The sequence below is a fragment of the Scyliorhinus torazame genome, chromosome 24 (assembly GCF_047496885.1).
Source record: "Scyliorhinus torazame isolate Kashiwa2021f chromosome 24, sScyTor2.1, whole genome shotgun sequence".
NCBI classification, from domain to species: Eukaryota; Metazoa; Chordata; class Chondrichthyes; order Carcharhiniformes; family Scyliorhinidae; genus Scyliorhinus; species Scyliorhinus torazame.
The window spans coordinates 32,546,654-32,618,742 of NC_092730.1; the positions used below are offsets into that span (position 1 = coordinate 32,546,654).

The window sequence follows — 72,089 nt, forward strand, 5'->3', positions numbered from 1 at the left end:
ATTCAATATTCTGACCAATAAAACCTAGCATGCTGAATGCCTTCTTCACCATTTTGTCCGACTACGACTCTATCTTCAAGGAGCTATGGACCTGTACTCCTTGATCTTTTTGTTCTATCACTGTACCCAACTCCTTACCATTAATTGAGCGAGTCCAGCTCTGATTGGATCAACCAAAATGCATCTCCCCACATTTATCCAAATTAAACACCATTTGCCATTCATATGCCCACTGGCCCAAGATGTTAACAATGAGCTGAATCAACTGTTTTATGTCCAGAGGGATGAAAGATTGTGTCACTGGATTGGGAATCCAGAGGCCTGAACTAAACTTTGGGACACGTAAGGATTCCCACCATTCAAATTCACCGATTTAATAGATTTACAGGGGGATTAACAGGGTGGATGCTGAGAGGTTGTTTCTTCATGTGGGAGAGTCTCGGACCAAAGGGAATGATCTCAGAGTAAAGGGCCGCCCATTCAAACCAGGGATGATGAGTAATTTCTTCTCTCAGACTATAGTGTATCTGTGGAACCATTTTTGTAACCGAATAGGGCTGTCAGGCTGGGTCAGTTAATATGTTCAAGGCTGATACAGACAGATTTTTAATCAGTAAGGAAATCAAGGATTATGGGGATGATGTGGGAAAGTGGGTTTGAGGATTATATCAGATCAGTCAAAACCTATCTGAATGGTGGAGCAGACACGATTGGCCGAATGACCTACTTCTGCTCCCACGTCTCACAGTGTAATGAGATCATCTGATTAACTTGTTTTCACGGCTGGGCGGCCGGTTCTGGAAAGGCAAAATCTGCTAGCAGTGCCCCAGATGAAGCTGGCGTCTGTTTTGGAGCTTCTGAAGCCGCAAGTTTTCATGGTGTCAAACTCCTGCCCAAAACTGGTGTCGTAATTTAAATCGATTATCAGACAGAGGATTAGGAATATCGATATAGAGATTGGTGCAAGAAGATTCATTCCTCAGGCCTGTTGAACTCCGAATCTAACCTTCATCCTAGTTCCGTGTCGACGAGAATGGATTCAGACCCGCAGATGCAAAGCACAATGGATTAGCAGCGCATCTCCTTCACCTCTCGGCCAACTCGCCATGTAACCTGACTTCACCAAACCACCTCATGGACTTTTAACATCCCCAATAACTAACGGAAGAAGGTTGTCTTTGTGCATTGGTCCAGATGTGCAGCCAGATGTGAAGAGTTGGAAATGTTGTTCCTGTCAGCAAATTACATTTCCATCATGTCAGCTCAGGGATTGTTCTGATTGGACTGATGGGAAACACTTCAACACCATGTCCAACATGTTTCTACATATTGTAAATAAAACACCGCGGAAAGACTGAAAGATATAAACAATTGATCGCATCATGATGGACATCACTCGGACGCCTCAAAACATCCCGTCAAAGTCGGAGTTCTGACGATTCTAATTTGTTATCCAGAGAAACCCTGCAGGACATTCGGCCTCTTGAGTCTGCACCGAACTTCGGAAAGCGCACTCGACCTGGACCCTCTCTTCCGCTTCTCCTCATAACCCCGCACTTGCTCATGATGAATCCACCCAACCAACACTGTGGGACGAAACAGGAACACACTGAAAAAACCCATGCAGACACGGGGATAAAGTGTAAACTCCACACAGATAGTCACGCAAGCTGGAATCCAACTATTATGAAATGCGAACTGACAGGATGAATTGCTCTAACTCCACATGTGTTGAGTGAGTGGGAAAATGAATGGCAGATGAATGTATAATATGTATAAATGTGAGGTTATACACTTTGGGAGCAAAACCAGGACGGCAGATTGTCATCTGAATGTCCATTAATAGGAGAGGGGAATGTGGAACGAGACCTGGCGGTCCTCGTACACCTGTTGCTGAGGGTGAGCTTGCAGCTGCAGCAGGCGGGAAAGGAGGTCAATAGTATGTTGGCCTTCATCGCGAGAGGATTTCAGTGCAGGAGCAGGAATATCCTTGGTGCAATTATCCAGGGCCCTGGTGAGGCCACGTCTGGAATATCGTGTGCACATTTGGTCTCCTTTTCTGAGAAAGGGTGTTCTTGCTGTAGAGGGAGCGCAGAGGAGGTACAGCAGACTGATTCCTGGGATTAAAGGTCTGACGTATGAGGAGAGACTGGGCGGTTGCGATTGTATTCGCTGGCGTTCAGAAGAATGAGGGGATTTCATAGAAACCTATCGAATTCCAAAAGGACTGGACAGAGTTGATGCCGGAAGAATGCTCCAGATGGTGTGATGTTCAGAACCAAGGGTCACAGTCTGAGGATATGGGGTAGACCGTGTTGGATTGAGAAGAGTATAAATGCCTTTACGCAGAGTTTGGTCAGATTGGAATTTGCTCCCACAGCAATTTGCTGAGGCAAAACCACTATATTTTCAAGAAACAGTTTGATGAAGCACATGGGGAGAAGGCAATCAACAATACGGGAGGGGAGGCGGGGGAAGGAGGGATCAGCCAATTGGGTTGGATGATCAGCCATGATCACAATGAATGGCAGAGAAGGCACGAAGGGCCGAAGGGCCTCCTTCTGCTCCAATTGTCTATGTTTCTATGATTGGCGCAGAGCAACTTAAAGGCTGCTAGGCGGGAGGTGCCGCTGATCTTCACAGGAACAGACAGTGAGACGGAACATTGATCATAAACAGACAGTGAGAGAATACAACACAATAAACACAGGAAGCAACAATGGGAAATAACAAATGCATTCGATTGGAATGTTCAATATCGTTTGGAATTGACAAAACACCGCCTGAAAAGGAAATTAAATTGGAATTCCCAACATTTTAACACCTCGGAGAGAAAGGAGAAACGGAGAGAACAATGTAGGAAGGAAGAAAAGAAAGGATGGAACTGCTCCCTTGTACTTGGGGAACTGCTGGCCCACAATTTGCAGCATCTCACCGATTAGAAACAAAAGGAAATAAAACTCTATCATTCGTGGATTCAATCAGATTCAGATTCATTTTGAACTCTGAAGGCGAAAGTGTTTCCCACTCACTCAATGTATTGACACATTTCAGAATAAATTGACCCCACAGAATAATGTTGTGTTTCTGCTCTCTGGTCATTTGTTTTTCCTGTTACTCTTCCATTCGATGTAAATCAACAGGAAGAGGGAAAGGAGCGAGGGAGCGAATATTCTGTTTCCTTACATGATTCTCTTCTGATCTTCACTTTACAGGATATAATCAAGGTGTAAATGAGGAAATCTGTCAGCATTGAAATTTAATCTTCGACAGGAGGTCTTGTGCCGCCCGATAGCGCTTCTGAATGCTGATCCGAAGGCTGCGTGTTAAATCACGTCAGGATTCACGTCTGCTTGTTCCAGGATTTTATATCTGGACAAAGCCCATTGTGTGGGGAAGTTTTGAAAATCACACAAAGATAGGGAGTGAAGTATGTTGTGAAGAGGACAGAAGCAGGTTACAGACGGATACAGAGAGGTTGAGTGAGTGACAGAAACCTGGCAGCTCCAAAACAATGTTTAAAAAGCGCAGGGTTTCGCTTTGGCAGGTAGAGTAAAAATGAACAGAGCTTTACTTCGATGTCCAACGGCTGCAGAATTACGAGGGATCTCGGTTTGCTGATGCATGAATCACGAAAACTGAGTGAGTCAGTGCAACAATTAATTAAGAAGGTGAGTAGAATTCTATCCTTATTACGAGAGGAGTTGAACATTGTAAGGGAGTTATTCTTGAGTGACACCGTGAATTGGTGCAACCACATCACAGAATCAGAGAATGGTTACAGCGCAGAAAGAGGTCATTTGGATAATCGTGTTTGCACCGTCTCTCCAAACAAGCATTACGACTCCGTGCCATTCCCCGGCCCTGTCCCCGAACTTCTACAATTGTTTTCTATTCAAGGAATCACCTGATGCCCTCTTGAACGCTTCAGTTGAACCTGCCTGCACCACACTTCCAGTCAGTGCATTCCAGACCCGAAGCACGCGTTGTGCAAAAGTGCTTCTTTTTCAAACATCTGCTTCCTTTGCAAATCAACGGAAATCTGTGCCCTCTCGTTCTTGCTCTTTGAACTCGGGGGAACTGTTTCTCTCTATTTACTCCGCCTAGCCCCCTCATGATTTTGAACCTCTTCATCATATCTCCTCTCTGCCTTATCATCTCCAAGGAGAACGTTCCCAATATCTCCAATCTAGCCTCATAAATGGAATCAATCCTGTAAACCTCTTCTGCACGCTGCCCAATACGTCCACAGCCTTCCAATATTGTGGCTCCCAGAGCTGTGCAAAATATTCCATATGGTGTCTAACTGGCGCCTTGTACAGATTCAGCATAACCTCCTTGCTCTTGTTCTCTTTTCCATTCGGAATAAACCCAGAATAAGATCTGCTTTATTGTCTGTTCTCTCCACCTCTCCTGGTACCTTCAATGACCTATCCACACATACACCCACTTCTCTCTGCTCCTTCATCCCATAAATATTTGAATGGCAGCACCGTAGCATAGTGGTTAGCACTATGGCTTCAGAGCGCTGTGTCTCAGGTTCGGATCGCGCTTGGATCAGTGTCTGTGTTCTCCCTGTGTCTGCGTGGGTTTCCTCCGGGTCCTCCGGTTTCCTCCCACCCTCCAAAGATGTGCAGTTTAGCTGGATTGGCCATGCTAAATTGCCCTTAGGTTAGATGGGGTTGCTGGGATGCGGGGATAGGGTGGAGGTGTGGTTTTCAGTGGGGTGCTCTTTGAAGAGCCGGTGCAGATTCCATCGTCCGAATGGCCACCTTCTGCACTGTAAATTCTATGATTCTATATTCCCGACCAAAATGCATCATCTCACACGTCTCCAGATTGAAAATCTTCTTTTGTTTTTTCAAGTTCTATCTAGATTGTCCACGTCTCAGTTTACAAAATTTCCAAGTTTGTACCATCATCAAACTTTGAAACTGTTCCCTGTGCACCATGATCTAGCACATTGTTATATATCAGGGAAAGCAAATATTCCAGCAGGAACCCAGATGGAACACTACAAACCTTCTTCCAGTCCGAAAAGTTTCGATTGACCATTGTATTCTGTTTCTGATTATTCAACCACATTTATATCCATATTGCTACTGTCCCTTTTATTCCAGGAGCTGTAACATTTCGCTAATTCTGTGCAGTTTGGGTTTCCTTATTTGGGGAAAGATGTAAATACGTTGGAGACGGTTCAGAGGAGGTTTCCTCGATTGGTGCCAGGAATGAGCGGGGTTTCTATTGCGGGAAGGTTAGACAGACTGTACTTGTTTCCAGTGGAGATGTGAAGACTGACAGTTAATTTGATTGAAGTACATCAGATTTTGAATGGTCTTGACAAGGTGGACGTGGAAAGGATGTCACTGCTTGTGGGTGAGAGCAGAACTACTGGGCAGTTAAAAACAAGGATTTCGCCCTTTTCGGACGGAGATGAGGAAATTTCTCACTCCCAGAGAGTTGTGGGACTTTGGAACTCTGCCTCAGAAGGCGCGGAAGCGGGACATTGATTATTTCTAAGGCGGAGATTGAAAGATTCTTGTTCAGCATATAAACCAATGGTTTATCGGGGTTACATACAAACATTGCATTCAGCCAACTACCTGGATGCACAAGCGTTCGTTTGTTTTACTTGATATTTGAGGATAAATTCAGAGTCCGACACCATGGTGAAACGGTCTTTAAATGTCGTGTTCGTGTCTTCACATGTTCAGCACTGATATATTCTCTGGAGCTCAAACCTGCTCCCGATTTCAGTCAATGACACCATATCGATTGTCCTTATTAAAATAATACAAGACTAGTCCGGGATTTGAACACGTGACCTCTCGCATTTTATCGCAAATGGAAGCTTTCTCAGAGATAATCATACCCCTAGACCAACGAGCTAACCGATGATCAAGATTCACTCAAACCAGCTTCTCATTGCCTCCCGAAGCTTATTGTATCAGCTCAAAGCGCTTCTTTATTCCTGTTCAATTTGGTTTCGTTGTTAAAATAAAATAAAAAGAAACAATTTTTGTCTCTTGCTTTTTGTACTGGGATCATTCGGTAAATTGGGGTATTTTGGGTTTGTTGGCCTCCACTGCAAACAGAACAAACCAGGACCTGAGGAAGGAGCAGTGCTCCGAAAGCTAGTGTTTGAAACAAACCTGTTGGACTTTAACCTGGTGTTGTCAGACTTCATACTGAACAGAATAAAACACATACGGGCCCAGTCATTGCTCTTGCTGAGTATTTCGCAAGCCCAGGCCAGATGGTGGGGGGTGAATGTCATGCGACATGAATCCAAGGTCCCAGTTGAGGCCGTACTCATGTGTGCGGAACTTGGCTACATGTTTCTGTTCGGCAGCTCTGCGATGTCGCGCGGCCTGAAGGCCGCCTTGGAGAACGCTTACCCGGAGATCAGAGGCTGAATGTCCTTGGCTGCTGAAGTGTTCTCCGATGTGTTCTCCGGTGTGACATGTGAATATTCGATTCATTCTCTATCTGCAGTCTCTGTTCCTGTGTGTGGCAGAGGTCTCCCCAGGCCAACGAGCCAGCCGCTGATTTGATCTCAGTTAAAATAACTTTTAATTGCGTCCCAAAGCCCATCAGTTTCCCCACAATTATAAATCAGAAATGTGAATGAACAATGTGAAATTTATCTCTCTGTTATGGTGATGATCAGAAGCAGTGATGTCAGTTTTCACCACTCGCCAAGTCAGCCTGTGGATGCGTCTCGCCAATCACCTGGGTAATGTAATTCTGCCAGTCAGTGTGTTCAGTTGGCATTTTAGGAGAAATTCGAAGTCATCATGACTTCATCAGTGGCCCCATGGTTAAGGTGTGAGTGATAGAACATTACAGCACAGAACAGGCCCTTTGGCCCACGATGATGTGCCGACCCATTGTCCTAGATTAATCATAGAATTTACAGTGCAGAAGGAGGCCATTCGGCCAATCGATCTGCACCAGCCCCCGGAAAGAGCACCCCACCCTTGGACTGTGGGAGGAAAACGGAGCACCCGGAGGAAACCCATGCACACACGGGGACGATGTGCAGACTCCGCACAGACAGTGATCCAAGCCGGAATCGAACCTGGGACCTTGGAGCTGTGAAGCAATTGTGCTATCCACAATGCTACCATGCTGCCCTTAAGAAGAAATTAATCTACACTATATCATTCTACCGTAATACATGTACCGATCCAATAGCTGCTTGAAAGGCCCTAATGTTTCCGACTCAACTACTTCCACAGGCAGTGCATTCCATGACCCCACTACACTCTGGGTAAAGAACCTACCTCTGACATCCCCCCTATATCTTCCACCATTCACCTTAAATTTATGTCCCCTTGTAATGGTTTGGTCCACCCAGGGGAAACGTCTCTGACTGTCTACTCTATCTATTCCCCTGATCATCTATCAAGTCGCCCCTCACCCTTCTCTGTGCTAATGAGAAAAGGCCGAGCATCCTCAATCTTTCCGCGTAAGACCTACTCTCCATTCCATGCAACATCCTGGCAAATCTCCTTTGCACCTTTCCAAAGCTTCCACATCCTTCCTAAAATGAGGCAACCAGAACTGTACACAGTACTCCAAATGTGGCCTTACCAGGGTTTTGTACAGTTGCATCATCACCTCACGGCTCTTAAATTCAATCCCTCTGCTAATGAATGCTAGCACACCATAGGCCTTCTTCACAGCTCTAACCACTTGAGTGGTAACTTTCAAAGATGTATGAACATAGACCCCAAGATCTCTCTGCTCCTCCACATTGCCAAGAACCCTACCGTTAACTCTGTATTCCGCATTCATATTTCTCGTTCCAAAATGGACAAACTCACACTTTTCAGGTTTAAACTCCATCTGCTACTTCTCAGCCCAGCTCTGCATCCTATCTATGTCTCTTTGCAGCCGACAACAGCCCTCCTCACTATCCACAACTCCACCAATATTCGTATCGTCTGCAAATTTACTGACGCACCCTTCAACTCCCTCATCCAAGTCATTCATGAAAATCACAAACAGCAGAGGACCCAGAACTGATCCCTGCGGTACGCCACTGATAACTGGGATCCAGGCGAAATATTTGCCATCCACCACCACTCTCTGACTTCTATCAGTTAGCCAGTTCGTTATCCAACTGGCCAAATTTCCCACTATCCCATGCCTCCTTACTTTCTGCATAAGCCTACAATGAGGAACCTTATCAAATGCCTGACTAAAATCCATGTACAGTACATCCACTGCTTTACCTTCATCCACATGCTTGGTCACCTCCTCAAAGAATTCAATAAGACTTGTAAGGCAACACCTACCCCTCACAAATCCGTGCTGACTATCCCTAATCAAGCAGTGTCTTTCCAGATGTTCAGAAATCCTATCCCTCAGTACCCTTTCCATTACTTTGCCTACCACCGAAGTAAGACTAACTTGCCTGTAATTCCCATGGTTATCCCTATTCCCTTTGAACACGGGTACGACATTCGCCACTCTCCAATCCCCTGGTACCACCCCTGTTGACAGTAAGGATGAAAAGATGATTGCCAACGGCTCTGCAATTTCATCCCATGCTTCGCATAGAATCCTTGGATATATCCCGTCAGGCCCGAGGGACTTGTCTATCCTAAAGTTTTTCAAAATGACCAACACATCTTCCTTCCTAACAAGTATTTCCTCGAGCTTACCAGTCTGTTTCACACTGTCCTCACCAACAATATGGCCCCTCTCATTTGTAAATACTGAAGAAAAGTACTCGTTCAAGACCTCTCATGTCTCTTTAGACTCAATACACAATCTCCCGCTACTGTCCTTGATCGGTCCTTCCCTCACTCTAGTCTTTCACATCTGTCTCACAAGTTTTCCTTGATCCTACCCGCCAAAGATTTTTCATGCCCTCTGTTAGCTCTCCTAATCCCTTTCTTCAGTTCCCTCCTGGCTATCTTGTATCCCTCCAGCGCCCTGTCTGAACCTTGTTTCCTCAGCCTTACATAAGTCTCCTTCTTTCTCTTAACAAGACATTCAACCTCTCTTGTCAACCATAGTTCCCTCACTCGACCATCTCTTCCCTGCCTGACAGGGACATACATATCAAGGACACGTAGTACCTGTTCCTTGAACAAGTTCCACATTTCAGTTGTGTCCTTCCCTGACAGCCAATGTTCCCAACTTATGCACTTGAATTCTTGTCTGACAACATCGTATTTACCCTTCCCCCAATTGTAAACCTTGCCCTATTGCACGCACCTATCCCTCTCCTTTACTAAAGTGAAAGTCACAGAATTGTGGTCACTATCTCCAAAATGCTCCCCCACTAACAAATCTATCACTTGCCCTGGTTCATTGCCAAGTCCCAAATCCAATATGGCCTCCCCTCTGGTCGGACAATCTGCATACTGTGTTAGAAAATCTTCCTGGACACACTGCACAAACACCACCCCATCCAAACTATTTGATCGAAAGAGTTTCCACTCAATGTTTGGGAAGTTGATGTCACCCATGTCTACTATCCTGTGACTTCTGCACCTTTCCAAAATCTGTTCCCTAATCTGTTCCTACACATCTCTGCTACCATTGGGTGGCCTATAGAAAACTCCCAACAAGAAGACAGCTCCTTTCCTACTTCTGACTTCAACCCATACTACCTCAGTAAGCAGATACTCCTCAAACTTCCTTTCTGCATCTGTTATACTATCTCTAATTAAAAACGCCCCCCCCCACCTCTTTTACCACCCTCCCTCATCTTATTGAAAAATCTACAACCAGGGACCTCCAACAACCATTTCTGCCCCTCTTCTATCCAAGTTTCCGTGATGGCCACCACATCGTAGTCCCAAGTACCGATCCATGCATTCACCCACCTTATTCCTGATGCTTCTTGCGTTGAAGTATATACACTTCAACCCATCTCCGTGTCTGCAAGTACTCTCCTTTGTCAGTGTTCCCTTCCCCACTGCCTCACTGCACGCTTTGGAGTCCTGAATATCGGCTACCTTAGTTGCTGGACTACCAATCCGGTTCCCATTCCCCTGCCAAATTAGTTTAAACCCTCCCGAAGAGTACTTGAAAATCTCCCTCACAGGATATGGGTGCCCCTCTGGTTCAAATGCAACCCATCCTGCTTGTACAGGTCCCACCTTCCCCAAAATGCACTTCAATTATCCAAATACCTGAAGCCCACCCTCCTGCGCCATTCCTGCAGCCACGTGTTCAACTGCACTCTTTCCCTATTCCTAGCCTCGCTATCATGTGGCACCGGCAACAAACCAGAGATGACAACTCTGTCTGTCCTGGCTCTTAACTTCCAGCCTAACTCCCTAAACTCGTTTATTACCTCCACACCCCTTTTACGACCAATGTCGTTGGTACCAATGTGCGCCACTACTTCTGGCTGCTCACTCTCCCCCTTAAGGCTCCTGAAGACAAAATCTGAGACATCCCTGTCCCTGGCACCCGGGAGGCAACATACCTTCCGGGAGTCTCGCTCGCGACCACAGAATCTCCTATCTATTCCCCTAACCATTGAATCTCCTATTACTATTGCTTTTCTATTCTCCCCCTTCCCTTCTGAGCCCCAGAGCCAGACTCAGTGCCAGAGACCTGGCCGCTAGGACCTTCCCCCGGTAGTTCATCCCCCCCAACAGCATCCAAAATTGTATACTTGTTTTGAAGGGGAACGGCCACGAGGGATCCCTGCACTGTCTGCCTGTTTGTTTTCTTTCCCCTGACTGTAACCCAGCTACTCTTGTCCTGTACCTTGGGTGAGGTTACCTCCCGTTAACTCGTCTCTATAACCCCTTCTGCCTCCCAGATGATCTGAAGTTCATCCAGCTCCAGCTCCAGTTCCCTAACACGGTCTCCGAGGAGCTGGAGTTGGGTGCACTTCCCGCAGGTATAGTCTTTGGGGACACCTGTGGTATCCCTCACCACCCACATCCTACAGGAGGAGCATGCAACTGGCCTAGCCTCCAGCCCCTCTTACCTTACAGAATATAGCTGCCCTGTGGACCAACTGGACCTCGCCCTCCGACTCTGCTCCCAGTCAGCTGCACTCTCTGTAAACTCCTGGATCCTTTCTCGCTCTTCGAAGACTGGTTCGAAGTTTGCTTCACTTTTCAAGGTCCGGCTCAATAAAATCAGTCACAGGCCCATGATCTGCTTTCCTCCTGTTGTCAGACACATCTACTTTCTACAAGGGCGCACTAACTGGTTTTCAGAGTAAGAGTCAGACTGCAGTCACCTCGTTCTCTCTCGATCCCTTTATCCCAGAGACACCTCACAACCAGGAATGGAACTTCTCACAGAGCCAAGAATGGAATAGTTTGTCGATTCTTCCATTGATTCAGGCCCGTCCATCGCCAGGACGTATTCGTCCAAAAGAGTTGGGATGAGATGGGGCTGAGTTTCACTGTGTATCCAATCAGCCCCCGGAGAAGCACAAAAACAAGGAGTGAGGAGAGAAAAGAAAACAAAGAAATAGATAGAGAGACAAAGGAAAGAAAACAAGAAAAAAAATTTCAAGTATGTTCCATTTCTGCCTCGATCATGTTCCCCTGAAATACATTCAGTTGAATGAAATCAAACCACGTTTCCATTCGCTGCCATTCCTGCTTCTCCTTCCAAACGCTGCAGGAAACGTTATTATTTATTTATTGTTGCTTTGAGAGTGAGTTCCTTATTTATCTTTATATTGAAGAATGAAATGAAAATCGCTTATTGTCACAAGTAGGCTTCAAATGAAGTTACTGTGAAAAGACCCTAGTCGCCACATTCCGGCGCCTGTTCGGGGAGGCTGGTACGGGAATTGAACCGTGCTGCTGGCCTGCCTTGGTCTGCTTTCAATGCCAGCGATTTAGCCCTGTGCTAAACCAGCCCCGTTTAGTTTTTAAAAAGAACGTATTTCGAAAAAACTGTATTCGATAAATGTTCACACCGTTAACAGACAACCAACCGAAATTCCGATTAATTGTCGAGCCGGCAGCTTCCCGGGGGAGTTAAACAAACATTTCGAATCACAGTCGCTGCGAGCAGGATTCGAATCTGCGCGGGAAAACCCTATTTCATTTGAAGTCCAACCACTCGCCCATCACAGCTGCGTCATTCAACATCAATTTGGTCGATAGAAAAATTCTCAAACCAGCCTGGAATCACTCCAGGAAGTTGTTGCATTCAAACGATCAACGGGGCCCCGGGGTTTATGTGTGGAGGGATTGAATTTTCGTTGAAAATGACCATTCGATTTGGAGAGACTCGGAAATCTCAGCTCCCTAAACGCACAATTCCACTGAATAAATATTTTGTGTAACAACATCAGTTAAATTGGAAATATATTAGAAATTCATGTTTCTTTTCAAATGCAGCAGCACTACACTTCCCAGTCTAGAAGAAAATTATAATGATGAAATCTAGAAATTACAGAGGGAGACCTGTGCAGACCGAATGGTCACATGATGACCTGATGACGCAATTAAAATGATCACGTGTCTGGATTCCGGCAGTTCTCCCCGGATCGCGGTCAGAGCACAAGCCAGGAGCAGCTGCTCAATTATTAAATCAGTTATTTTTTATTACAGCTCCTTGGTCGCCAGTCATTGAGAGACCAGCATTTCTACATGGTGTCAGGAGTGGGCAGTATGGCAGAAGGACTCCACCGCATCAACCTCCTTGGATCATAGAATCGTAGAATCTCCAGCGCAGAAGGAGGCCATTCGGCCCAACGAGTCAGCACTGACCCTCCGAATGAGCACCGCAGCAACTCTCTTCAAGAAGAGGTTTAATAGATACTGCACCAGCAGCCCGGCTCGCTCAGTCGGTAGAGCATGGGACTCTTAATCGAGCCCCACGTTGGGCGCGTATATATTATTATCGGGAAATATTGATGCCGAATGAACTGTCTTCATAACAGGAACACAAGGTTATGTCGCTGGACTGGGAATCCAGGGGTCTGAACTAACTCTTGGTGACAAGATTTAATAAATCTGGAATTGAAACTTCGTCTCATGTTCTGCTTCAGACGGATCATATTTCCACAACAGGGATTGATTTGACTGAACCACAGTGAAGATCTGTCACCGGCAGACTCACGGTTCCACGATGGAGAGAGAACAGTTGCATTTCAGAGAGCTCAGTTACACAGCAGGATATACATTTACAAACAGGGCCTTCTCCACCTCAGCACCTTTTCTGTGTCATTGTGTGTGTCCTGATAGTCTCTTCCTGCTTTTCTGTGTGTCTTTCTCTGTCTGTTACAGCCGTGCTGATGTTACGTATTAATCTCACTTTTCCCAAACAATAATTATGATTGATAGATACAGACAGATTTCCACACTGACATTCAGTACCAATGTCTAATAGAGACTGAAACCCACCCTCACATACAGTCCCAGACATTGACTCATAATGAAGGAATTCTGCTCTCACAACCTGTTCCAGAGACTGAGGTGCAGAGTGTTCCCTCCACTCGCGAACACTACCTGTGATTTACAGATACAGAACAAATCTCAGTCAGGTGAGTAGCAGAGTTTGATGGGTACCACATGGATTCCACAATCACCTTCTCTGCGCCAGATAATCAGATGCAGTGACACGCGGTGCCTGTGTTGTTTTAACAAGAGTTTTACAGAAGAACCAGAACACATTTACACAATACCAGGGTATAAGACGTAGGAGCAGAAGTAAGCCATTCAGCCCATCGAATATGCTCCGTATTTTAATGAGATTATGATTGATCTGATATATGGCGTGTTATGACCTCATACGGTGGCACGTTGTCACAGTGGTTACCTCACAGCGCCTGCGATCCGGGTTCAATTCCAGCCTTTGGTCACTGACTGTGTGGAGTTTGCACTTTCTCTCCGTGTCTGTGTGGGTTTCCTCCGGGTGCTGCGATTTCCTCGCACAGTCCAAATGTGTGCGGGCTAGGTGGACTGTCCATGCTAAATTGCCCCTTAGTGTTCAGAAAGGTGGGTGGTGTTACAGGGATGTGGTGCAGAGATAGGGACGCTGCCACAGGGTCGGTGCAGAGTCGATGGGCAGAATGGCCTCCTTTTACATTTTAATGATTTCATGATAATCCTCATGTCCACTTTCCCGGGTTTTTATATCTAGATTTCATGATGAACCTTTAAAACCAACATTCCAACCAAGCCTCAGGTACCAATAACTCCTCAACGGTCGTTAATTTCCCGACTGTCTATCATTTGGTCAGTCTGAGGAAGTCACGTCCTGGAAATGTCATACATTGATCCAGTTCTAAAGTAAATTAAGTCGCTCTAGTCCCTGATGACCATAGGCTGCTTTCCCCGTTGACGGTGAGATCTGACTGGTGGTGATTTAACCTGAGGATCATAAGACCATAAGACATAGGAGCGGAAGTAAGGCCATTCGGCCCATCGAGTCCACTCCACCAATCAATCATGGCTGATTGCAACTCCATTTACCCGCTCTCTCTCCATAGCCCTTAATTCCTCGAGAAATCAAGAATTTATCAACTTCTGTCTTAAAGACATTCAACGTCCCGGCCTCCACCGCCCTCTGTGGCAATGAATTCCACAGACCCACCACTCTCTGGCTGAAGAAATTTCTCCTCATCTCTGTTCTAAAGTGACTCCCTTTTATTCTAAGGCTGTGCCCCCGGGTCCTAGTCTCCCCTGCTAATGGAAACAACTCCCCTACGTCCACCCTATCTAAGCCATTCATTATCACCATACCCCAGGCGAGGGGCAAGTTTGTGAAGGCTGGGTTTTCGTGATTCCGTTCTATATTTACCGTGTGATCAGAATCTAATTAACCTGGTGTTGTCTCTGTTAATATTGTCTCATGGTAAGGCAAACCTCACCGATTGGATAGACGAGTGATCGTTCTTCAGTTTTGTCATGGACGGACCCGCTGAATATTGAGGCACTTTCTGAAAAATTTACCTTTCTACCAGGAATAGTCTCATCCCAACACAATAATTTATCATTAATCTGCTCCAAGTATACTTTCATGACTCGCTGAAAGAATATACTCTATTTCCTGGAGATACCGGTAACTCAATGATCAGACTATGTCCATCGTGAAGTGTGTGTTCCGATGATCGACGGATTCCTCTGTGAAGCCGGGAGCGTTTGTTTTTGCTGTCAAATGCTGGTTGATTCCAGTCTTTCAGCGGGGGCCTTTCACACGATGTGGAAACATCTTGGACATGATATTGAAGTGTTTCCCATCAGTCCATTCTCAAAAGTCCCTGAATATGCTGGGAATTCGTTTTACTGACAAAATCTGCATTTCTATCATTGACCACCGGGCTGAAATGAAATGAAATGAGATGAAAATCGCTTATTGTCACAAGGAGGCTTCAAATGAAGTTACTGTGGAAAGCCCCTAGTCGCCACAGTCCGGCGCCTGTTCGGGGAGGCTGGTATGGGAATTGAACCATGCTGCTGGCCTGCCTTGGTCTGCTTTCCAAGCCAGTGATTTAGCCCTGTGCTAAACCAACCCGTGAAGACAAAGTGGCGCATATTTTCCATCAATTCATGGATGCAACACGAATTAAGACTTTTTGGCGCATGCATTTGTGGGTTGAGGTGGCCGAGTGGTTAAGGCGTTGGACTGCTAATTCTCTGTGCGTTCGAATCCCATCCTCGTCGATTTTTCATCCGCTAGTTGCTCGGAAGTGGGACTCATTTTTCCAAGATGGGTCTGCAGTAACTGATGTGACAATCCAGTCCAAGTTGTCAGGCCAGATTGCAGCGAGTTGTGTTGGAAAAGCGAGAATTCAAAATTCAGTCTTGTTCTGATTGAGATGAATTGATCGGGTAGTGAGAGAGGAACCACTTTGATTTGATTTATTGTCCCATGAAAATTATTTTTCTGCTACCAAGGGAACATACACATTACATAGATAGTAGACAGAAAAAGTATAATCGACAGAGTACATTGCCAAATGGTACATGGACAAACAGTGATTGGTTACAGTGCGGAACAAGGGGCCATACAAAGCAAACCCATGAGCAAGAGCAGCATAGGGCGTCGTGAATAGTGTTCTTACAGGGAACAGATCAGTATGAGGGAGAGTTGTTGAGGAGTCTAGTAGCTGTGGGAAAGAAGCTGTTCCTATGTCTGGATGTGCGGGTCTTCAGACTTCTGTACCTTCTGCCTGATGGAATAATCAGTAAAAAGGTAAAACCTGGGTGGGAGGGTCTCTGATAATGTTGTCTGCTGTCCTGCGGCAGCGGGAGTTGTAGACAGAATCACTGTGCGGGTGGCAAGCTTGTGTGATACGTTGGGCTGATGTCACCACACTGCAGTTTCTTGCGACCTTGGGCCGAGCAGTTGCGATCCCAAGCTGTGATGCAGCCCGATAGGATGCTCTCTGTGGTACATCTGTTGACGTTTGTGAGAGTCGATGCAGACATGACGAATTTCCTCTCCTTCCATAGGAGGTAGAGACGATGCTGGGCTTTCTAGACTGTTGCATCAACATGAGTGGACCAGGACAGACTGTTGGTGATGGTGACCCCCAGAAATGTAAAGCTATCCACCATCTCCACTTCGCAGCCATTGATGCAGACGGGTGTGTGTGTAGTGCAACGCTTCCTGGCGTCGATGATCAGTTCCTTGATCTTTCCGACATTTAGAGACAGGCTGTTTTAGGTACACTATGCAACCAAGTGATTTATCTACCTCCTGTATCTGATTCGTCATTGTTTGCGATACGACCTACCACAGTGGTATCATCCACAAACTTATAGATTGAGTTGGAGCTAAATCCTGCCACACAGGATGTGCCTCCATATTCAGCGGGTCCGGCCATGACAAGACTGAAGAATGATCACTTGTCTATCCAATCAGTGAGGTTTGCCTCACTGTGAGACAAGATTGTCTAAGAGAACACCAGATAAATTAGATTCAGATCACAGGGTTATACTAGAACTGAATCATGAAAATCCCGCTTTCTCACAATTCCCGTTCCAGCCTCCCCGAACAGACGCCGGAATGTGGTGACTCGGGCTTTTCACAGTAACTTCATTGAAGCCAACTTGTGACAATAAGCGATTATTATTATTATTATTGCTCGTCGCCTGAGGTATGGTGATCCTCAGGTTAAATCACCACCAGTCAGATCTCACCCTCAAAGGGGAAAGCAGCCTATGGTCATCAGTGACTAGAGCGACTTAATTTACTTTAGAACTGGATCAATGTGTGACATTTCCAGGATGTAACTTCCTCAGACTGACCAAATGTTTGACAGCCGGGAAATTAACGACCATTCAGAAGTTACTGGTACCTGGGGCTTGGTTGGAATGTTGGTTTTAAAGTTTCATCATGAAATGTAGAGATGAAAACCCGGGAAAGTGGACATGAGGGTTATCATGAAATCATTCAAATGTAAAAGGAGGCCATTCTGCCCATCGACTCGGCACCGATTCTCTGAAAGAGCCTCTGTGTCCCCACCACATCCCTGTAACACCACCCAACTTTCTGAACACCAAGGAGCAACTTAGCATGGACACTCCACCTAACCCGCACACATTTGGACTGTGCGAGGAAATCGCAGCACCCGGAGGAAACCCACACAGACACGGAGAGAAAGTGCAAACTCCACACAGTCAGTGACCAAAGGCTGGAATTAAACCCGGATCGCTGGCGCTGTGAGGTAACCACTGTGACAACGTGCCACCGTATGAGGTCATAACACGCCATATATCAGATCAAGCATGATCTCATTGCAATACGGAGCATATTCGATGGGCTGAATGGTTTACTTATGCTTCTATATCTTATACCCTGACATTGTGCAATATTCTGCTATTTGTCTCTAAAACCTTGTTAAAACAATGTTTAGCGAGTTGGTCACATCGCAGGTGAAAGGTACTGAAGGAGATAGAAAATGGGTGACCAAAAAACAGAGCAAGAGTCGGAAAGCAGTGCAGGTGTCCCCTGCGGTCATCTCCCTGCAAAACAGATACACCGCTTTGGATACCGTTGAGGGAGATGGCTCACCAGGGGAAGGCAACAGCAGCAAGGTTCATGGCACCGTGGCTGACTCAGCTGCGCAGCCGGGCAGGAAGAAGATTGGCAGGGCTATAGTGATAGGTGACTCAATCGTAAGGGGAATAGACAGGCGGTTCTGCGGACACAATCGAGACTCCAGGATGGTATGTTGCCTCCCTGGTGCAAGGGCAAAGGATGTCTCGGAGTGCCTGCAGGACATTCTGGGGGGGGGGTGGTGAACAGCCAGCTGTCGTGGTGCACATAAGCACTGATGATATAGGTTAAAAAAACGGGGTGAGGTCCTACAAGCACGGTAGCACAAGTGGATAGCACTGTGGCTTCACAGCGCCAGGGTCCCAGGTTCGATTCCCCGCTGGGTCACTGTCTGTGCGGAGTCTGCACGTTCTCCCCGTGTCTGCGTGGGTTTCCTCCGGGTGCTCCGGTTTCCTCCCACAGTCCAAAGACGTGCAGGTTAGGTGGATTGGCCATGCTAAAAATTGCCCGTAGTGTCCATAAGGGTTGGGAGGGGTTATTGGGTTGCGGGGATAGGGTGGAAGTGAGGGATTAATGTGGGTCGGTGCAGACTCGATGGGCCGAATGGCCTCCTTCTGCACTGTATGTTCTATGTAAATCTATGTAAGCTGAATTCAGGGAGTTAGGAGTTAAACTTAAAAGTAGGGCCTCAAAGGTAGTAATCTCAGGATTGCTACCAGTGCCACGAGCTAGTCAGAGTAGGAATGTGAGGATAGATAGGATGAATGCGTGGCTCGAGAGATGGTGCAAGAGGGAGGGATTCAAATTCCTGGGGCATTGGAACCGGTTCTGGGGGTGGTAGGACCAGTACAAACCGGACGGTCTGCACCTGGGCAGGGCTGGAATTGATGTCCTAGGGAGAGTGTTCGCTAGAGCTGTTGGGGAGAGTTTAAACTAATGTGGCAGGGGGATGGGAACCGACGCAGGAATTTGGAAGGTAGTAAAACAGGGACAGAAACAAAAGGCAGTAAGGGGGAAAGTGTAAGGCAGAGAAGCCATAGTCAATAATCAAAAAGGGCGACAGTACAAGGTACAGTGACTGAGGGGAGCTCCGTGAATAGGACCAGGAATACTAAAAGGAATAAAACGGGAAGTAAAAACATGAATGGTAAGCGACGCGGCAGGTTGTTACATGACTTTATGGGTTCAACCACAAGGAAAATCAGGAGAAAGGTTAAGAGGAAATATAACTTAGGAGAGGTTACTGATCGACGTGTTAAGATTCAGAACAGAGGTAAAAAAGCCAACATAAGTGTACTTTACCTGAATGCTCGTAATAATCAGAATAAGGTAAATGAGATGGTGGTGCAAATCATCGTGAATGACTATGATTTAGTGGCCATTACTGAAACATGGTTAAAGGATGGTGTCGGCTGGGAGTTAAATATCCGAGTAAATCAAACTATACGGAAGGGCAGAGTGGTTGGTAAGTGAGGTGGTGTAGCTCTGTTATTTAAGGATGACATCTGGGCAATAGTAAAGGATGACATCGGTGCTATGGAGGATAAGGTTGAATCCATTTGGGTGGAAATCAGGAATAGTAAGGCAAAAAAGTAACTGATAGGAGTCATCTATAGGCCAACAAATAGTAACATTCTGGTGGGGCAGGCAATAAACAAAGAAATAACTGATGCATGTAGAAATTGTACAGCAGTTAACATGGGGGATTTTAATCTACATGTCGATTGGTTTAACCAGGTCGGTCAAGGCAGCCTTGACGAGGAGTTCATAGAATGTATCCACGACAGTTTCGTAGAACAGTATGTAATGGAACCTACGAGTGAACAAGCGGTCGTAGATCTGGTCCAGTGTAATGAGACAGGATTGATTCAGGATCTCATAGTTAGGGATCCTCTCGGAAGGAGCGATCACAATACGGTGGAATTTAAAATACAGATGGAGACTGAGAAAGTAAAATCAAACACGAGTGTTTTGTGCTGATAGAAAGGAGTTTACAGTGGGATGAGAGAAGAACTAGCTAAGGTAGACTGGGAGCAAAGACTTTATGGTGAAACAGTTGAGGAACAGTGGACAACCCTACAAGCGATTTTTCACAGTGCTCAGCAAAGGTATATACCAACAAAAAGGAAGGACGGTAGAAAGAGGGAAAATCGACCGTGGATATCTAAGGAAATAAGGGAGAGTATCAAATTGAAGGAAAAAGCATACAAAGTAGCAAAGATTAGTGGGAGACTAGAGGACTGGGAAATCTTTAGCGGGCAACAGAAAGCTACTAAAAAAGCTATAAAGAATAGTAAAATAGATTATGAGAGTAAACTTGCTCAGAATATAAAAACAGAGAGTAAAATTTTCTACAAATATATTTTAAAATAAATAGTGACTAAGGTAAACATTGGTCCTTTAGAGGATGAGAAGGGAGATTTAATAATGTGAGATGAGGAAATGGCTGAGTAACTGAACAGGTTTTTTGGGTCGGTCTTCACAGTGGAAGACACAAATAACATGCCAGTGACTGATGTAAATGAGGCTATGACAGGTGAGGACCTTGAGAGGATTGTTATCAATAAGGTAGTAGTGATGGGCAAGCTAATGGGGCTAAAGGTAGACAAGTCTCCTGGACCTGATGGAATGCATCCCAGAGTGCTAAAAGAGATGGCTAGGGAAATTGCAAATGCACTTGTGATAATTTACCAAAATTCACTAGACTCTGGGGTGGTCCCGGCGGATTGGAAATTAGCAAACGTGACACCACTGTTTAAAAAAGGAGGGAGGCAGAAAGCGGGTAATTATAGGCCAGTGAGCTTAACTTCGGTAGTAGGGAAGATGCTGGAATCTATCGTCAAGGAAGAAATAGCGAGGCATCTGGATGAAAATTGTCCCATTGGGCAGACGCAGCATGGGTTCATAAAGGGCAGGTCGTGTCTAACTAATTTAGTGGAATTTTTTGAGGACATTACCAGTGCGGTAGATAACGGGGAGCCAATGGATGTGGTATATCTGGGTTTCCAGAAAGCCTTTGACAAGGTGCCACACAAATGGTTGCTGCATAAGATAAACATGCATGGCATTAAGGGGAAAGTATTAGCATGGATAGAGGATTGGTTAGTTAATAGAAAGCAAAGAGTGGGGATTAATGGATGTTTCTCTGGTTGGCAATCAGTAGCTAGTGGTGTCCCTCAGGGATAAGTGTTGGGCCCACAATTGTTCACAATTTACAGAGGTGATTTGGAGTTGGGGACCAAGGGCGATGTGTCCAAGTGTACAGACGACACTAAGATGAGTGGAAAAGCAAAAAGTGCAGAGGATACTGTAAGTCTGCAGAGCGATTTGGATAGGCTAAGTGAATGGGCTAGGGTCTGGCAGATGGAATACAATATTGACAAATGTGAGGATATCCATTTTGGTAGGAATAACAGCAAAAGGCATTATTATTTAAATGATAAAATATTAAAACATGCTGCTGTGCAGAGAGAACTGGGTGTGCTAGTGCATGAGTCACAAAAAGTTGGTTTACAGGTGCAACAGGTGATTAAGAAGGCAAATGGAATTTTGTCCTTCATTGCTAGAGGGATGGAGTTTAAGACTAGGGAGGTTATGCTGCAATTGTATAAGGTGTTAGTGAGGCCACACATGGAGTAGTGTGTTCAGTTTTGGTCTCCTTACTTGAGAAAGGACATACTGGCACTGGAGGGTGTGCAGAGGAGATTCACTAGGTTAATCCCAGAGCTGAAGGGGTTGGATTACGAGGAGAGGTTGAGTAGACTGGGGCTGTACTCGTTGGAATTTAGAAGGATGAGGGAGGATCTTATTGAAACATATAAAGATTATGAAGGGAATAGATAGGATAGATGCGGGCAGGTTGTTTCCACTGGCAGGCGAAAGCAGAACTAGGGGGCATAGCCTCAAAATAAGGGGAAGTAGATTTAGGACTGAGTTTAGGAGGAACTTCTTCACCCAAAGGGTTGTGTATCTATGGAATTCCTTGCCCAGTGAAGCAGTAGAGGCCCCTTCATTAAATGTTTTTAAGATAAAGATAGATAGTTTTTTGAAGAATAAAGGGATTAAGGGTTATGGTGTTAGGGCCGGAAAGTGGAGCTGAGTCCACAAAAGATCAGCCATGATCTCATTGAATGGTGGAGCAGGCTCGAGGGGCCAGATGGCCTACTCCTGCTCCTAGTTCTTATGTTCTTATCTGGACTACAGACTCCGAGTGCCGACTGCGTCTGGTTATGTGGCGGAGAGAAGGTGATTGTGGAATCCATGTCGTACCCATCAAACTCTGCTACTCACCTGACTGAGATTTGTTCTGGATCTGGAAATCACAGGTAGTGTTCGCGAGTGGAGGGAACACTCTGCAACTCAGTCTGTGGAACAGTTTGTGAGAGCAGGGTTCCTTCAATATGAGTCAATATCTAGTACTGTATGTGAGGGTGGGATTCAGTTTCTATCAAACATTGGTACTGAATGTCAGTGTGGAAATCTTTCTGTATCTATCAATCACAATGTCTGTTTGGGAAAAGTGAGATTAATACGTAACATCAGCACGGCTGTGACAGGCAGAGAAAGACACACAGTAAAGCAGGAAGAGACTATCAGGACACACACACAATGACACACAGAAAAGGTGCCGAGCAAACCAGCAAGATACTGAGATGGAAAAACTGGTTATTTACGAAAATGTGTTTCCTGCTGCACACATATAGGCCCTGTTTGTAAATGTATATCCTGCTGTGTAACCGTGCTCTCTGCTGTGTAAATGAGCTCTCTGCTGTGTACCCGTGCTCTCTGCTGTGTAACTGAGCTCTCTGCTGTGTAACCGTGCTCGCTGCTGTGTAACTGAGCTCTCTGCTGTGTAACTGTTCTCTCTGTCGTGGAACCGTGACTCTGCCTGTGACAGATCTTCACTGTGGTTGTGCCAAATCATTCCCTGTTGTGGAAATATGTCCTCTCTGAAGCAGAACCTTTCTGCGCCATTACTGAGACGAAATTTTAATTCCAGATTTATTAAGTCTTGCCACCAAGGGTTAGTTCAGACCTCTGGATTCCCAGTCCAGCGACATAACCTTGAGTTCCTGTTGTCAAAACAGTTCGTTCAGCATCAATATTTTCAGATAATAATGTAGACCGCCCAACGTGGGGCTCGAACCCACGACCCTGGGATTAAGAGTCCCATGCTCTACCGACTGAGCTAGCCGGGCTGATGCTGTACTAACTATTAAACTTCTTCCTGTCGAGAGTCGCTGCGGTGCTCATTCGTAGGGTTAGTCTTGACTCGTTTACATAGATTACATAGATTACATAGAACATACAGTGCAGAAGGAGGCCATTCGGCCCATCGAGTCTGCACCGACCCACATTAATCCCTCACTTCCACCCAATAACCCCTCCCAACCCTTATGGACACTACGGGTAATTTAGCATGGCCAATCCACCTAACCTGCACGTCTTTGGACTGTGGGAGGAAACCGGAGCACCCGGAGGAAACCCACGCCGAATGGCCTCCTTCTGAGCTGGATATTCTACGAATTTATGATCCAAGGATGTTGATGCGGTGGAGTCCTTCTGCCACACTCCTGACACCATGTAGAAATCTTGGTCTCTCCATGACTGGCGACCAAGGATTTGGAATAAAAATAACTGACTTAATAGTTGTGCAGCTGCTCCTGGCTTGTGCTCTGACCGCGATCCGGGGAACTGCCGGAATCCCGACACGTGATCATGTTAGTTGCGTCATCAGATCATCATGTATTCTATCGACCAAATTACTAGTGAATGACACATTGGACGCACCTGCGATGGCCGAGTGGTTGGGCTTAAACTCCAGTGTGGTTTTCCCGCGCAGGTTCGAGCCCTGCTCGCAGCGACTTTGATACCGGAATGTTTGTTCAACTCCTCCCACAAGCCGCTGACTCCGGACTGAATCGGAATTCCGATTGGCTGTAAATAAACGGTTGGAACGTTCTTCGAGTTCAGTCCGATATGTAACATTTTTTTGGGAAACTGAACAAAATATAAAGATGGAAACGTGATTTGCTTTCATTCAGCTGAATGTATTTCTGGGTAAAAAGATCGTGGTAGAAATGGAACATATTTTATCTCTCTATCTGTTTCTTTGTTTCTTTCTCTCTCCCTCACTCACTGTTTTTGTGCTTCTCCGGGGACTGATTGGATACACAGTGAAACTCAGCCCCATCTCACCCCAACTCTTTTGGACGAATACGTCCTGGTGATGGACGGTCCTGAATCAGTGGAAGAATCGACAAACTATTCCATTCTTGGCTCTGTGAGAAGTTCCATTCCTGGTTGTGAGGTGGTTCTGGGATAAAGGGATCGAGAGAGAACGAGGTGACTGCAGTCTGACTCTTACTCTGAAAACCAGTTAGTGCGCCCTTGTAGAAAGTGGATGTGTCTGAGAACAGGAGGAAAGCAGATCATGGGCCTGTGATTGATTTTATTGAGCCGGACATTGAAAAGTGAAGCAAACTTTTAACCAGTCAGCGCCTGTCTGAGAGCTCGGAAGGAATTACGGCTGACATTGAGACAGTTCAGAGTGAATTTTTACAGCAAATCGAATCTTCAAGAGGTGTTGGTATATTGATTTCAGAGAGAATGTCATAATACCTTAGAAGATCAGTTGCGCTTGTTTTTGTTTTGTTCGGTAATTTGGGGAATCTATTTGGAGCGGGTGCAGTTGGTCAATATCTGTGCCTCTTGCTTGTCCAGCTGCCCGTGCAACAGCAGCTCCATTCCTATCCAGATGTGTGGACACAAACGGCAAACCCACATTATTGTATCCCGGCGGAGGTTCTAAACCCGCTCGCAGCGGCTCTGCTCCGGAATATTTACTCAGCTCCATAAACAAACCACTGACCACACAAAAGACCGGGGCTCCCTTTGCCTCTCATTGATGGTTTTCACCCAATTTGGCTGTTTAAGGAATGAAAGCAAAAATTTATCGCGTCTGGTAATCAGCATTTTTAAATAAACTACACTAAACGTATAAAACAATACTTTATAAATGATAATTAACCAATATTAATCAATATTAATAATGTTTCCTGCAACGATTGGAAGGAAAAGCCCATCCCATCAGATCAGGATATGTTGGGAATGGACCGGAGTGAAACATTCCCAGACCATGTCCAACATGTTTCTCCTCAGCATGAAAACTCCCCGCGGAAAGACTGAAACAGACACTCATTTGATCACATCATGATTAACATCACTCACACCTTAACCATGAGACCCCTGGGGAAGTCATGATGGCTTCGAATTTCTCCTAAAATGCCAACTGAACCCACTGACTGGCAGAATTACATAAGCACGATATTGCCGACGCGCAACCACAGGCCGACTTGTCGAGTGGTGAAATCTGACATCACTGCTTCTGATCATCACCAGAACAGAGAGATAAATGTCACATTGTTCATTCACATTTCTGATTTATGATTGTGGGGAAACTGATGGGCTTTGGGACGCAATTAAAAGTTATTTTAACTGAGATGAAATCAGCGGCTGGCTCGTTGGTCTGGGGAGACCTGAGCCACACACAGCAGCAGAGACTGCAGATAGAGAATGACTCGAATATTCACATGTCACACCAGAGAACACATCGGAGAACACTTCAGCAGTCAAGGGCATTCAGCCTCTGATCTCCGGGTAAGCGTGACAACAGAATCGCCGAGCAGAAACTTGTAGCCAAGTTCCGCACACATGAGTACGGCCTCAACCGGGACCTTGGATTCATGACGCATTACATTCGCCCCGCACCATCTGGCCTGGGATTGCGGAATCCTGCCAACTGTCCCGGCTTGAGACAATTCCCACCTCTTTAACCAGGGGTTACCCCTATCTCTGGATCTGTAAAGATTTAATTACCTGCAAATGCTCGCATTCAAAACATTTTCTTGCATCTTTGAATTTGTAAATATATATGTTTCTGGAACATACCTCTTCATACACCTGAGGAAGGAGCAGTGCTCCGAAAGCTAGTGTTTGAAACACACCTGTTGGACTTTAACCTGGTGTTGTCAGACTTCTTACTGTGCACATCAGAGACTGAGAGGTAAAGATTCATTCACCACCCAAATGCCTATATGCCCCCCCCAACGGACACACAAGCGCAATGCCACTGAAAGTGTTGTCATGATTCTGATATGCAGACGTTTTAACGGAAACTGGCAAACAACAGAATGATTTTATCCACTCAATAACAATATCAGAGATTGATCATTACAGATTTAGTTCCACTTCACACAGAATTTCAGAGAATGAAAGATACTGAATGAATGACAGACTCTCATACAGTCCCAGAGACTCTCTCAAAGCGATTTAACTGAATCCCAAAGACAGATTGTTACAGTAGATGTGCAACAATCCTAGGAATTACCGGAATATTAAAAATATGGAATGAATCTGACTCTGTCATACAGTGTCAGAGACTGAAATATACATGAATTATATTTCAAAATTGATCGCATTTAGCAGGGTGGTAGTGTCAAATAACCCAATGGAGCGAATCCTCAATGTGAAGATGGGGCCTTGTCTCCACAAGGACTGTGCAATGGTCACTCTGAACATATAGAGTATGGGACACGGAGTTCCACAGACTGAATCCTACTTTCCACACAACACCACTGACCGGATTGGATTGGATTGGATTTGTTTATTGTCACGTGTACCGAGGTACAGTGAAAAGTATTTTTCTGCGAGCAGCTCAACAGATCATTAAGTACATGAGAAGAAAAGGGAATAAAAGAAAATACATAATAGGGCAACACAACATATACAATGTAACTACAAAAGCACTGGCATCGGATGAAGCATACAGGGTGTAGTGTTAATGAGGTCAGTCCATAAGAGAGTCATTTAGGAGTCTGGTGACAGTGGGGAAGAAGCTGTTTTTGAGTCTATTCATGCGTGTTCTCAGACTTCTGTATCTCCTGCCCGATGGAAGAAGTTGGAAGAGTGAGAAAGCTGGTCGGAGGGATCTTTGATTATGCTGCCTGCTTTCCCCAGGCAACGGGAGGTGTAGATGGAGTCAATGGATAGGAGGCATGTTCGTGTGATGGACTGGGCGGTGCTCACGACTCTCTGAAGTTTCTTGCGGTCCTGGGTCGAGCAGCTGCCATACCAGGTTGTGATGCAGCAGCTAGGATGCTTTCTTTGGTGCATCTGTAAAAGTTGGTAAGGGTTAATGTGGACATGCCGAATTTCCTTAGTTTCCTGAGCAAGTATAGACGCTGTTGAGCGTTCTTGGTAGTAGCATCGAAGTTGGTGGACCAGGACAGATTTTTGGAGATGTGCACCCCTAGGAATTTGAAACTGCTAACCATCTCCACCTCGGCCCTGTTGATGCTGACAGGGGTGTGTACAGTACTTTCCTTCCTGAAGTCAATGACCAGCTCTTTAGTTTTGCTGGCATTGAGGGAGAAATTGTTGTTGCCACACCACTCCACTCAGTTCTCTATCTCCCGCCTGCATTCTGACTCGTCGTTATTCGAGGTCCGGCCCACTATGGTCGTATCGTCAGCAAACTTGTAGATGGAGTTGGAACCAAGTTTTGCCACATTGTCGTGTGTGTACAGGGTGTAGAGTAGGGGGCTAAGTACACAGCCTTGCAGAGGCCCGGTGTTGAGGACTATTGTGGAGGAGGTGTTGTTGTTCATTCTTACTGATTGTGGTCTGTTGGTCAGAAAATCGAGAATCCAGTTGCAGAGTGGGGAGCCAAGTCCTAGGTTTTGGAGCTTTGATATGAGCTTGGCTGGGATTATGGTGTTGAAGGCGGAGCTGTAGTCAATAAATAGGAGTCTGATGTAGGAGTCCTTGTTTTCGAGATGCTCCAGGGATGAGTGTCGGGCCAGGGAATCAGTTCGGGGCAGCACGGTAGCATAGTTGTTAGCACAATTGAGCTGAGACAATAAGCTTCGGGAGGCAATGATAAGCTGGTTTGAGTGAATCGCAAATGTGATTTGGCTCGTTGGTCTAGGGGTATGATTCTCGCTTAGGGACTACCATTTGCGATAAAATGCGAGAGGTCCCGGGTTCAAATCCCGGACGAGCCCTGTTGTTTTTTTTAAATCACGACGATCATTGAATGAAGTCGGGAGCAGGTTTGCGCCCCAGAGAATATATCAGTGCTGAACACGTGAAGAAACGAACGCATCATTTAAAGACCGTTTCACCATGGTGTAGGACTCTGAATGTATCCTCAAACATGTAAAACAAACGAACGCTTGTGCATCCAGGTAGTTGGCTGAATGCAATGGTTGTATGTAACCCCGATAAATCTTTCATTTATTTGCTGAACAAGAATCTTTCAATCTCCGCCTTAAAAATAATCAATGTCCCGCTTCCGCCGCCTTCTGAGGCAGAGTTCCAAAGTCGCACAACTCTCTACGAGGGAGAAATTTCCCCATCTACGTCCGAAAAGGGTGACATCCGTTTTTTTCACTCCCACAAGCAGTGACATCCTTTCCACGTCCACCTTGTCAAGACCATTCAAAATGTGATGTACTTCAATCAAATCAACTGTCAGTCTTCACATCTCCACTGGAAACAAGTGCAGTCTCTCTAACCTTTCCTCAATAGCAAACCCGCTCAAAGAACAACAAAGAACAGAGAAAAGTACAGCACTGGAACAGGCCCTTCGGCCCGTCAAGCCCGTGCCGACCATGCTGCCTGACCAATGACGAATCTAAAATGTTTTACACTTCCTGGGTCCGTATCCCTCGATTCCCATCCTATTCATGTATTTGTCAAGATGCCGCTTAAATGTCACTATCGTCGTTGCTTCCATCACGTTCTCCAGCAGCGAGTTCCAGGCACCCACTACCCTCTCTGTAAAAAAACTTGCCTTGTACATCTCCTCTGAACCTTGCCCCTCGCACCTTAAACCTATGTAATTGACTAGTAATTGACCCCTCTACCCTGGGGAAAAGCCTCTGTCTATCCACTCTGTCTATGCCCCTCATAATTTTGTAGACCTCTATCAAGTCGCCCCTCAACGTCCGTCATTCCAGTGAGACCAAACCGAGTTTATTCAACCGATCCTCATAGCTGATGCCCTCCATAACAGGCAACATCCTGGTAAATCTCTTCTGCACCCTCTCTAAAGCCTCCACATCCTTCTGGTAGTGTGGCGACCAGAATTGAACACGATACTCCAAGTGTGGCCTAACTAAGGTTCTAGACAGCTGCAACATGACTTGCCAATCTTGTACTCAATTCCCTGGCCAATGAAGGCAAGCATGCCGTATGCCGTCTTGGCTACCTTCTCCACCTGTGTTGCCCTTTTCAGTGACCTGTGGACCTGTAGACATAGATCTCTCTGACTTTCGATACTCTTGAGGGTTCTACCATTTACTGTATATTCCCTACCTGCATTAGACCTTCCAAAATGCATTACCTCACATTTGTCCGGATTAAACTCCATCTGCCATCTCTCCGCCCAAATCTGCAAAAGATCTAAATCCTGCTGTATCCTCTGACAAACCTCATCACTATCCGCAATTCCACCAACCTGTGTGTCATCTGCAAACTTACTAATCAGACCAGTTACATTTTCCTCCAAATCATTTATACACACTACGAACTGCAAAGCTCCCAGCACTGATCACTGTGGAACACCACTAGTCCCAGCCCTCCAATTAGACAAGCACCCTTCCATTGCTACTCTCTGCCTTCTATGATCTAGCCAGTTCTGTATCCATCTTGCAAGCTCACCCCTGATCCCGTGTGACTTCACCTTTTATACTAGTCTACCATGAGGGACCTTGTCAAAGGCCTTACTGAGGTCCATATAGACAACATCCACTGCCCTACCTGCATCAATCATCTTTGTGGCCTCTTCGAAAAACTCTATCAAGTTAGTGAGACACAAAACCATGCTGCCTCTCACTAATACGTCCATTTGCTTCCAAATGGGAGTAGATTCTGTCTCGAAGGATTCTCTCCAGTAATTTCCCTACCACTGACGAAAGGCTCATTCCTGGCACCAATCGAGGAAACCTTCTCTGAACCGTCTCCAACGTATTTACATCGTTCCCTAAATAAGGAAACTAAAACTGCACAGAATTAGCGAAATGTGTAGCTCCTGGAATAAAAGGGACAGTAGCAATATGGATATAAATGTGGTTCAATAATCAGAAACAGAGTATAATGGTCAATAGAGACTTTTCGGACTGGAAGAAGGTTTGTAGTGTTTCACATGGCTCCCTACTGGAACATTTGCTTTCCCTGATATAGAACAATATGCTAGATCATGGTGTACAAAGAACAGTTTCAAAGTTTGGGGATGGTACAAACTTGGAAATTTTGGAAACTGTGCCATGGACAGTCTAGAACTTCAAACGACAAAAGATGATTTTCAGTCTGGAGACGTGTGAGATTATGCATTTTCATAGATTTCATAGAATTTACAGTGCAGAAGGAGGCCATTCGGCCCATCGAGTCTGCACCGGCTCCTGGAAAGAGCACCCCACCCAAGCCCACACCTCCAGCCCATCCCCACAACCCAGTAACCCCATCCAACACTAAGGGCAATTTTGGACACGAAGGACAATTTAACATGGCCAATCCACCTAACCTGCACATCTTTGGACTGTGGGAGGAAACCGGAGCACCCGGAGGAAACCCACGCACACACGGGGAGGACGTGCAGACTCCGCACAGACAGTGACCCAAGCCGGAATCGAACCTGGGACCCTGGAGCTGTGAAGCAATTGTGCTATCCATTATGCTACCGTGCTGCCCCGAACAGGGCTCGTCCGGGATTTGAACCCGGGACCTCTCGCATTTTATCGCAAATGGTAGTCCCTAAGCGAGAATCATACCCCTAGACCAACGAGCCAAGTTTGGTAGGGAAGTATAGAATCATAGAATTTACAGTGCAGAAGGTGGCCATTCGGACCATGGAATCTGCACTGACTCTTCAAAGAGCACCCCCCTGAAGCCAACACCTCCACCCTATCCCCGCACCACAGCAACCCCATCTAACCTAAGGGCAATTTAGCCTGGCCAATCCACCTAAACTGCACATCTTTGGAGTGTGGGAGGAAACCGGAGCACCCGGACGAAACCCACGGAGAACACAGACAGTGATCCAAGCGGGAATCGACCCTGAGACCCGGCGCTGTGAAGCCATAGTGCTAACCACTATGTTACCGTGCTGCCCCTCAACTATTTATGGGATGTAGGAGCAGACAGAGCTGGGTGTATATGTGGATAGATCATTGAAGGTGGACAGGTGGAGAGAGCAGGTAATAAAGCAAATCTTATTCTGGGCTTTATAACGAGTGGAAAACAGAACAAGAGGAAGGAGGTTATGCTGAATCTGTACAAGGCGCCAGTTAGACATCAGATGGAATATTTTGCACAGCTCTGGGAGCCACACTATTGGAAGGCTGTGGACGTATTGGGCAGCGTGCAGAAGAGGTTTACAGGATTGATTCCATTTAGGAGGCTAGATTGGAGATGTTGGGAACGTTCTCCTTGGAGAGGATAAGGCAGAGAGGAGATATGATGGAGATGTTCAAAATCATAATATCAACATATTAACTGACCCACCCTTTACAGCCCTATTCGGTTCATGCAAACATTTCTACAGATACACTATACTCCGAGAGAAGAAACTACTCATTATTTCTGGTATAAATGGGCGGCCACTTACTCTGAGATTATTCCTTCTGGTCCAAGACTCTCCCACATGGTGAACCAGCTTCTCAGCATCTATCCTGTCAAGCCCCGCCCCTGAAAATCTATTAAATCAGTGAATTTGAATGGTGGGATTTATTCCGTGTCCCAAAGATTCGTTCGGGCCTCTGGATTCCCAATCCAGTAACACAATCTTACATCCCTCTGAACAAAAAAACAGTTGATCCAGCTCATTATTAAACATCTTGGGCCAGTGGGCGATGAATGGCAAATAGAGTTTAATTTGGATAAGGGTGATGTGATGCATTTGGGTCGATCAAATCAGGGCAGGACCTACTCAGTTAATGGTAGGGAGTTGGGGAGAGTTACAGAACAAAGAGATTTAGGAGTACAGGTTCACAGCTCCTTGAAGCTGGAGTCGCAAGTGGACAGGGTGGTGAAGAAGCCATTCAGTATGCTAGTTTTTATTGGACAGAATATTGAATACAGGAGTTGGGACGTCTTGCTGGAGTTCATAGATCATAGAATTTACAGTGCAGAAGGAGGCCATTCGGCCCACCGAGTCTGCACCGGCTCTTGGAAAGAGCACCCTACCCAAGGTCAACACCTCCACCCTATCCCCATAACCCAGTAACCCCACCCAACACTAAGGGCAATTTTAGACACTAAGGGCAATTGTATCACGGCCAATCCACCTAACCTGCACATCTTTGGACTGTGGGAGGAAACCGGAGAAAACCCACGCACACACGGGGTGGATGTGCAGACTCCGCACAGACAGTGACCCAAGCTGGAATCGAACCTGGGACCCGTGAAGCAATTGTGCTATCCACAATGCTACCGAGTTGTACAATACATTGGCAAGACCACACACGTTATGCTGTGTTCAGTTATGCTCACCCTATTATAGGAAGCATATTGTTAAACTAGAAAGAGTGCAGAAGAGATATACGAGGGTGTTCCCAGGACTTGATGGTGATTTATAAGGAGAGGCTAGTTAGGCTGGGACTTTCCCCCCTGGACCGTATGAGTCTTGGGGGTGAACTTACAGAAGTCGAGACAATAATGAAGAGCATAGCTAAGGTAGTCGGCATCTTTTCCCAAAGGTAGAGAAGTCTAGAATGAGAGGGCATAGGTTTAAGGTGAGAATGGAGAGATACAAAAGAGAGCAGAAGGGAAATTTCCTCACACAGAGGGTGGTGGGCATCTGGAACGGGCTTCATAGAACATAGAACATAGAACAATACAGCGCAGTACATGCCCTTCGGCCCACGATGTTGCACCGAAACAAAAGCCATCTAACCTACACTATGCCATTATCATCCATATATTCGTGAGGCAGTGGCAATGGTGAGGAAGCGGGCACGATTTTATCTTTTGAAAAGCAGTTAGACAGTTACATGGGCAGGGTGGGTAGAAAGGGATATGGGCGAACTGCGGGCAAGTGGTACTAGCTTAGTGATAGAAACTGGGCGGCATGGTCAAGCTGGGCGGAAGGGCCTGTTTCAGTGCTGTAAACACCTATGACTCTATGACTCTAACCATCTTCCTGAGGACATTAGAATTCCCTCCACAGAATTGTATTGAACCGCTTGATACACAATCATTTCTTTATCCAAATCAAACAGATCTTGTGGATTAATTAGGGGGTAAACGAAATACTAAGATGAGAGAGAATTGAATAAACTGAGCTGAGGAAGGAAAACTGGATTGTCAGCAAGTTATACCGGATTTCTGTATAAAACGACCGCGGCAGGCCTCGAACCTGCAATCTTCTGATATCATCACTAGATTTCCCCAAAGTCAGACTTCTTATCCATTAGGCCATGCGCACTGATGTTTAGCCCATTTAAATAAATACTGCAATTATATGTGTTTCATTTCTGTTTTTTGATGATCCGCTGTTTCCCAGATCCCAGAAAATACAAGGGAAAGCTCCAGCTGCCGGACATGGTCATTTTCAAAGTGGAAAAGCCCTTCACTCTGTGAGCTGTGAAGATTCATGGAGGCTCGGGGACTCTCAGGCCGGCCAGGGCTCTTTATCCGGCTCCATTCACAGGAAAAGTGACCTCAGTTTCCACAATAACATCCGCTCTCTCGGAAACCCCCAAACTGAAATTCAGACTCACCATTAAGGTGAAGACTGCGGACTGCGGTTCCCGCTCCTGCTGTTTAATACAGATCACTATAACTGTGTACATTGAGCAGAAAGAAATTGCTATTGTTTGTAAACATTTCTTACTGAACTCACTGTCATTCTGCATTAACAGGACGAGATGAATCTGCTGGTATTTGACAAATTTGCTCAAGCGGGTAAATATGAAATATATTATTTGCATCGTGGAATGGAGTCATTTCGAGAGCATTTCTACAGAGAGAAATTCCTGGAACAAGCTGCAGAAAAGCTCCGTGCGCCTGACATGATTCCAACGCAACCTTCTGATCTGGAGTCAGGCGCGCTCCCGTTGCGCCACAAGCGCAAATTAACTCAGAGATTATTTTTATTTATTTACACTTTGACTGTGTTCTGTACATCAGCAACCGTGCGAAAGAAACGCAGAGAAGTCAGATTGAAGGATACTAAAGGGCCCTGAAGTAAAGCAGCTGTACCACGTGGTTAAGGTGATGCACAATAATCCATTGTGCTCTGTACACCTGGCTTCAAATCCCATCCTCGTCTGTAACGTGTCTGTTGTGTCTCTGTTTGGTCCACTTCATGAGGGTGAAGTGAAAAAGCTGCGGCTTTTAGCTGTTGTTTGACGGCTTGTGGGTGAATAGTGGAACACTGTCCATATTGAAACCACATTAAAAAATGATGAGAAAGTTACTTATTTCACTCCCCAATTGCGCCCAAATTCTGAGTTCGGAACTGTTTCTCTTTCTCGGTTTGAAACTCACGAAGTGGCGCAAAAATATACAACCAGCTTTTTATTGCGATGGCCGGGAATCGAACCCGGGTCAACTGCTTGGAAGGCAGCTATGCTCACCACTATACCACCATCGCTCACTGAAAGACTCAGATTCCAATTGGCACTTTAGATTAGCTTGATAAACTGTTTTGGAACACATTCATACGGAGCGTAAGTTATTTCACTCCAATTTAAAATGCTCCTGAATGAGAGTGTCCGTGTCGCACGGCTCCCGTTCTGCCAGGAGATGGCACCAGTCCACAATAAATGTATTTATCTCATTGATTTCTAATGTTGTGTGAGTCATTACTTTGGACACTTACTCTGGCCTGAGACCGTAACTTGTCCTTGTGTCCTGCTGCTGCCGTTTTCACCCTATTTCAGTAATCGTAGAATGGCTCCAGTGCAGAAGGAGGCCATTCGGCCCATCGAGTCGGTACTGACCCACGGAAAGACCACCCGACTTCGGCCCAATCGCACCTAACCTTTCGAATACGTCAGGATGGCCGAATTCAGGTCGCAGTCTCCTCTGGAGGTCAGGGCTCGAATCCCACAACTTTACTCCGCGAGGCACCATCCAAACCTGGAACCCCTCCCTAACAGCACTGTGTGTGTACATACACCATATGGACTTGCAGCGGTTCCAGAATGAGGTGTGAGCCAGGGGTTGATGTTAATCTGAGGCTCCGAGTATGAAGCGAGACATACAGTAACCCACTTACAGAAACATCTACACATTAAAAGAGCGGAATCACTTGCGGATAGATTACAAGTTAGACTTCCTTCTTTGAGCAATCTTATTGAAACTAAGATCAATTCAGTTCACAGACTTTTATCCCCAATAAACACCGTCAATTCACATGTATCATAAATACTGAACATGTCAATAATCTGCACAGAATGCGCTGCGGATTGATGTCATAAAGCGTGAAACGTTTGCACATTAAGTAGCAGAGCAGAATCTGAGGGACAGACAATAGTTGGCCCTTTTTCAAATAAAGTGAGTGGCTCTGAAAAGAGCCTTTGTGTTATCAGATTAAAGAATGGTCGCTTCACTTCTTGCCGGCGCCAGCGCTGGTTTTCTTGGGCAGCAGCACGGCCTGGATATTAGGCAGCACCCCGCCCTGAGCGATGGTCACCCCTCCCAGCAGCTTGTTGAGCTCCTCGTCGTTGCGGACGGCCAGCTGCAGGTGCCTGGGGATGATGCGGGTCTTCTTGTTGTCCCGGGCCGCGTTGCCGGCCAGCTCGAGGATTTCAGCGGTCAGATACTCGAGCACAGCAGCCAGATAGACCGGGGCTCCGGCCCCCACACGCTGGGCATAGTTGCCCTTTCTCAGGTGCCTGTGAACACGGCCCACCGGGAACTGCAGTCCAGCCCGGGAGGAGCGAGACTTGGCCTTGGCCCGAGCTTTACCGCCGGTCTTTCCTCTTCCAGACATTGTCACAATCTCACAAACACTTTCACACAATGAACAATTTCTGCAGCATTTACTGTTTTATAAACTGACAGCTCCTCTGATTGGTCGCTGCTCAGTTCACCTCATTTGCCTATATTCTGCACCAATCAGCTCACTGGAAACAGAAGAGGGCGGGATTTACCCACAACAACCGGCAGAAGCTGAGAATTTGTCCATTTCAAAAAGCCGCCAATTTCATTGTGGCAAAGGAGCGAATTCAAATAAATGTCGTCCTTAGTCAGAGATTTCAAATCCCTTCTATTTATTTGGTTTAATTCAGCGCTTCCCGTCACCAATCACAGGCGCGGGTTTAACATTTAGTTTAAATGTGATTCATTCTCCTCTCGCTTTCTAACTGTCCCGGGCGGGAATCAATCCCTGTTCACAGCATTCCCGGAAGGAAAACGCTCCGTTTAGTCTTCAGTCAGGACCGAGTGTCCTTCACTGAAAACAGGGAGTGGGATTGAGTCCTCAGACTCTCCTTATTCCGCTCTGGAATCATCCCACTCCGGACTGTTACCCTGCGGAGAATTACTGGGAATAAAATGATGGATCAATGAACATTTCAGGAATTGGGAGAAGGCTCCGTTCCCGCTAAAAACAGCTGCTAATGAGGTGATTTGGGGGCTGTGAAAAGAACAGAATAATAACAGCTTTCAGCACAAAGCCAAGGCGGCGGAGTGAATTCTGCCTGAACCAATCGGAGAGCTGGAGAGAAGCAGCTACAGGTTTTGATTGGCTGACATTTTCAAATTCCAAACTCCCGCCAATTTCAGTGCAGGAAAATCCCAAATAACGGACCGGCTCAATGTTCAGGAAACTATTTGAATCTCACACTTCGTGATCCGTTTATTGATTTTTCCATCCCAGAATCCGGGCGCTAGTTTAGGAACAGATTGAACTTGTCAATCTCTTATCTTAACCGGCGGTAATAAGACCCCGTTCAGCAATTTAAAACGGAGCAAATCTCAGCTCACTGCAAAAGCAGAAACATCGAGATTACCAACCAACTCCTTCACACAGGCTTCACAGGGACAGAGAGAAAGGGCTGATTTCTGAGACTCTCTCCTGAAAGCGGCCGGGAATGTTACTGGGAAGTGTGGAGAGAATCCCCGACTCTATCCAGCCGGTGGAACAGGCAGCTTTGTGTCCGGAGAATAGGGAGGGCCGGGGAGAGGCAGATCTTAAAGCGCTGCAATGGACTCAGGTCCTGTGTGTGCTCAAATCTCGCTGGTTCCGTCTCCTGGGAAAACTGCGGAACAAACAGATCAGCCCGAAAATAACCTCTTCATTCCCGCCTTTACTGTGTCCCGGGAGCGGGAAACACATAACCCGAGAGAAAAAATAATAATTTCCTTATGAGTTTAACTCACCAGTTGTTAAACTCTGAATATAGTTATCATTAAATTTAAATAATTCCCTCCTGAAATTGTGTTTCTCCTCATTGTCCGTCACAAATGCCAGACTGAGTTTAAAATCGGCTCTCAATTCAGTTTGATTCTGTTCTGTGTGAAACTGTCTGTGACGGGCGGGTATGAAGCCACATTCACAACATTCTGGACCGGGACAAATCTCTCTCCTCCACAAAGAGATTTCTCATCAAGTCAATGCCGGAAAAGATGGTGCAGCTTTTTCACAGAGATTGTGGGTGGCTCTTAAAAGAGCCGTTGTGTTTGGGGTGGTTTTCAGTCCTTGTGGAGTTTTACTTGGAGCTGGTGTACTTGGTCACCGCCTTTGTCCCTTCCGACACGGCGTGCTTGGCCAGTTCCCCGGGCAGCAGCAGGCGCACGGCGGTCTGGATCTCCCGGGAGCTGATGGTGCTGCGCTTGTTGTAATGGGCCAGGCGGGAAGCCTCACCCGCGATGCGCTCGAAAATATCGCTGACGAACGAATTCATGATGCTCATGGCCTTGGAGGAGATGCCAGTGTCGGGATGAACCTGCTTCATCACTTTGTAGATGTAGATGGAGTAACTCTCCTTCCTCGACCTTCGCCGCTTCTTGCCGCCCTTTACTGCCGGTTTCTTAATGACTTTCTTGGCTCCCTTCTTGGAAGCTGGTTTCGATGTTGGTTTCTTCTCGTCAGCCATCGTCAATTTCACCCAGAAATAAAGCAAACCTCTTCCGAGCGCTGATGAAATAGACAGAGCCTCACATCTATGCTAATGAGGAATGGGGAAAGGAATGATTGTGATTGGACATTGTGAGAATGAGGACAGCCAGTTATGTTCTGTTTATTTGATTGGATATATCAACAGACCAATCGGATTTAGGATTTTCCACCAATCAGAAACCAGCTTACTACAAACAGGGAATCCATTTCAGAAAGAATGTCTCCAGTCCCAGTTTGTCAGTGTGTAAAGATCCACCGGGGAAAGTGACCTGGCTGTCGGTGAGAGGGACCCTTCACCACAGAGGGACTTACAACACCAGGTTAAAGTCCAACAGGTTTGTTTCGATGTCACTAGCTTTCGGAGCGCTGAACCTTCCTCAGGTGAATGTAGAGGTATGTTCCAGAAACATATATATAGACAAATTCAAAGATGCCAGACAATGCTTGGAATGTGAGCATTAGCAGATGATCCCATACCAGCCTCCCCGAACAGGCGCCGGAATGTGGCGACTCGGGGTTTTTCACAGTAACTTCATTGAAGCCTTCTTGCGACAATAAGCGATTTTCATTTCATTAAATCTTTACAGATCGAGAGATGGGGTAACCCCAGGTTAAAGAGGTGTGAATTGTGTGAAGTGAATTGTGACACAATTCAAACCCCTTTAACCTGGGGTTACCCCATCTCTGGATCTGTAATGATTGTCTGGCATCTTTGAATCTGTCTCTATATGTTTCTGGAATATACCTCTTCAATCACCTGAGGAAGGTGCAGCGCTCCGAAAGCTAGTGACATCGAAACAAACCTGTTGGACTTTAACCTGGTGTTGTAAGACTTCGTACTGTGCTCACCCCAGTCCAACGCCGGCATCTCCACATCATCACAGAGGGACTGTGCAGGGTTGTGGGATTCCTTCAGGAACTGTGAGTGTCTTGTAAAATGTGAGAGTGTGGGATTTACTCACTCTCTGATACAGTGTGTGTGAGTGGGATTTACTCACTCTCTGATACAGTGTGTGTGTGGGATTTACTCACTCTCTGATACAGTGTGTGAGTGGGATTCACTCACTCTCCAATACAGTGTGTGTGTGTGTGGGATTTACTCACTCTCTGAGACTGTGTGTGTGAGTGGGATTTACTCACTCTCTGATACAGTGTGTGTGAGTGGGATTTACTCACTCTCTGATACAGTGTGTGTGTGGGATTTACTCACTCTCTGATACAGTGTGTGAGTGTGGGATTTACTCACTCTCTGATACAGTGTGAGAGTGTGGCATTTACTCACTCTCTGATACAGTGTGAGTGTGTGGGATTTACTCACTCTCTGATACAGTGTGTGAGTGTGGGATTTACTCACTCTCTGATACAGTGTGAGAGTGTGGGATTTACTCACTCTCTGATACAGTGTGTGAGTGTGGGATTTACTCACTCTGTGATACAGTGTGAGTGTGGGATTTACTCACTCTCTGATACAGTGTGAGAGTGTGGGATTTACTCACTCTCTGATACAGTGTGTGTGTGTGGGATTTACTCACTCTGATACAGTGTGTGAGTGTGGGATTTACTCACTCTCTGATACAGTGTGTGAGTGTGGGATTTACTCACTCTCTGATACAGTGTGTGAGTGTGGGATTTACTCACTCTCCGCTACTGTGTGTGTGAGTGGGATTTATTCACTCTCTGATACTGTGCGAGAGTGTGGGATTTACTCACTCTCTGATACAGTGTGTGATTGAGGGATTTACTCACTCTCTGATACAGTTTGAGAGTGTGGGATTTACTCACTCTCTGATACTGTGAGTGTGGGATTTACTCACTCTCTGATACAGTGTGAAAGTGTGGGATTTACTCACTCTCTGATACTGTGAGTGTGGTATTTACTCACTCTCTGATACAGTGTGTGAGTGTGGGATTTACTCACTCTCTGATACTGTGTGAGAGTGTGGGATTTACTCACTCTATGAATCAGTGTGAGAGTGTGGGATTTACTCACTCTCTGATACAGTGTGTGAGTGTGGGATTTATTCACTCTCTGATACAGTGTGTGAGTGTGGGATTTACTCATTCTCTGATACAGTGTGTGTGAGTGGGATTTAATCACTCTCTGATACAGTGTGAGAGTGTAGGATTTACTCACTCTCTGATACAGTGTGTGATTGAGGGATTTACTCACTCTCTGATACAGTTTGAGAGTGTGGGATTTACTCACTCTCTGATACTGTGAGTGTGGGATTTACTCACTCTCTGATACAGTGTGAAAGTGGGGGATTTACTCACTCTCTGATACTGTGAGTGTGGGATTTACTCACTCTCTGATACAGTCTGTGAGTGTGGGATTTACTCACTCTCTGATACTGTGTGAGAGTGTGGGATTTACTCACTCTAAGAATCAGTGTGAGAGTGTGGGATTTACTCATTCTCTGATACAGTGTGTGTGAGTGGGATTTAATCACTCTCTGATACAGTGTGAGAGTGTGGGATTTACTCACTCTCTGATACAGTGTGTGAGTGGGATTTACTCACTCTCTGATACAGTTTGAGAGTGTGGGATTTACTCACTCTCTGATACTGTGAGTGTGGGATTTACTCACTCTCTGATACAATGTGTGTGTGTGGGATTTACTCATTCTCTGATACAGTGTGTATATGGGATTTACTCCCTCTCTGATACAGTGTGTGTGTGTGGAATGTACTCACTGATACAGTGTGTGAGTGGGATTTACTCATTCTCTGATACAGTGTGTGAGTGTGGGATTTACTCACTCTCTGATACAGAGTGTGAGTTTGGGATTTACTCACTCTCTGATACAGTGTGTGTGTGGGATTTACTCACTCTCTGATTGTGTGTGGGTGTGGTATTTACTCACTCTCTCATACAGTGTGTGTGTGTGGGATTTACTCAATCTCTGATACAGTGTGAGAGTGTGATATTTTTACTCTCTGATGGTGTGTGGAATGCACTTACTCTCCGATCTAGTGCGTGCGTGGAATTTTGCACTCTCTCTGATACAGTGTGAGAGAGTGCGATTTATTCACTCTCTGATACAGTGTGTGAGTGTGGGATTTACTCACTCTCTGATACAGTGAGTGTGGGGGATTTACTCACTCTCTGATACAGTGTGTTAGTGGGGGATTTACTCACTCCCTGATACAGTGTGTGAGTGTGTGATTTACTCACTCCCTGATACAGTGTGTGAATGTGGGATTTACTCACTCTCTGATACAGTGTGTGAGAGTGTGATTTACTCACTCTCTGATACAGTGTGTGTGTGAGAGTGTGGGATTTACTCACTCTCTGATACAGTGAGTGTGGGGGATTTACTCACTCTCTGATACAGTGTGTAAGTGGGGGATTTACTCACTCCCTGATACAGTGTGTGAGTGTGTGATTTACTCACTCTGATACAGTGTGTGAGTGTGGGATTTACTCACTCTCTGATACAGTGTGTGAATGTGGGATTTACTCACTCTCTGATACAGTGTGAGAGTGTGGGATTTACTCACTCTCTGATACCGTGTGTGAGTGCGGGATTTACTCACTCTCCGCTACTGTGTGTAAGTGTGGGATTCACTCACTCTCTGATACTGTGTGTGTGAGTGGGATTTACTCACTCTCTGATACTGTGTGTGTGAGTGGGATTTACTCACTTTCTGATACTGTGTCAGAGTGTGGGATTTACTCACTCTCCGCTACTGTGTGTGTGTGGGATTTACTCACTCTCTGATACAGTGTGTGAGTGTGGGATTTACTCTCTCTGATACAGTGTGTGAGTGTGGGATTTACTCACTCTCTGATACAGTGTGAGAGTGTGGCATTTACTCACTCTCTGATACAGTGTGAGTGTGTGGGATTTACTCACTCTCTGATACAGTGTGTGAGTGTGGGATTTACTCACTCTCTGATACAGTGTGAGAGTGTGGGATTTACACACTCTCTGATACAGTGTGAGAGTGTGGGATTTACTCACTCTGTGATACAGTGTGAGTGTGGGATTTACTCACTCTCTGATACAGTGTGAGAGTGTGGGATTTACTCACTCTCTGATACAGTGTGTGTGTGTGGGATTTACTCACTCTGATACAGTGTGTGAGTGTGGGATTTACTCACTCTCTGATACAGTGTGTGAGTGTGGGATTTACTCACTCTCTGATACAGTGTGTGGGTGTGGGATTTACTCACTCTCCGCTACTGTGTGTGTGAGTGGGATTTATTCACTCTCTGATACTGTGTGAGAGTGTGGGATTTACTCACTCTATGAATCAGTGTGAGAGTGTGGGATTTACTCATTCTCTGACACAGTGTGTGTGAGTGGGATTTAATCACTCTCTGATACAGTGTGAGAGTGTGGGATTTACTCACTCTCTGATACAGTGTGTGAGTGGGATTTACTCACTCTCTGATACAGTTTGAGAGTGTGGGATTTACTCACTCTCTGATACAGTGTGTGTGTGGGATTTACTCACTTTCTCATACTGTGTCAGAGTGTGGGATTTACTCACTCTCTGCTACTTTGTGTGTGAGTGGGATTTATTCACTCTCTGATACTGTGTGAGAGTGTGGGATTTACTCACTCTCTGATACAGTGTGTGATTGAGGGATTTACACACTCTCTGATACAGTGTGTGAGTGTGGGATTTATTCACACTCTGATACAGTGTGTGAGTGTGGGATTTACTCATTCTCTGATACAGTGTGTGTGAGTGGGATTTAATCACTCTCTGATACAGTGTGAGAGTGTAGGATTTACTCACTCTCTGATACAGTGTGTGATTGAGGGATTTACTCACTCTCTGATACAGTTTGAGAGTGTGGGATTTACTCACTCTCTGATACTGTGAGTGTGGGATTTACTCACTCTCTGATACAGTGTGAAAGTGTGGGATTTACTCACTCTCTGATACTGTGAGTGTGGGATTTACTCACTCTCTGATACAGTCTGTGAGTGTAGGATTTACTCACTCTCTGATACTGTGTGAGAGTGTGGGATTTACTCACTCTAAGAATCAGTGTGAGAGTGTGGGATTTACTCATTCTCTGATACAGTGTGTGTGAGTGGGATTTAATCACTCTCTGATACAGTGTGAGAGTGTGGGATTTACTCACTCTCTGATACAGTGTGTGAGTGGGATTTCCTCACTCTCTGATACAGTTTGAGAGTGTGGGATTTACTCACTCTCTGATACTGTGAGTGTGGGATTTACTCACTCTCTGATACAGTGTGAAAGTGTGGGATTTACTCACTCTCTGATACTGTGAGTGTGGGATTTACTCACTCTCTGATACAATGTGTGTGTGTGGGATTTACTCATTCTCTGATACAGTGTGTATATGGGATTTACTCCCTCTCTGATACAGTGTGTGTGTGTGGAATTTACTCACTGATACAGTGTGTGAGTGGGATTTACTCATTCTCTGATACAGTGTGTGAGTGTGGGATTTACTCACTCTCTGATACAGAGTGTGAGTTTGGGATTTACTCACTCTCTGATACAGTGTGTGTGTGGGATTTACTCAATCTCTGATACAGTGTGAGTGTGGTATTTACTCACTCTCTGATGGTGTGTGGAATGCACTTACTCTCCGATCTAGTGTGTGCGTGGAATTTACACTCTCTCTGATACAGTGTGAGAGAGTGCGATTTATTCACTCTCTGATACAGTGTGTGAGTGTGGGATTTACTCACTCTCTGATACAGTGAGTGTGGGGGATTTACTCACTCTCTGATAGTGTGTTAGTGGGGGATTTACTCACTCCCTGATACAGTGTGTGAGTGTGTGATTTACTCACTCCCTGATACAGTGTGTGAATGTGGGATTTACTCACTCTCTGATACAGTGTGTGAGAGTGTAATTTACTCACTCTCTGATACAGTGTGTGTGTGAGAGTGTGGGATTTACTCACTCTCTGATACAGTGAGTGTGGGGGATTTACTCACTCTCTGATACAGTGTGTAAGTGGGGGATTTACTCACTCCCTGATACAGTGTGTGAGTGTGTGATTTACTCACTCTGATACAGTGTGTGAGTGTGGGATTTACTCACTCTCTGATACAGTGTGTGAATGTGGGATTTACTCACTCTCTGATACAGTGTGAGAGTGTGGGATTTACTCACTCTCTGATACAGTGTGTGTGGGGGATTTACTCACTCTCTGATACAGTGTGTGAGTGTGGGATTTACTCACTCTCTGATACATTGTGTGACTGTGGGAATTACTCACTCTCTGATACAGTGTGTGTGGGGGATTTACTCACTCTCTGATACAGTGTGTGAGTGTGGGACTTACTCACTCTCTGATACAGTGTGAGAGTGTGGTATTTATTCACTCTCTGATAGTGTGTGAGTGTGGGATTTACTCACTCCCTGATACTGTGAGAGTGTGTGATTTACTCACTGTCTGTCACAGTGTGTGAGTGTGAGATTTACTCACTCTCTGATACAGTGTGTGAGTGTGGGATTTACTCACTCTCTGATACAGTGTGAGAGTGTGGGATTTACTCACTCTCTGATACAGTGTGAGAGTGTGGGATTTACTCACTCTCTGATACAGTGTGTGTGTGTGGGATTTACTCACTCCCTGATACAGTGTGTGAGCGTGGGATTTCCTCACTCTCTGATACAGTGTGTGAGTGTGGGATTTACTCACTCTCTGATACAGTGTGAGAGTGTGGGATTTACTCACTCTCTGATACAGTGTGTAAGTGTGGGATTTACTCACTCTCTGATACACTGTGTGAGTATGGGATTTACTCACTCTCTGATACAGTGTGTGAGTGTGGGATTTACTCACTCCCTGATACAGTGTGTGAGTGTGGGATTTACTCACTCTCTGATACAGTGTGTGAGTGTGGGATTTACTCACTCTCTGATACAGTGTGTGACTGGGATTTACTCACTCTCTGATACAGTGTGTGAGTGTGGGATTTACTCACTCTCTGATACAGTGTGAGTGTGGGATTTACTCACTCTCTGATACAGTGTGTGACTGGGATTTACTCACTCTCTGATACAGTGTGTGAGTGTGGGATTTACTCACTCTCTGATACAGTGTGAGTGTGATTGTATTACTCTAGCTGTGGCCTAACAAACGTTTTACAGTTCCAGCAGAACCTGCTTGTTCTTAACTCTGTGCCTTGGCTAATAGAGACAAGTGTACCATCGGCCTGGCATTTTTAAGCTCAGTGTCGTGTCCTGTGGGTGGATCTCGGGAAGGTTCCAGGAGGGTGGCGGTAATCAAGATTGCGGGGGGGGAATGGCCAATGGTCATGACCAGCTTTTAAAAGTGCCGGACGTGATGGCCGTTTTAAGATTAACGGCCATCCCGCGCATGCCCGCCTTATCAAGTAGTGCGCAAGGTGGACCGGCTCCTCCTGATGTCAGTGCAAGGTCCCAGGCCAGTTATTTTCAGCAAACTCTGGAGTCCTCCCACCGGAGGCAGCGCCAGCGAGCAGGTCACATGCCCCATACACTGACATCACGTGTTCTGGGCCCGAGAGAGATTCCTCCATTTTGCAGCTGCCAGCAGTGCTGGAGTGAACTCCAGGGCCTCTGGTGAACAACCCATGAAGAAGCTGAAAACAGGAACAAAGCAGCACAATGATGATTATTTCAGGGGTGGGTTTATAAATTGTGCCACTGCAATCAGGAGTCAAATTTCATGGGTGTTACATGCAGGGAATTACTGGCAAATGAAAGTTTAAACCTCAAATTGTCAAAGACAAAGTATGGCGAGTTCGAGGACAAACCTCTGTATTTTTTTTCAACGGATGAAGTGAGATCTTCAATCATCAGCTGAAGTCATTATCAGAAATGTAACATTGAATAACAAAGCAAGTGAGATCGTGGGGACCGAGCAGGCCCTACTGTCACATTAAAGTCAAGTGAAAATGGTGGGTCGCGAAGATCAGCCGCGATGGTCGCAAAGGCCGCCCAGCGTGGGTCCCGAAGGATGGCCGGTTGGTAAAAATGGGACCCTGGTTAAAAAGTTTGATCCACACTGCCAGAGGCTTCCTTAACCATTGTATCCAGCTGCTCTGCTCCCTTAAGGTACTGGTGTACATGCACAGCAATATCCCTCCGGTCCTTCGAGCCTCCCAGCGTCCTGCCATTTATCATGTATTCTCTTGTCTTGTTTGTCCTGCCCAAGTGCATCTCTTCCAGATTGAATTCCGTTTGCCACTGATCTGTCCATCTGTGTCCTCCTGTATTCGGAGGCTATCCTCCTCAATATTTACCACCACACCAAATTTCATATTAGCAGCAAACTTACTGATCAACCCTCCTATATTCATATCTAAAGCATTTGTATCAACCACAAACAGCAAGGGCCTCAACACTGATCCCTGTGGGAAACCACTGGATATGATCTTCCAATCAGAGGCTAGGGGCTGGTTTAGCACAGTGGACTAAACAGCAGAACAATGCCAGCAGCGCGGGTTCAATTCCCGTACCGGCCTCCCCGAACTGGTGCCGGAATGTGGCGACTTGGTGCTTTCACAGTAACTTCATTGAAGCCTACTTGTGACAATAAGCGATTATTATTATTATTAGAAAGACATTCCTCCCCCAACAGCCTCTGCTTCCTGCCACTCAGCAATTTTGGATCCAATTTGCCAAATGTCCTTCGGTCCCTTGGGCATGTGTCTTCACATCAGTCACCCATGTGGGACCTGATGAAAAGCCTTGCTGAAGTCCAAGTAGATTACGTCAAATGCATTTCACTCATCTACACACCTGTTCACCTCTTTGAAAAATTCAATCAAGTTGGTCAGAGTCCTCCCCTTAACCAAACCACGCTGACCTTTTAATCTCTGCCTCTACAAATGCAGATTAATTCTGTGTCTCAGATTTGCTTCCAATAGTTTCCCCACCACACAGGTTAGACTGACTGGCCTGTAGTTTCCTGTTTTATCCTTTCCTCCCTTCGTCAATAATGGTACCACATTGGCGATCCTACAGTCCGCCAGCTCCTCTCCTGTGGCCAGAGAGGAATTGAAAATTATTGCCAGTGTCCCTGCTATTTCCTCACTTGTCTCACTCATCAGCCTGGGACACATTTCATCTGGCCCTGGAGCTTTGTCTACTTTGCAGCCTCCCACTCAAAACCTCCTCTCTGTCTATATTAATCTCTTTAGTTTTATTACAGTCCTTCTCCCTGATTTCTATACCCACACTGTCCTTCTCACTGGTGAACACTGACACAAAGTACCCATTTCGAACCCCACCTACATCCTCCGGCTCCACACACAAGTTACCACTGTGATCCGTCATGGGCCTTACTCTGCCCCAAGTTATTATTTTACCCTTAATGTACTTGTAGAACAACTTAACAACTTTATTTTACCTGCCAGTATCCTTTCAGTATCTGGTGCGACCGCATTTGGAGTATTGCGTGCAATTCTGGTTGCCGCATTATAGGAAGAATGTGGAAGCATTGGAAAGGGTGCAGAGGAGATTCACCAGAATGTTGCCTGGTATGGAGGGAAGATCTTTTGAGGAAAGGCTGAGGGACTTGAGGCTGTTTTTGTTAGAGAGAAGGTTAAGAGGTGACTTAATTGAGGCATACAATAGGGCAGCATGGTGGCGCAGTGGGTTAGCCCTGCTGCCTCACGGCGCTGAGGTCCCAGGTTCGATCCTGGCTCTGGGTCATTGTCCGTCTGGAGTTTGCACATTCTCCCCATGTTTGCGTGGGTTTTGCCCCCACAACCCAAAGATGTGCAGGTTAGGTGGATTGGCCCCACCAAATTTCCCCTTAATTGGAAAAAATGAATAGGGTACACTTAAAAAAAAAAAATTGAGGCATACAAGATGATCAGAGGATGGACAGTGAGAGCCTTTTTCCTTGGATGGTGATGTCTAGCATGAGGGGACTTAGATTTAAATTGAGCGGAGATAGATATAGGACAGATGTCAGAGGTAGGTTCTTTACTCAGAGAGTAGTAAGGGTGTGGAATGCCCTGCCTGCAACAGTAGTGGACTCGCCAACACTAAGGGCATTCAAATGGTCATTGGATAGACTTATGGACGATAAGGGAATAGTGTAGATGGGATTTAGAGTGCTTTCACAGGTCGGCACAACATCGAGGGCCGAAGGGCTTGTACTGCGCTGTAATGTTCTATGTTCATGTCTCCTTTTTGCTCTCCTCATTTCCGTTTTAAGTCCCCTCTTGCACATTCTGTACACCTCTAGCACTTCTGCTGTTTTGAGCCCTTGATATCTGCCACAAACCTCCCCTTTTCTACTTATCCAACACTGTATATCCCTCAATATACATGGTTGACTGGATTTGTTGGTCCCACCCTTTTCTTGATTGGTACATGTTGGCCTCTCCCTATTTCCTTGTTGGATGTGTCCCATTGTTCTGTCACAGATTTACCTAAAGATGTCTGCTCCCTATCAACTCTGGCCAGATCATATCTGATCTTATTAAAATCAGCCTTCCTCCACTTGTGAACTTTGATCTCAGGTCCATCCATCTCCTTTTCCAGAACTATCTTGAATCTAATGAAGTTATGATCACTGTCTGCAAAATGCTCCCCCAGCGATACTTCAACCACATGTCCAGCTTCGTTACTGAAAGTGAAGTCCAAGACCGCTCCTCTCTTGTCTGTCCTTCTACGTACTGGCTTAAAATGTTCTCATGGATGCATTTTAAGAATTACGCTCCCTCTAAACCGTTCACACTATGACTACCTCAGTTCATATTGAGGAAGTTGAGATCCCCCACTGTTCCCACTATCACACCCCTATTACTGTTCCACTTCTCTGAAATTTGCCTCCATATTCACTCTTCTATTTCTCTCAGATGGTTAGGGGGCAAATGGAACACTCCAGCAATGTGATTGCTCCTTTTTGGTTTTTAAGTTCTACCCATTTGGCTTCAGTATAGTTCTAATATCTGGGCCCCGCAAGGCTGCCGACTTAGCCCCTTACTATCCTCCTTGTACACACATGACTGCGTGGCAAAATTTGGTTCCAACCCCATCCACAAGTTTGCTGACGATACGATCATAGTGGGCTGGATCGCGAAAAATGACGTGTCAGAATACAGGAGGGAGATCGAGAACCTAGTGGAGTGGTGTAGCGAGAACAACCTCTCCCTCAATGCCAGCAAATCTAAAGAGCCGGTCATTGACTTCAGAAAGCTAAGAACTGGACACACAACACTGTCAGCATCTATGAGGCCGAGGTCGAGATTGTTAGCAGTTTCAAATTCCTCATGGTTCACATCTCCAAAAATCTGTCCTGGTCCACCCACATCGATGCTACCACCAAGAAATCTCAACAGGGCCTTTACTTCCTCAGGAAACTCAGGAAATTCGGCATGTCCACATTAACTCGTACCAACTTTTACAGATGCACCATAGAAAGCATCCTAGCTGCTGCATCACGGCCTGGTATGGCAACCGCTCGGCCCAAAACCGCAAGACACTTCAGAGAGTCGTGAACACCGCCCAGTCCATCACACGAACCTGCCTCCCATTCATTGACTCCATCTACAACTCCCGGTGCCTGGGGAAAGCAGCAAGCACAATCAAAGACCCCTCCCACCTGGCTTACTCACTCTTCCAACTTCTTCCATTGGGCAGGAGATACAAAAGTCTGGGAACACGCACAAACAAACTCAAAAACAGCTTCTTCCCCACTGTTACCAGACTCCTAAACGAGCCTCTTATGGACTGACCTCATGAACACTACGCCCTGTATGCTTCACCCAATGCCGGTGTCTAAGTAGTTACATTGTGTACCTTTTGTTGCCCTATTATGTATTTTCTTTTATTTCCTTTTCTTTTCATGTACTTGGTGATCTGTTGAGCTGCTCGCAGAAAAATAGTTTTCACTGTACCTCGGTACACGTAACAATGAACAAAATCCAATCCAGTTGAAGAGCTTTCTAAGATGTCATCTCTCCTTACTGCTGTAATTCATTCTCTGATCAAAATTGTGACACCCCCTCCTCTTTTACCTCCTGCCCTATCTCTCCTGGAGATCCTGTATGCTGGAATATTGAGATCCCAATCCTTCCCCTCTCCCAACCGTGATTCAGTGACAGGAAATACACCATAACCCCATGTTCTCACTTCATCTGCCTTGTCCGTCAGACTCACAATCTCGCTGTGATATAGAACGCATACTTACTGTTTACTGCTAAGTTAGTGGTGTGTGTGAGTTTTACCCTCAATGTCCCGGTGATATATGATGCATATTTTACTGCTTCCTGCTCAGTTACTGGTGTGTCAGAGTGAGAGAATGTGAGTGTGTGTGCGTGTGTTTTATTTTCAATATCACTCTATGATATATAACACATATTTTACTGCTTACTGATCAGTTATTGATGAGTGAGTGTGTGTTCGTGTGTGTGAGTGACCGTATTAATGTGTGTGAAATGTGTATTACCCACACTGTCTCTCTTTGATACAGAACACATATTTTACTGCTTACTGCGAAGGTACTGGAGAGTGTGTGTGACAGCATGTGTGTGAGAGAGAGGGCATGAGAGCGAGTGCGTGCGTGAGAGAGAGCGCGTGCGTGAGAGCGAGCGCGTGTGTGAGAGAGCGAGCGCATGTGTGAGAGAGCGAGCGCGTGTGTGAGAGCGAGCGCGTGTGTGAGAGCGAACGCGTGTGTGAGAGCGAGCGCGTGTGTGAGAGCGAGCGCGTGTGAGAGCGAGCGCGTGTGTGAGAGCGAGCGCTTGTGTGAGAGCGAGCGCGTGTGTGAGAGCGAGCGCGTGTGTGAGAGCGAGCGCGTGTGTGAGAGCGAACGCGTGTGTGAGAGCGAACGCGTGTGTGAGAGCGAACGCGTGTGTGAGAGCGAGCGCGTGTGTGAGAGCGAGCGCGTGTGTGAGAGCGAGCGCGTGTGTGAGTGGGAGCGCGTGTGTGAGAGGGAGCGCGTGTGTGAGAGGGAGCGCGTGCGAGAGAGCGCGTGCGAGAGAGCGCGTGCGCGAGAGAGCGCGTGCGCGAGAGAGCGCGTGCGCGAGAGAACGCGTGCGCGAGAGAACGCGTGCGCGAGAGAACGCGTGCGCGAGAGAGCGCGTGCGCGAGAGAACGCGTGCGCGAGAGAGCGCGTGCGCGAGAGAACGCGTGCGCGAGAGAGCGCGTGCGCGAGAGAGCGCGTGCGCGAGAGAGCGCGTGCGCGAGAGAGCGCGTGCGCGAGAGAGTGCGCGTGTGTGAGAGAGCGTGTGTGAGAGCGTGTGTGTGAGAGCGTGTGTGTGAGAGCGTGTGTGAGAGAGCGTGTGTGAGAGAGCGTGTGTGTAAGGCATGTCTGTGTGTGTGAGCATGTTTGCATTTTACTCTCTTTATCTCTCTTTGATGTATTACACATATTTTACTGTTCCTGCCCAGTTACTGGTGTGTGTGAGAGAGTGTGAGCGTGTGTTTTACCATCATTGTCTCTATGATAGATGATGCATATTTTACTGCTTTTTACTCAGTAACTGTTGTGTCAGAGAGTGTGAGTATCAGAAAGTGTGTGAATATGAAAGAGTGCGAGTGTGCGAGGGAGCGCGTGTGTGAGAGAGCGAGCGCATGTGTGAGAGAGCGAGCGCGTGTGTGAGAGCGAGCGCGTGTGTGAGAGCGAGCGCGTGTGTGAGAGCGAACGCGTGTGTGAGAGCGAGCGCGTGTGTGAGAGCGAGCGCGTGTGTGAGAGCGAGCGCGTGTGAGAGCGAGCGCGTGTGTGAGAGCGAGCGCTTGTGTGAGAGCGAGCGCGTGTGTGAGAGCGAGCGCGTGTGTGAGAGCGAGCGCGTGTGTGAGAGCGAACGCGTGTGTGAGAGCGAACGCGTGTGTGAGAGCGAACGCGTGTGTGAGAGTGAGCGCGTGTGTGAGAGCGAGCGCGTGTGTGAGTGGGAGCGCGTGTGTGAGAGGGAGCGCGTGCGAGAGAGCGCGTGCGAGAGAGCGCGTGTGCGAGAGAGCGCGTGCGCGAGAGAGCGCGTGCGCGAGAGAGCGCGTGCGCGAGAGAACGCGTGCGCGAGAGAGCGCGTGCGCGAGAGAACGCGTGCGCGAGAGAGCGCGTGCGCGAGAGAACGCGTGCGCGAGAGAGCGCGTGCGCGAGAGAGCGCGTGCGCGAGAGAGCAAGTGAGTGTGTCAGTCTGTGTGAGGGAGTGTGAGAAATAGTCTGCAGGAGTGTGAGTGTGTGGGGGGAGAGAGTGTGTGTTTTACCTTCATTGTCTCTCTGTGATATATAACATATTTTACTGCTCAGTAACAGGTGTGGGAGTGTTTTATCCTCACTGTCTGTCTATCAGAAATAACATATTTCACTGCTTACTGCTCAGTAACTGGTGTGTGTGTGAGAGAGAGTGTGTGTGTAGGGAGAGCGCGTGTGAGCATGTGTTGTACCCTCACTGTCCCTCTGTGAAATCAGCAAGCAGTCTTGCTGGAGAGGGATAGGGCCATACGGCAGGGCAAGGTTTATAATTGGGGGAGGGGGGGAACTTCCGGTTGCGGCTACGCGGAGCTAAGTTGCACATTCGGCGGCTCCCGCAAAAACGGACTTTTTGGCTCTTTTCAGGGCCCCCAACGGCACTTTTTCGACGTTTCCCGGTGTGGGAAGGAGTCTACAACAGCTCCCCATCAGTATATGGCTTCAACTAGGAGTGGGGCGACAAAAAAGGCGGTGGTGGACCCGAAGAAGGTGCGAGGGAAGAAGGACAAAATGGCGGCGGGCGGAGACCAGGCAGCGTGGATGCAGTGGGCGGAAGAGCAGCAGGAGGGTATCCAGCGCTGCTTCAGAGAGATTAAAACGGACCTGCTAGAGCCGATGAAGGCGTCTATTGATAAGCTGCTGGAGACACAGACGGCCCAGGGAGTGGCGATTCGCGAGGCTCGACAAAAGATCTCTGACAATGAGGACGAGATCTTAGGCCTGGCGGGAAAGGTGGAGGCGCACGAGGCGCTCCACAAGAAATGGCAGGAGCGGTTCGAGGAGATGGAGAATCGGTTGAGACGGAAGAATCTGCGGATTCTGGGCCTCCCGGAGGGGCCGGACGTGGGGGCCTATGTGGTCACCATGTTGAACCCGCTGATGGGAGCGGGGACCTTCCAGGAGCCCCTGGAGCTGGAAGGGGCCCATAGAGTGCTGGCGAGGAGGCCCAAGGCTAACGAGCCTCTGCAGGCGGTGCTGGTGAGGTTCCATCGGTTCGTCGATCGGGAGTGTGTGTTCAGGTGGGCCAAGAAGGAGAGGAGCAGCAGGTGGGAGAACGCGGAGGTTCGGATATATCAGGACTGGAGTGCGGAGGTGGCGAAGAGGAGGGCCGGGTACAATCGAGCGAAGGCGGTGCTGCACAGGAAGGGGGTGAAGTTTGGCATGTTACAGCCGGCGCGACTGTGGGTTACCTGCAAGGACCGGCACCACTATTTTGAGTCTCCGGAGGAGGTGTGGGCCTTTGTTCAGGCCGAGAAGTTGGACACAGATTGAGTGCCGGGATGGGCGATTGGGGACTATGGTTGATATGCTATGTTTATTTTTGTTTCGAGGGGGGGACTTTTGTATTGCTCCGGGTTTCTTTTTCTTTGTGTTTTTTCTCTTTTGGGTCGGTGAAGGTGGCTGGGGCGGGTTGGGCACTGTTTTGTTTGGGTTGCTCGGGGGGGGGGGGCTCTTGAAAGTGAGATGGGGCCCCGCGGGGGAGGGGGAGGCCCGAGTCAGGGGTGAGGGGACAGGGCCTGTAAAAGGAGCTGCGTCAGAGGTGGCGGGGCCTGGTAGGTGGAAAGCGCGGGCTTTATCCCACGCTGAAGACTGGAGGGGGCGGGGCCGGGGCGGGGAAGCGAGGGTTGTTTCCTGCGCTTAGAACAGAAGGGGGAGGGGGAGAGCCTATGGATGGGGACGGGAGAGGAAGGTGTGCCACACAATGGGAGGAGTCGAAGAAGAGGCGGGAGTGGCCGGGGTCAGCAGGAGACAGCTGACTTGCGGAAGTGCAATGGGGGGAGTAAATCAGCTAGGCTGGGTCCTAGCTGGGGGAGGGGGGGCGTGGGGTGTTGGGTGGGGGGGGGAATCGAATTGCTGCTGCTATGGTCAAGGAGGAGCTGGAGCGAGTGGGGGGGGGAGGGGGTCGAGACGGGGGTATGCCGCTGTGGGGAACGGGCCGGGTGTGGGGTGCGGGCGAGTGGCTGGCCGAGGAGGGGTCATGGCTAGTCAGCGGGGGAGGAGGGCGGGTAACCCCCTGATCCGGCTGATAACCTGGAATGTAAGGGGACTGAATGGGCCGGTTAAGCGGGCCCGCGTGTTCGCACACCTGAAGAGGCTCAAGGCGGATGTGGTTATGCTTCAGGAGACACACCTGAAGGTAGCAGACCAAGTAAGATTGAGGAAAGGGTGGGTAGGTCAGGTGATTCACTTGGGGCTGGATGCCAAAAATCGAGGGGTGTGATCTTGGTGGGAAAGAAGGTGTTGTTTGAGGCGTCGAGCATTGTGGCAGATAATGGCGGCAGGTACATGATGGTAAGTGGTAAGTTGCAGGGAGAGAGGGTGGTACTGGTCAATGTGTATGCCCCAAATTGGGACAATGCGGGTTTTATGCGGCGTATGTTGGGTCGGAGACCAGACTTGGAAGTGGGGGGCCTGATAATGGGGGAGACTTTAACATGGTGCTGGACCCGGCACTGGATCGCTCCAGGTCTAGGACGGGTAGGTAGCCGGCGGCGGCTAGAGTGCTGAGGGGGGTTTATGGACCAGATGGGAGGGGTGGACCCTTGGGATTTGCAAGGCCGGGGGCTAGGGAATTTTCATTCTTCTCACATGTCCATAAGGCTTATTCCCGAATCGACTTTTTCATCTTGAGTAGGGCGCTGATAGCGAGAGTAGAGGATACTGAGTATTCGGCAATAGCCATTTCAGACCACGCCCCGCATTGGGTGGACTTGGAGATGGGGGAGGAGAGGGACCAGCGCCCGCTGTGGTGCTTGGAGGTGGGGCTGTTGGCGGACGAGGAGGTGAGCGAGTGGATCCGAGGAAGTATAGAGAGGTACCTGGAGACCAACGCCAACGGGGAGGTCTGAGTGGGGATGGTATGGGAGGCACTGAAGGTGGTGGTGAGGGGAGAGCTGATCTCCATTAGTGCCCACAAGGGCGGAGGGAGCGGAGGGGAGAGGCTGGTGGGGGAGATGGTGAGGGTAGACAGGAGGTATGCGGAGAAGCCCGAGGAAGGATTGTTGAGGAAGAGACGTAGCCTCCAGGCCGAATTCGACCTGGTGACCACCAGGAAGGCGGAGGTGCAGTGGAGGAAGTCCCAGGGGGCGATTTACGAGTATGGGGAAAAGGCAAGCCGGATGCTGTCACATCAGCTTCAGAAGCAGGACGCAGCTAGGGAGATCGGGGAGATAAGGTCCGGGGGGGGGGGGGCGGAGTGGAGCTGGCATCAATGGGGTCTTCAGGGTCTTCTACGAGGAATTGAACAGATCCGAGCCCCCACGGGAGGAGGGAGGGATGGGCCGCTTCCTGGACCAATTGACGTTTCCAAAGGTGGAAGAGGGACTGGTGGTGGGATTGGGGGCCCCGATTGGGCTGGAGGAGCTGATCAAAGGGATAGGAAGCATGCAGACGGGGAAGGAACCGGGGCCGGTCGAATTCTGCAAAAAATATATGGACCTGTTTGGCCCGCTGTTAGTTAGGACCTTCAATGAGGCAAGGGAGGGGGGTGCTTTCTCCCGGGCACTGATCTCCTTGATCCGGAAGCGGTACAAGGATCCCCTGCAGTGTGTGTCTTACAGACCGATTTCCTTGCTAAATGTAGATGCCAAGGTGCTGGCGAAGGTCTTAGCCTTGAGTATTGTGTGCCGCAGATCAGCCATGAAGACCAGACAGGGTTTGAGAAGGGGAGGCAGTTGAATGCAAATGTGCGGAGGCTTTTGAACATTATCATGATGCTGGCGAGGGAGGGGGAGGCGGAGATAGTGGTAGCAATGGACTTTGAGAAAGCCTTTGATAGGGTAGAGTGGGGGTATCTGTGGGAGGTGCTGAAGAGCTTTGGGTTTGGGGAGGGGTTTGTCAGGTGGGTAAGGCTGTTGTATGAGGTCCCGATGACGAGTGTGGCCACAAACAGGAAGAGGTCCGAGTACTTTCGGTTGCACCGAGGGACGAGACCGGGGTGTCCCCTATCCCCCCTGCTCTTCGCACTGGCGATTGAACCCCTGGCTATGGCACTGAGGGAGTCAAGGAACTGGAGGGGGTTGGTGCGTGGTGGGGAGGAGCATAGGGTGTCACTTTATGCGGACGACCTGCTGCTGTATGTGGCGCACCCCATGGGAGGAATGCCGGAGATAATGAGGATTCTCAGGGAATTCAGGGACTTTTCAGGGTACAAACTCAACATGGGGAAGAGCGAGCTGTTCGTAATTCATCCAGGGGACCAGGAGAGGGGGATTGGTGAGCTCCCACTAAAAAAGGCGGAGAGGAGCTTCAGGTATCCGGGAGTCCAGGTGGCCAGGAGCTGGGGGGCCCTGCATAGGCTTAACTTTACAAGGCTGGTGGAGCAAATGGAGGAGTTCAAGAGGTGGGACGCGTTGCCGCTGTCCTTGGCGGGTAGGGTGCAGTCAATCAAAATGACGGTGCTCCCAAGGTTTTTGTTCCTGTTCCAGTGCCTCCCCGTGTTTATCCCGAAGGCTTTTTCAGGCGGGTTAACAGGAGTATAATGGGGTTTGTGTGGGCGCGACGTACTCCGAGGGTGAGAAGGGTGTTCCTGGAGCGGAGTAGAGATAGGGGAGGACTGGCGCTGCCCAACCTCTGTGGATACAACTGGGCCGCCAATGCGACGATGGTGCGCAAGTGGGTGATGGAGGGGGAGGGGGCCGCATGGAAGAGGCTGGAGACGGCATCTTGTGTGGGTACGAGTCTGGGGGCGATGGCAACGGCGCCGCTGCCGCTCCCTCCAAGGAGGTCTACCAAGAGCCCGGTGGTGGTGGCTGCACTCAAAATGTGGGGGCAGTGGAGGCGGCATAGGGGGGAAGTGGGGGCCTCGGCGGGGACCCCATTACGGGGGAACCACCGGTTCGCCCCAAGAAGAACAGGTGGAAGGTTTGCGGGGTGGCACAGGGCAGGGATACGAACGTTGGGGTACCTGTTTGTGGGCGGGAAGTTCGCGAGCCTGGGTGAGCAGGAGGAGAGGTATGGGCTCACCCCAGGGAACATCTTCAGGTACTTACAGGTAAGGGTGTTTGCCAGACGGCAGGTGACGGAATTCCCACGGCTACGGCCACACACAATACAGGACAGGGTGCTCTCGGGGGGGTGGATGGGAGTGGGGAAGATCTCGGAAACTTACCAGGTGATGCAGGAGGAGGAGGAGGCCTCGGTGGTGGAGGTAAAAGGTAAGTGGGAGGAGTTTGGAGAGGAAAGTGAGGAAGGGACATGGGCAGACGCCCTGGGGAGGGTGAACTGTTCCTCATCTTGCGCGAGGCTCAGCCTCATACAGTTTAAGGTGCTGCACAGGGCACACACACCGGGACAAGGATGAGTCGGTTTTTTTGGGGTGAGGACAGGTGTGTTAGGTGCTCAGGGAGCCCAGCAAACCACACCCATATGTTCTGGGCATGCCCAGTGCTGGAGGAATTTTGGAAGGGTGCAGCAAGGACGGTGTCGAGGGTGGTAGGATCCAGGGTCAAGCCGGGCTGGGGCTCACAATATTTGGGGTGGCAGAGGAGCTGGGAGAGCAGGAGGAGAAAGAGGCCGGAATTCTGGCCTTTGCGTCCCTGGTAGCCCGGCGGAGGATTCTTCTTCAGTGGAAGGATGCGAGGCTGCCAAGCGTGGAATCCTGGATCGACGATATGGCGGGGTTTATTAAGTTGGAGAGGGTGAAATTCGCCTTGAGAGTGTCGGTACAAGGGTTCTTTAGGTGGCGGCAACCGTTCTTAGACTTGCTGGCAGAGCGGGAGACATTGGTCAATGGCAGCAGCAACTCGGGTGGGGGGTCACTTTATTTTTTTGTTTTTGTTATTTACACTGGAGGGTCTGAGGGGTTGTATATACTTGTTGTATTAAGTCGGGGTGTTAATGTTAATTTATTATTTATGTACAGGGGGAGGGGGATATGGAGGGTTGTTTTTCTGGACTGTGTTTTGTACTTAACCCTGGTGGATTTCTTTTTCATTTTGTTGTTGATATTTTATGAAAACCTTTAATAAAAATTTTTAAAAGTAAAATAAAATAATTGTGGGAGGGTTAATGATGATGTGATTAGGCAAGAATTAGGAAGCATAAGATGGGAACAGAAACTGTCAGGGAAAAGCACAAATGAAAAGTGGAGCTTGGTCAAGGAACAAATACTGCGTGTCCTTGATAGGTATGTCCCTGTCTGGCAGGGAGCAAATGGCCATGAGAGGGGACCATGGTTCACAAAAGAGGTTGAATGTCTTGTCAAGAGGAAAAAGGAAGCGTATGTAAGGATGAGAAAACAAGGTTCAGTAGGGTAGCTTGAGGTTTAGAAGGTAGCAAGGAATGAGCTTAAAAAAGGACTTAGGAGAGCTAGGAGGGGGCATGAGAAGTCCTTGGCGGGTCGGATCAAGGAAAAGCAAAAGTCTTTTTACTCTTCTGTAAGAAATAAAAGAATGACCAGGGTCAGGTTAGGGCCGGTCAAGGACAGTAGTGGGAACTTCTGTGTGGCATCAGAAGAGATAGGAGAGGCGTTGAATGAATACTTTTCTTCAGTATTCACCGAAGAGAGGGGCTATGCTATTTGTGATTTTTATCAATGACTTGGAGGAGGGGGCTGAAGGGTGGGTCAGTAAATTTGCTGATGACACCAAGATTGGTGGAGGAGTGGATGAGGTGGAGGGCTGTTGTAGGCTGCAAAGAGACATTGATATGATGCAGAGCTGGGCCGAAAAATGGCAGATGGAGTTTAACCCCTGCTAAGTGCGAGGTGATTCATTTTGGTCGGGCAAATTTGAATGCGGATTACAGGGTCAACGGCAGGGTTCAGAGGAATGTGGAGGAACAGAGAGATCTTGGAGTTCATGTCCACAGATCTCTGAAGGTTGCCACTCAAGTGGACAGAGCCGTGAAGAAGACCTATAGTGTGTTCGTGTTTATTAACAGGGGCTTGAGTTTAAGAGCCGTGGGGTTATGCTGCAATTTACACGACCCTGATGAGACCATATTTGAAGTATTGTGTGCAGTTCTGGTCACCTCATTTTTGGAAGGATGTGGAAGTATTGGAAAGGGTGCAGAGGAGATTTACCAGGATACTGCCTGGATTGGAGGGTAGGTCTTATGAGGAAAGGTTGATGGAGCTAAAGCTTTTCTCATAGGAGTGAAGGAGGATGAGAGGCGACTTAATAGAGGTTTACAAATGATGAGGGGGGATAGATAGAGCGGACGTTCTGAGACTATTTCCTCGGGAGGATGTAGCTGTTAGAAGGGGGCATAACTATAAGGTTTGGGGTGGGAGATATAGGAGGGATGTCCGAGGTAGTTTCTTTACTCAGAGAGTGGTTAGGGTGTGGAATGGACTGCCTGCTGTGATAGTGGAGTCGGACACTTCAGGAACTTTCAAGCGGTTATTGGATAGGCACATGGAGCACACCAGAATGACAGGGAGTGGGATAGTTTGATCTTGGTTTCGGACAAAGCCCGGCACAACATCGAGGGCCGAAGGGCCTGTTCTGTGCTGTACTGTTCTATGTTCTAACAACACCAGGTTCAAGTCCCACAGGTGGTGCTTCGAAACAAACCTTTTGGACTTTAACCTGGTGTTGTAAGACTTCTTACTGTGCTCACCCTAGTCCAACGGTGGCATCTCCACATCATCTCTGTGATATATAACACATTTTACTGCTCAGTAACAGGTGTTGGAGAGTGTGCGAGTGTGTGTTTTATCCTCACTGTCTGTCTATCATATACAACATATTTTGCTGCTCCCTGCTCAGTTGCTGGAGTGTGTGAGTATGTGAGAGTGGTGAGAGTGTGTTTTACCCTCACTGTCCTCCTGAGACATACAATGCATATTTAACTGCTTACTGCTCAGTGTCTGGTGTGTGTGAGAGAGCATGAGTGTGTGTGAGAGATAGTGCCTGTATGAGAGTGTGAAGGTGTGATTTGCCCTCATTGTTTCTCCGTGATATATGATGCTTACTGGCGTGTGTGAGAGTGTGTGTGAGTGAGAGAGTGTGTGAGATCTCTCAGTGATGTCTAACACATTGTAATATTCAGTTACCGGTGTGTGTGTGTGTGAGAGAGAGAGAGTGTGAGCAGAAGTGTGTGTGTGGGTGTCAGTTTTCTCCTCACTGTCTCTGTGATATATAATGCATATATTAGTGTCTGCTGCTCAGTCACTGATATGTTTCAGAGTGGGTGTGCGTGAGAGAGAGCGGGTGTGCGAGAGAGAGAGCGGGTGTGCATGAGGAGAGTGGGTGTGTGTGAGAGCGGGTGTGCTTGAGAGAGAGCGGGTGTGCGTGAGAGAGAGCGGTTGTGCGTGAGAGAGAGCGGTTGTGCGTGAGAGAGAGCGGTTGTGCGTGAGAGAGAGCGGGTGTGCTTGAGAGAGAATGGGTGTGCTTGAGAGAGTGGGTGTGCTTGAGAGAGTGGGTGTGCGAGCCTGTGTGTCTATGTGTATTTAACCCTCATTGTCTCTCTTTGATATATAACACATATTTTGCTGCTCAGTTACTGGGGTGTGTGGTGAGTGTGTGAGAGAGAGAGCGAGAATGTGTTTGACCATCACTGTCTCTGTGATATGTGATGCATATTTTACTGCTCACTGCTCAGTTACTGTTGTGAGAGTGTGTGAATATGAGAGTATGTGAATATGAGAGTGTGTGTGAGAGAATGTGTCAGTGTGTGTTTGGGAGTGTCTGAGTGGGAGAAATAGTCTGTGTGAGTGTGTGTGTTTTACCTTCATTGTCTCGGTGATAAAAAACACATATTTTACTGCTCAGTTACTGGTGTGCGAATGTGTGTTTTACCCCCACTGACCCTCTGCGATATAAAACGCATATTTAACTGCTTACTGCTCAGTGACTAGTGTGTATGTGAGAGAGAGTCTGTGAGAGAAGGAGCAAGAGTGAGAGAGAGAGCGTGAGTGTGTGGGAGAGTTAGTGTTTGCCAGACAAATAGAGTGAGAGTGTGTGTTTTACCCTCACTGTCTCTCTGTGATATATAATGCATATTTTTCCGCTCAGTTACTGGTGTGAGTGTGTGAATGAGATAGTGTACGAGTGTGTGAGAGAGAGAATGTGTGTGAGAGAAGTAAATATGAGTTATATAGCATAAAGAGACAGTGAGGGTAAAGACACACTCTCACTCTCAACACTCACTATCTCTCGCACACACTCTCTCTCACACACACAGACCTGTAACTGAGCAGGAAGCATAAGAATATTCATTATATATCACAGACAATGAGGTTACTACACACAATCATGGATAGATAGTCCCAAAAGACGTGCTGTTAGGTAATTTGGACATTCTGAATTCTTCCTCCGTGTACATAGAACACAGAACATAGAAAATACAGCACAGAACAGGCCCTTCGGCCCACGATGTTGTGCCGAACCTTTGTCCTAGATTAATCATAGATTATCATTGAATTTACAGTACAGAAGGAGGCCATTCGGCCCTTTGAGTCTGCACCGGCTCTTGGAAAGAGCACCATGCCCAAACTCAACACCTCCACCCAACACCAAGGGCAATTTGGACATTAAGGGCAATTTATCATTGGCCAATTCACCTAACCCGCACATCTTTGGACTGTGGGAGGAAACCGGAGCACCCGGAGGAAACCCACGCAGACACGGGGAGGACGTGCAGACTCCGCACAGACAATGACCCAAGCCGGAATCGAACCTGGGACCATGGAGCTGTGAAGCAATTGCGCTATCCACAATGCTACCGTGCTGCCCTTAAGAACAAATAAATCTACACTATATCATTTTACCGTCATCCATGTACCTATCCAATAGCTGCTTGAAGGTACCTAATGTTTCCGACTCAACTACTTCCACAGGCAGTGCATTCCATGCCCCCACTACTCTCTGGGTAAAGAACCTACCTCTGATATCCCTCCTATATCTTCCACCTTTCACCTTAAATTTATGTCCCCTTGTAATGGTGAGTTCCACCCGGGGAAAAAGTCTCTGACTGTCTACTCTATCTATTCCCCTGATCATCTTATAAACCTCTATCAAGTCGCCCCTCATCCTTCGCCGCTCTAATGAGAAAAGGCCTAGCACCCTCAACCTTTCCTCGTAAGACCTATTCTCCATTCCAGGCAACATCCTGGTAAATCTTCTTTGCACCTTTTCCAGAGCTTCCACATCCTTCCTAAAATGAGCCGACCAGAACTGTACACAGTACTCCAAATGTGGCCTTACCAAAGTTTTGTACAGCTGCATCATCACCTCACGGCTCTTAAATTCAATCCCTCTGTTAATGAACGCGAGCACACCATAGGCCTTCTTCACAGCTCTATCCACTTGAGTGGCAACTTTCAAAGATGTATGAACATAGACCCCAAGATCTCTCTGCTCCTCCACATTGCCAAGAACTCTACCGTTAACCCTATATTCCGCATTCATGTTTGTCCTTCCAAAATGGACAACCTCACACTTTTCAGGGTTAAACTCCATCTGCCACTTCTCAGCCCAGCTCTGCATCCTATGTCTCTTTGCAGCCGACAACAGCCCTCCTTACTATCCACAACTCCACCAATCTTCGTATCGTCTGCAAATTTACTGACCCACCCTTCAACTCCCTCATCCAAGTCATTAATGAAAATCACAAACAGCAGAGGACCCAGAACTGATCCCTGCGGTACGCCACTGGTAACTGGGATCCAGGCTGAATATTTGCCATCCACCACCACTCTCTGACTTCTATCAGTTAGCCAGTTCGTTATCCAACTGGCCAAATTTCCCACTATCCCATGCCTCCTTACTTTCTGCATAAGCCTACCATGGGGAACTTTATCAAATGCCTTACTAAAATTCATGTACACTACATCCACTGCTTTACCTTCATCCACATGCTTGGTCACCTCCTCAAAGAATTCAATCAGATTTGTAAGGCAAGACCTACCCCTCACAAATCCGTGCTGACTATCCCTAATCAAGCAGTGTCTTTCCAGATGCTCAGAAATCCTATCCTTCAGTACCCTTTCCATTACTTTGCCTACCACCGAAGTAAGACTAACTGGCCTGTAATTCCCAGGGTTATCCCTAGTTCCTTTTTTGAACAGGGGCACGACATTCGCCACTCTCCAATCCCCTGTACCCAAACAGGTGCCAGAATGTGGTGACTAGGGAATTTTCACAGGAACTTCATTGCCGTGTTAATGGAAGCCTACTTGTGACAATAAAGATTATTAGAAGATAGAGTCATATTAACCTCAATGTCTCTCTGCGATATATAATGAATATTTTACTGCTTACTGTTCAGTTACTGGTGTGTGGGTGTGTGAGCGAGAGTGTGTGAGTATATTAGTGACTGTGTGTGTGTTTATTCTTACTGTTCAGTTACCGGCGTGTGAGAGAGAGTGTGTGCGAGTTTTATCCTTAATGTCTCTCCATGATACATATCACATATTTTAATACTTACTGCTCAGTTACTGGTGTGTGAGAGTGAATGGGTGTGTGTGAGAGAGAGTGAGAGAGAGGAGAGAGAGACAGAGTTGATATTTAATGATTATTGTACCACTGTTACTGGTGAGTGAGAGTGTGTGCGAGTTTTATCCTTAATGTCTCTCCATGATATATATCACATATTTTAATACTTACTGCTCAGTTACTGGTGTGTGAGAGTGAATGGGTGTGTGAGAGAGAGAGAGGAGAGAGAGAGGAGAGAGAGACAGAGTTGATATTTAATGATTATTGTACCACTGTTGCTGGTGAGTGAGAGTGTGTGAGTGAAAGTGTGAGTTTTATGCTCAGTGTTTCTATGAAATAAAACATATCTTACTGCTCAGTCATTGTTGTGTTAATGTGTTAGACATATTTAACTGCTTACTGACTGGTATGTGTGTGAGTGAGAGTGACTGAGTGTGTGTGAAAGAGAGTCTGTGCGTGTGTATGAGAGAGGGAGCATCTGTGTGTGAGAGATAGCATGTGTGTGAGACAGTGTGCGAGTGTGTGTTTTTCTGTGATATATAACAAATATTTTACAGCTTACTGCTCAATTAATGTGTGTGTGTGTGGGAGAGCATGAGTGAGATAGTGTGTGTGAGAGGGAGGGAGTGTGGGTGAGATTTTTATCCTCACTGTCTCTCTATGATATAGACACATATTTTACAGCGTACTGCTCAGTTAATGGTGTGTGTGAGTGCCAGTGTCTGTGTGAGAGAGATTGAGTGTAAGTTTTATCCTCACTGCCTCTCTGTGATGTATTACACATACTTTACTGCTTATGGCTCAATTCCTGGTGTGAGAGAGTGTGTGTGAGAGGGTGAGTCTGTGAGCATGTGTGAGGGATGGTGAATGTGTGTGAGAGCAACAGGGTGAAAAGTGGATGTGCTGCTGATGGGCAGCAGGGTGGCACGGTGGTTAGCACTGCTGCCTCACAGCACCAGAGGCTGGGTTTGATTCTGATCTCAGGCGCCTGTCTGTGCGGAGTTTGGGTTTCCTCCGGGTGCTCCAGTTTCCTCCCACAGTCCAAAGATGTGCAGGTTAGGTGGATTCAATATGCTAAACTGTCCCTTGGTAGGGTTACAAGGAGATGGTGGGAGATTGGTCTTCGGGTAGCATGCTCATTCAAAAGGTCAATGCAGACTCGATGGGTTGAATGGCCTCCTTCTGCACTGTAGGGTTTCTATGAGAGAGAGTGTTTTACCCCCCCCCCCCCCCCACCCCATCCCCTTTGATACACTTCGTCCCGAGTGCTAAATCTATCTGTTTCTTAAAAAGGGCAGCACGGTAGCATTGTGGATAGCACAATTGCTTCACAGCTCCAGAGTCCCAGGTTCGATTCCGGCTTGGGTCACTGTCTGTGCGGAGTCTGCACATCCTCCCCGTATGTGCGTGGGTTTTCTCCAGGTGCTCAGGTTTCCTCCCAAAATCCAAAGATGTGCAGCTTAGGTGGATTGGCCATGATAAATTGCCCTAAGTGTCCAAAATTTCCCTTAGTGTTGGGTGGGGTTACTGGGTTATGGGGATAGGGTGGAGGTGGCAGCACGGTAGCACAAGTGGATAGCACTGTGGCTTCACAGCGCCAGGGTCCCAGGTTCGATTCCCCGCTGGGTCACTGTCTGTGTGGAGTCTGCACGTTCTCCCCGTGTCTGCGTGGGTTTCCTCCGGGTGCTCCGGTTTCCTCCCACAGTCCAAAGACGTGCAGGTTAGGTGGATTGGCCATGCTAAAAATTGCCCGTAGTGTCCACAAGGGTTGGGAGGGGTTATTGGGTTGCGGGGATAGGGTGGAAGTGAGGGATTAATGTGGGTCGGTGCAGACTCGATGGGCCGAATGGCCTCCTTCTGCACTGTATGTATGTTCTATGTGTGGGATTAAGTAGGATGCTCTTTCCAAGAGCTGGTACAGGCTCGATGGGCTGAATGGCCTCCTTCTGCACTGTAAATTCAATGATTTAAAAAAAAGACTCTCACTGATTCTCTCTGATTTATAACAAATATTTTACTGCTGACAGCACACACACACTCTCTCCCTCTCACACACACACACTCCAGTCACTGAGCAGTAATCAATTAAATATGCAATATATACCACAGAGATACAGCGAGGGTAAAACATGCACTCACTCTCTCACTCACACTCACTCAGTCACACAGCAGTAACTGAGCAGTAAGCTGTAAAATATGTGTTATACATCATAGAGAGACAGTGAGGGTAAAGCACACACACTCACATATTTTACAGCTTACTGCTCAGTTACTGCTGTGTGACTGAGTGAGAGAGTATGAGTGAGAGAGTGAGTGCATGTTTTACCCTCACTGTATCTCTGTGGTATATATTGCATATTTAATTGATTACTGCTCAGTGACTGGTGTGTGTGTGTGTGAGAGAGGGAGAATGTGTGTGTGTGTGAGAGAGAGTGTGAGTGAGTGTGTATTAACCTCACAGTCTCTCTGTGATGTACAATTAATATATTCTTGATTACTGCTCAGTTATTGATTTGTGAGTGTGTGGGAGAGACAGTGCATGGATGTGTGTGAGAGAGAGTGTGTGAGAGACAGAGTGTGAGTGAGTGTGTATAAACCTCTCTGTTTCTGTGTGCGATATATGACTTATTTTACTGCTTAATGCTCAGTTATTGGTGTGTGTGTGAGTTTCACCCTCAGACTCCCTGTGATATTCACAGCATATATAGTGCTTCCTGCTAAGTTACTTGTGAGTGAGCATGTGCATGAGAAAACGTGAGTGTGTGTTTTACCCTCACTGTCTATTTATGATATATGGCATATTTTACTGCTTCTTGCTCAGTTGTTGGTGTCTGAATGTGTGAGTGTGTTCTCCACGGTAGCTGTCTGTCTCTGTTATGGGTCAAGTGTTAGGGGGGAAATTAATTTGACTCACTAACACTCTGTCTCTGTGCTTGCATTTGTAGCTGTATGTCTCTGTTATGGGATTCTGGGTTTAATCTCTATCTGTAATATTATTTACAGATACACGAGAGGACAGGTAATCTCAGTCTGTCCACCTCTCTGATGTGCAAGATTTTACTGTGTTTTCTGTACTTGTCAATATCTGTTTTGTGAGTTAAGGGTGAACATTCTGTTCAGTATTCATCCTCCATTATTACTTTTAGTGATAACATTGATATGTTAAATTATCTATTTCCATGTCTGTTTCATGAGAATGACACTGTACCATTATATCTGAGATTGTGTGAGATATTTGGATGGGAATTTTATATTTTGTTTTGGGAGGTGTCTCGGTAGAAGTTTATGATTATTTCTGCACTTTTCAATAAGCTGTACTATCCGACCTTTTACTTGTACCAAAGGTTCACAACTTGTGAGATGAAAGGATGGCCTGACAATTTGATAAGTGTCCCTTTGGAGAACAATTTAAATGTATCATTTTTCTGTTAATGCCTTATTCAAGTGCTTTGCTTCTGATATATTTTAAACTAAGAAAGTTACAAAAAAGTGCCAATGGATGCTTGCACATTGATTGCTGAATCTATAGCCTAATTAATACTATACTGATTACTTTACAGATGAAACGCTGTTGTCAAAAGTTGATCCAACATTCCACGAGAGAGTAGGGGTGAATCGTGGAAAATTATCCCACCTGCCCTCTCGTGTATCTGTAAATAATATTTACATTTTCTCCAGAAGTCCAGATCTACTTGAATTTCTTCAATTGGATAATGAGGACTGTTGGATTGGACATGTTTATCTGGGACTTGAGGTCTCTGCGAATCTGACTGCTTCTGCTCTGTGACGGTGGAGCTGATGTTGTGTCTGTGTCTCTGCAATGTTGCATTAATATTGCACTTACAGTCAGTTAGAAGGAGACGGCTGTACATTTATGTTGCTGAGGAATCATCATCATCATCGTGGAACTCATCTTTTCATCTGTTGAACGAGGAAGAAGATAACAAATTTCTTGTAAGTTAGGGTCAGATGAGGCCAATGATAGATCAATCGATTGTTTCAACTGATAATCAGTAAAAGAAAGAAAATACTCTCCAAATCCTAACCCAGAATCAGACAATAAGCCAGGCCCAGAAAGAGCTCTCCCATTCCCCCCGCTCACTCCAAGTCCCGGAACAAGATCGTGCTCCGCTGCGCCTCTTGCAAACAGCCCCCGATTCTCCCTGAACTCCCCCCGAGTCAGCAATGATCTCTGAGCCTCTTTGCTCACACTCGCAAATGGAGGTGCTGCTGCAATGAGAACGCTGTTTCCTCGCTGTCCTGGGCCCTGACATTGACATTTCCCTCAGCTTCAACAAAGCGATTCCACTCACTGACAAATTGGAGTGAGCGTGATAGGGGTTGCGCATGCGCTCTAAATATCTGAATGGCGACAGGCAAGCCGTTACGCCGGGCATGCGCAGACCCCAAGCAATTCCGCGTTGAGAATCAATTCCCCATTTCACCGTCATCGCAAATGGATCAAAACCTCCGAGAGAGCCCGTGTTGGGGGGACTGTGTGTGTGGCTGCAAATGGCCCTGCGCCCTCGGGCTCAACCAATCACCTTTGTAGCTGTGTGTTTGTCCCAATGAGAGATTCAATTTGCAGTCATTGCCTGCAGCTTGTTGCGAAATCCTACCAACTGTCCTGGCTTGACACAATTCAGACCTCTTTAACCTGGGGTTACCCCATCTCTGGATCTGTAAAGATTTAATCACCTGCTAATGGTCGCATTCCTAGCATTGTTTGGCATCTTTGAATTTGTCGATATATGTGTTTCTGGAACATACCTCTTCATTCACCTGAGGAAGGAGCAGCGCTCCAAAAGCTAGTGACATCGAAACAAACCTGTTGGACTTTAACCTGGTGTTGTCAGACTTCGTACTGTGCTCACCCCAGTCCAACGCCGGCATCTCCACATCATTGTTGGGAGAGTGAGTGGTGTGTGTGTGTGAGAGAGAGTGAGTTTGGCTGTCAGTTTTACCCTCACTGTCTTTGATATATAACACATATTTTACTCAGGTGTGTGTGTGTGTTTTACCTTCACTATGTATCTGTAATATATAACACATATTTTACTCTTACAGGTGTGTGTGTTTTACCCTCACTATGTATCTGTGATATATAACACATATTTTACTCTTACAGGTGTGTGTGTGTTTTACCCTCACTATGTATCTGTGATATATAACACATATTTAACTGCTTACTGCTCATTGACTGGTATGTGTGTGAGTGAGAGTGACTGAGTGTGTGTGAGAGAGAGTGTGTGTGAGAGGCAGTGACTGTGAGTGTGTGAGTGAGATAGTGAGTGTTAGTGACAGTGTGAGTGAGAGTGTGTGTGTGAAAGCGAGGGAGTGTGAGTGAGAGTGTGTGAGTGAGGGAATGTGAGTGAGTGAAAGTATGTGAGTGAGATGGGGAGTGTTTGTGTGAGGGAGTGAGTGTGAGTGAGAGTCTGTGTGAGGGAGTGAGAGTCTGTATGTGTGCGGGATAGTGAGTGTTTGTGTAGGTGTGTGAGAGAGCAACAGGGTGAAAAGTGGATGTGCTGCTGATGGGCAGCAGGGTGGCACAGTGGTTAGCACTGCTGCCTGACAGCGCCAGAGACCTGGGTTCGATTCCGACTTCGGGCGACTGTGTGGAGTTTGTACATTCTTCCGTGTCTGTTTGGGTTTCCTCCGGTTTCCTCCCACAGTCCAAAGATATGCAGGTTATGGGGTTTGGATATGCTAAACTGACCTTCGGTGGGGTTACAAGGAGAAGGTGGGAGATTGGTCTTAGCGTGGCGTGCTCATTCAGAGGGTCAATGCAGACACGATGGGTTGAATGGTCTCCTTCTGCACTGTAGGGTTTCTATGAGAGATAGAGTGTTTGTGAGTGTGTGTGACTGTGTCTGAGAGAGTGTGCAAGAGACAGTGTGTGTGTGTGCCTGTTACCCTCACTGTTTCTCTCTGATATGTAACAAATATTTTACTGCTCAATATGCAGTAAAATGTGAGACAGTGTGTGAGAGACAGCGTGAGCGTGTGATTTACCCTCACTGTCTCTCTATGGTGTATAACACATTTTACAGCTTACTGCTCAGTTACTGCTATCTGACTGAGTGAGAGAGTGTGAGTGAGAGAGTGAGTGCATGTTTTACCCTCACTGTATCTCTGTGGTATATATTGCATACTTTATTGCTTCCTGCTCAGTGACTGGTGTGTGTGTGTGTGAGAGAGAGAGAGAGAGAGAGAGTGAGTGAGTATTAACCTCACTGTATCTCTGTGATATATAATTAATATTTTATTGATTACTACTGTGTTCTGGATTTGTGAGTGTCTGTGGGAGAGACAGTGCATGGGTGTGTGTGTGAGAGAGAGAGTGTATGAGAGAAAGAGTGTGAGTGAGTGTGTATAAACCTCACTGTTACTCTGTGCTCTATATAACATATTTTGCTGCTTAATGCTCAGTGATTGGTGTGTGTGTGTTTCACCCTCAGACTCTGCGCTATATAATGCTTATGTAGTGCTTACTGCTAAGTTACTTGTGAGTGAACATGTGCATAAGAAAATATGAGTGTGTGTTTTACCCTCACTGTCTCTCTGTGATAGAATGCACTGCCCGTGGAAGTAGTTGAGTCGGAAACATTAGGGACCTTCAAGCAGCTATTGGATAGGTACATGGATTACGGTAAAATGATATAGTGTAGATTTATTTGTTCTTAAGGGCAGCACGGTAGCATTGTGGATAGCACAATTACTTCACAGCTCCAGGGTCCCATGTTCGATTCTGGCTTGGGTCACTGTCTGTGTGGAGTCTGCACGTCCTCCCCGTGTATGCGTGGGTTTCCTCCGGGTGCTCCGGTTTCCTCCCACAGTCCAAAGAACATAGAACATAGAAAATACAGCACAGAACAGGCCCTTCGGCCCACGATGTTGTGCCGAACCTTTGTCCTAGATTAATCATAGATTATCATTGAATTTACAGTGCAGAAGGAGGCCATTCGGCCCTTTGAGTCTGCACCGGCTCTTGGAAAGAGCACCCTACCCAAACTCAACACCTCCACCCAACACCAAGGGCAATTTGGACATTAAGGGCAATTTATCATTGGCCAATTCACCTAACCCGCACATCTTTGGACTGTGGGAGGAAACCGGAGCACCCGGAGGAAACCCACGCAGACACGGGGAGGACGTACAGACGCCGCACAGACAATGACCCAAGCCGGAATCGAACCTGGGACCATGGAGCTGTGAAGCAATTGTGCTATCCACAATGCTACCGTGCTGCCCTTAAGAACAAATAAATCTACACTATATCATTTTACCGTCATCCATGTACCTATACAATAGCTGCTTGAAGGTCCCTAATGTTTCCGACTCAACTACTTCCACAGGCAGTGCATTCCATGCCCCCACTACTCTCTGGGTAAAGAACCTACCTCTGATATCCATCCTATATCTTCCACCTTTCACCTTAAATTTATGTCCCCTTGTAATGGTTTGTTCCACCCGGGGAAAAAGTCTCTGACTGTCTACTCTATCTATTCCCCTGATCATCTTATAAACCTCTATCAAGTCGCCCCTCATCCTTCTCCGCTCTAATGAGAAAAGGCCTAGCACCCTCAACCTTTCCTCGTAAGACCTACTCTCCATTCCAGGCAACATCCTGGTAAATCTTCTTTGCACCTTTTCCAGAGCTTCCACATCCTTCCTAAAATGAGGCGACCAGAACTGTACACAGTACTCCAAATGTGGCCTTACCAAAGTTTTGTACAGCTGCATCATCACCTCACGGCTCTTAAATTCAATCCCTCTGTTAATGAACGCGAGCACACCATAGGCCTTCTTCACAGCTCTATCCACTTGAGTGGCAACTTTCAAAGATGTATGAACATAGACCCCAAGATCTCTCTGCTCCTCCACATTGCCAAGAACTCTACCCTATATTCCGCATTCATATTTGTCCTTCCAAAATGGACAACCTCACACTTTTCAGGGTTAAACTCCATCTGCCACTTCTCAGCCCAGCTCTGCATCCTATCTATGTCTCTTTGCAGCCGACAACAGCCCTCCTTACTATCCACAACTCCACCAATCTTCGTATCGTCTGCAAATTTACTGACCCACCCTTCAACTCCCTCATCCAAGTCATTAATGAAAATCACAAACAGCAGAGGACCCAGAACTGATCCCTGCGGTACGCCACTGGTAACTGGGATCCAGGCTGAATATTTGCCATCCACCACCACTCTCTGACTTCTATCGGTTAGCCAGTTCGTTATCCAACTGGCCAAATTTCCCACTATCCCATGCCTCCTTACTTTCTGCATAAGCCTACCATGGGGAACTTTATCAAATGCCTTACTAAAATTCATGTACACTACATCCACTGCTTTACCTTCATCCACATGCTTGGTCACCTCCTCAAAGAATTCAATCAGATTTGTAAGGCAAGACCTACCCCTCACAAATCCGTGCTGACTATCCCTAATCAAGCAGTGTCTTTCCAGATGCTCAGAAATCCTAT

At 47.0% G+C, this 72,089-nt stretch overlaps 4 non-coding genes across 4 annotated transcripts; 1 reads left to right on the plus strand and 3 right to left on the minus strand.

Annotated features, from left to right (window-relative positions):
- Nucleotides 1-23,080: 23,080 nt before the first annotated feature.
- trnak-cuu (transfer RNA lysine (anticodon CUU)) lies at nucleotides 23,081-23,153 on the minus strand. The gene has a single exon. It is a non-coding gene; the product is annotated as a tRNA-Lys (tRNA).
- Nucleotides 23,154-27,928: 4,775 nt separating this feature from the next.
- Nucleotides 27,929-28,019, plus strand: trnap-agg (transfer RNA proline (anticodon AGG)). The gene is given in 2 exon segments: nucleotides 27,929-27,964; nucleotides 27,984-28,019. It is a non-coding gene; the product is annotated as a tRNA-Pro (tRNA).
- Nucleotides 28,020-30,714: 2,695 nt separating this feature from the next.
- trnap-agg (transfer RNA proline (anticodon AGG)) lies at nucleotides 30,715-30,805 on the minus strand. Its single transcript is given in 2 exon segments — nucleotides 30,715-30,750; nucleotides 30,770-30,805. It is a non-coding gene; the product is annotated as a tRNA-Pro (tRNA).
- A 3,735-nt stretch (nucleotides 30,806-34,540) lies between these two features.
- On the minus strand, nucleotides 34,541-34,612 carry trnag-ucc (transfer RNA glycine (anticodon UCC)). Its single transcript has one exon. It is a non-coding gene; the product is annotated as a tRNA-Gly (tRNA).
- Nucleotides 34,613-72,089: the final 37,477 nt, after the last annotated feature.